The sequence below is a fragment of the Balaenoptera acutorostrata genome, chromosome 8, assembly GCF_949987535.1.
Source record: "Balaenoptera acutorostrata chromosome 8, mBalAcu1.1, whole genome shotgun sequence".
Taxonomy (NCBI): domain Eukaryota; kingdom Metazoa; phylum Chordata; class Mammalia; order Artiodactyla; family Balaenopteridae; genus Balaenoptera; species Balaenoptera acutorostrata.
This window is the reverse complement of record NC_080071.1, coordinates 109,854,771-109,926,859: the sequence shown is the minus strand read 5'-3', so window position 1 is coordinate 109,926,859 and position 72,089 is coordinate 109,854,771. Positions and strand designations below refer to the sequence as shown.

Below are 72,089 nucleotides of genomic sequence, written 5' to 3'. Positions count from 1 at the left end.
CCTGGTCAGGGAACTAGATCACGCATGCCACAACTAAGAGCCCGCGTGCTGCAACTAGACCCGGTGCAGTCAAATAAATAAATAAAAACAATACATACACAAAACAAAATAGACAATAATACATACACAAAAGATAAAGAGAAGGCAATCAAAGTATACCACTGTGGAAAATCATCAACTCACAGAGGAAAACTGCAAGAGAAGAAAAAAAAGAACTACAAAACAACCAGAAAAGTGATTTAACAAGATGGCAAGTCCTTTACTATAAATAACTACTTTAAATGTAAATGGATTAAAGGTTCCAATCAAAAGGCATAGAGTGGCTAAATTGATTTCTTTTAAAGACACAATTATATCGAAAAAGAATATGTGTGTGTGTGTGTGTGTGTGTACATCAACTATACTTAAATAAAAAAATAAAATTATGAAAAAGGACACAATTATTTACTGCTTACAAGAGACTCACTTCAGCTTCAAAGACGTATACAGGCTCAAAGTGAAGAGGCAAACAAAGATATGCCACACAAATGTAAATTAAAAGAGAAGAAGAGTAGCTATACTTATGCCAGAAAAAAATATACTTTAAGTCAAAAACTGTAACAAGAGACAGAGGAGGTCATTATATAATGATAAAGGGATCAATTCCTCAAGAGGATATAACAGCTATAATTATATGCACTCAACATTGCAGCAGCTAAACATAATAAGCAAATACTAACAGATCTGAAGGGAGAAATTGACAACAATACAATAAAAATAGGGAAATTCAATACCCCACTTTCAACAATGGATAAATCATGCAGATAGAAAATCAATAAGGAAATATTGGACTTGAACTATGTTTTAGCCCAAGTGAACCTAACAGACATACATGAAATATTCCATCCAAAAGCAACAGAGTACATCCTTCTCAAGCACACATGGAACATTCTCCAGGATAAATCATATGTTAGTTGATAAAATGAGTCTAAGAAAAATTTAAAAGACTGAAATTATAACAAATACTTTTTTCAGAACAAAATAGTTTGAAACCAGAAGTCAATAATAGAAAGAAAACTGGAAAGCTCACAAATACATGGAAATTAAACAACACACTCCTGAACGACCAATGGGTCAAAAAAGAAATAAAAAAAGAAAGCAAAAAATATATTGAAACAAACACAAATGGAAACACTACATACCAAAACTTAAGTTTGGGAAAGCAGTACTCAGAGGGAAGGTCACAGTAATGAATGTCTACATTAAGAAAAAAGAAAAATCTCAAATAAACAGCCTAACCTTACACATTAAAGAATTAGAAAAACAAGAACAAACTAAGCCCAAAGTTAGCAAAAGGAAGGACATAACAAAAATCAGAGCAGAAATAAATGAAATGGAGATCATAAAAACAATAGAAAAGATCAAGAAATTGAGTTGGTTTTTTGAAAAGATAAACAAAATTGACAAATTGCTAGCTAGACTTAACAAGAAAAAAAAAGAAATAACTCAAATAATATTATAAATTAAAGAGGAAACATTACAATTGATACCACAGAAATACCAACAAATTAGACAACTTAGAAGAAATGAATAAATTCCTAGAAATATACAACCTATCAAATCTGATTTATGAAGAAATAGAAAATCTGAACAGAACAAGAACAAGTAAGGATTTTGAATCAGCAATCAAAAACCTCCCAACAAAGAAAAGCCCAGGACAAGATGGCTTCCCTTGAGAATTCTACCAAACATTAAAAGAGTTAATGCCAATTCTCCTCAAACTCTTCTAGAAAACTGAAGAGAAAGCAATGCTCCCAAACTCATTTTACAAAGTTACCATTACCCTGACACTAAAGCCAGATAAGGACACTACGAGAAATGAAAACTACAGGCCAGTATCCCTGATGAACATGGATGCAAAAATTCTAAACAAAATACTAGTAAACTGAATTCATCAGCACATTAAAAGGATCATACACTATGATCAAATGGGATTTATCCCTGAGATACAAGGATGGTTCAATATATGCAAATCAATAAATGTGATAAAACATGTTAACAAAATGTAAGACAAAAGTCATACAATCATCTCCACAGATGTAAAATTCAACATCATTTCTTGATTAAAAAAAAATAAAACTCTCAACAGATTGAGTATAGAAGGAACATACCTCAACATAATAAGGGCCACATATGACAAACTCACAGCTTACAACATACTCAAGGGTGAAAGGTTGAAAACTTTCTCTCTAAGAACAAGAACAATACAAGTGTGCCCACTCTTACCATTCCTATTCAACATAGTACAGGAAGTCTTAGTTAGAGTAATTAGACAAGAAAAAGAAATAAAAGACACCTAATATGGAAAGGAAGAAGTAAAACTGTCTCCATTTGCTGATGACATGACCTTATACATAGCAAATCCCAAAGATTCCACACACAAAATAATTCAGATATAATAAATGAATTCTGTAAAGTTTCAGGATAAGAAAACAACATACAAAAATAAGTTACATTTGTGTACACTAAATGAACTATCTGAAAAAGAAAGAAGATAATCCCATTAAGAATAATAATAAAAACAATAAAATAAACAATAAAATACTTAATAAATTTAACCAAGGAAGTGGAAGATCTACATACAGAAAACTATAACATTGATGAAAGAAACTAAAGAAGACACCAATAAATGGAAATATATCTCATGTTACGTATCAGAACAGTTAATATTGCTAAAATGTTCATACTACCTAAAGCTATCTACAGATTCAAATCAATCTTTATCAAGATTCCAATGGCATTTTTCACGGAAATAGACAAAGCAATCCTAAAAAGCAATCTTGAGAAAGAACAGAGCTGAAGGCATTACACTTCCTGATTTCAAACTATATTAAAAATCTACAGTAATTAAAACAATATAGTACTTGCATAAAAACAGGCACAGAACAATGGACCAGAACCGAGAGTCTGTAAATAAAACCTGGCAGGGGGTCGGGGCAAAATGGCGGAAGAGTAAGACACGGAGATCACCTTCTTTCCCACAGATACATTAGAAATACATCTACACGTGGAACTGCTCCCATAGAACACCCACTGAACGCTGGCAATAGACCTCAGACCTCCGAAAAGGCAAGAAACCCCCCACGTACCTGGGTAGGGCAAAAGAAAAAAGAAATAACAGAGACAAAAGAATAGGGACGGGACCTGCGCCAGTGGGAGGGAGCTGTGAAGGAGGAAAGGTTTCCACACGCTAGGAGCCCCTTCGCGGGCGGAGACTGCAGGGGGCAGAGGGGGGAGCTTCGGCGCCACGGAGGAGAGCGCAGCCACAGGGGTGTGGAGGGCAAAGCGGAGAGATTCCCGCACAGAGGCTCGGCGCCGAGCAGCACTCACCAGCCCGAGAGGCTTGTCTGCTCACCCGCAGGGGCAGGCGGGGCTGGGAGCTGAGGTTCGGGCTTCGGTCCGATCGCAGGGAGAGGACTGGGGTTGGCGGCGTGAACACAGCCTGAAGGGGTTAGCGCACCACAGCTAGCCGGGAGGGAGTCCGGGGAAAAGTCTGCAGCTGCCGAAGAGGCAAGAGACTTTTTCTTACCTCTTTGTTTCCTGGTGCGCAAGGAGAGGGGATTCAGAGCGCCGCCTAAACGAGCTCCAGAGATGGGCGCAAGCCACGGCGATCAGCGCGGACCCCAGAGACGGGCATGAGACGCTAAGGCTGCTGCTGCCACCACCAAGAAGCCTGTGTGCGAGCACAGGTCACTCTCCACACCGCCCCTTCCGGTAGCCTGTGCAGCCCGCCACTGCCAGGGTCCCGTGATCCGGGGACAACTTCGCCGGGAGAACACACAGCGCACCTCAGGCTGCTGCAACGTCACGCCGGCCTCTGCTGCCTCAGGCTCGCCCCGCCTCCTCTGTACCCCTCCCTCCCCGCGGCCTGGGTGAGCCAGAGCCCCCGAAGCAGCTGCTCCTTTAACCCCGTCCTGTGTGAGCGAAGAACAGACGCCCTCAGGCGACCTACACGCAGAGGCGGGTCCAAATCCAAAGCTGAACCCCGGGAGCTGTGCGAACAAAGAAGAGAAAGGGAAATGTCTCCCAGCAGCCTCAGAAGCAGCGGATTAAAGCTCCACAAACAACTTGATTACCTGCATCTGTGGAATACCTGAATAGACAAGGAATCATCCCAAATTCAGGAGGTGGACTTTGGGAGCAGGATATATTAATTTTTCCCCTTTTCCTTTTTTTGTGAGTGTATATGTGTATGCTTCTGGGTGAGATCTTGTCTGTATAGCTTTTCTTTCACCATTAGTCCTAGGGTTCGGTCCGTCTTTTTTTTTTTTTTTTACTTAAAAAATTATTTTTTCTTAATAAATGTTTTCTTAATAATTTTTTCCTTATTTTCTATTTTTAAAAATTAAAAAAATATTTTTTCTTAATAAGTTTTTTCATATTTTTTATTTTAAAAAATTTAAAAAAAATTTTTCTTAATAAAATTTTTTCTTAATAATTTTTTTCTTATTATTTATTATAAAAAAATAAATAAATCTACTTTAAAAATAAAAAACTTTTTTCTTAATAAATTTATTCTTAATAATTTTTTTCTTATTTTTATTATAATAGCTTTATTTTATTTTATTTTACTTTATCCTCTTTCTCTTTTTTTTATAATTACCATTTAAACTATTTTTTTTTAATTTTTATTTATTTATTTATGGCTGTGTTGGGTCTTCGTTTCTGTGTGAGGACCCTCTCCAGCTGTGGCGAGCGGGGGCAACTCCTCATCGCGGTGCGCGGGCCTCTCACTATCGCAGCCTCTCTTGTTGCGGAGCACAGGCTCCAGACACGCAGGCTCAGTAATTGTGGCTCACGGGCCCAGCCGCTCCGTGGCATGTGGGATCCTCCCAGACCAGGCTCGAACCCGTGTCCCCCGCACTGGCAGGCAGATTCTCAACCACTGCACCACCAGGGAAGCCCCTTTCTTTCTTTCTTTCTATTTTTTCTCCCTTTTACTCTGAGCAGTGTGGACGAAAGGCTCTTGGTGCTCCAGCCAGGCATCAGGGCTGTACCTCTGAGGTGGGAGAGCCAACTTCAGGACACTGGTCCACAAGAGACCTCCCAGCTCCACGTAATACCAAACAGCAAAAATCTCTCAGAGATCTCCATCTCAACATCAAGACCCAGCATCACTCAATGACCAGCAAGCTACAGTGCTGAACACCCTATGCCAAACAACTAGCAAGACAGGAACACAGCCCCATCCATTAGCAGAGAGGCTGCCTAAAATCATAATAAGGCCACAGACACCCCAAAATACACCACCAGACATGGACGTGCCCACCAGAAAGACAAGATCCAGCCTCATCCACCAGAACTCAGGCACTAGTTCCCTCCACCAGGAAGCCTACACAACCCACTGAACCAACCTTAGCCACTGGGGACAGATACCAAAAACAACGGGAACTACGAACCTGCAGCCTGTGAAAAGGAGACCCCAAACACAGTAAGATAAGCAAAATGAGACGACAGAAAAACTCACAGCAGATGAAGGAGCAGGGTCAAAACACACCAGACTTAACAAATGAAGAGGAAATAGGTAGTCTACCTGAAAAAGAATTCAGAATAATGATAGTAAGGATGATCCAAAATCTGGGAAATAGAATAGACAAAATGCAAGAAACATTTAACAAGGACGTAGAAGAACTAAAGAGGAACCAAGCAACGATGAAAAACACAATAAATGAAATTTAAAATACTCTAGATGGGATCAATAGCAGAATAACTGAGGCAGAGGAAAGGATAAGTGACCTGGAAGATAAAATGGTGGAAATAACTACTGCAGAGCAGGATAAAGAAAAAAGAATGAAAAGAACTGAGGACAGTCTCAGAGACCTCTGGGACAACATGAAACACACCAACATTCGAATTATAGGGGTCCCAGAAGAAGAAGAGAAAAAGAAAGGGACTGAGAAAATATTTGAAGAGATTATAGTTGAAAACTTCCCTAATATGGGAAAGGAAATAGTTAATCAAGTCCTGGAAGCACAGAGAGTCCCATACAGGATAAACCCAAGGAGAAACACGCCAAGACACATATTAATCAAACTGTCAAAAATTAAATATAAGGAAAACATATTAAAAGCAGCAAGGGAAAAAAAACAAATAACACACAAGGGAATCCCCATAAGGTTAACAGCTGATCTTTCAGCAGAAACTCTGCAAGCCAGAAAGGAGGGGCAGGATATACTTAAAGGGATGAAGGAGAAAAACCTACAACCAAGGTTACTCTACCCAGCAAGGATCTCATTCAGATGTGATGGAGAAATTAAAACCTTTACAGACAAGCAAAAGCTGAGAGAGTTCAGCACCACCAAACCAGCTTTACAACAAATGCTAAAGGAACTTCTCTAGGCAAGAAACACAAGAGAAGGAAAATACCTACAATAACAAACCCAAAACATTTAAAAAAATGGGAATAGGAACATACATATCAATAATTACCTTAAATGTAAATGGATTAAATGCTCCCACCAAAAGACACAGACTGGCTGAATGGATACAAAAACAAGACCCATATAAATGCTGTCTACAAGAGACCCACTTCAGACCTAGAGACACATACAGACTGAAAGTGAGGGGATGGAAAAAGATATTCCATGCAAATGGAAATCAAAAGAAAGCTGGAGTAGCAATTCTCATATCAGACAAAATAGACTTTAAAATAAAGACTATTACAAGAGACAAAGAAGGACACTATATAATGATCAACGGATTGATCCAAGAGGAAGGTATAACAATTGTAAATATTTATGCACCCAACATAGGAGCACCTCAATTCATAAGGCAAATACTAACAGCCATAAAAGGGGAAATCGACAGTAACACAATCATAGTAGGGGACTTTAACACCCCACTTCCACCAATGGACAGATCATCCAAAATGAAAATAAATAAGGAAACATAAGCTTTAAATGATACATTAAACAAGATGGACCTAATTGATATTTATAGGACATTCCACCCAAAAACAACAGAATACACATTTTTCTCAAGTGCTCATGGAACATTCTCCAGGATAGATCATATCTTGGGTCACAAATTAAGCCTGGGTAAATTTAAGAAAATTGAAATCGTATCAAGTATCTTTTCTGACCACAATGCTATGAGACTAGATATCAATTACAGGAAAAGATCTGTAAAAAATACAAACACATGGAGGCTACACAATACACTACTTAATAACGAAGTGATCACTGAAGAAATCAAAGGGGAAATCAAAAAATACCTAGAAACAAATGACAATGGAGACACGACGACCCAAAACCTATGGGATGCAGCAAAAGCAGTTCTAAGAGGGAAGTTTATAGCAATACAAGCCTACCTCAAGAAACAGGAAACAGGGCTTCCCTGGTGGCGCAGTGGTTGAGAATCTGCCTGCTAATGCGGGAGACACGGGTTCGAGCCCTGGTCTGGGAAGATCCCACATGCCACGGAGCAGCTGGGCCCGTGAGCCACAGCTGCTGAGCCTGCGCGTCTGGAGCCTGTGCCCCGCGACGGGAGGGACCGCGATAGTGAAAGGCCCGCGCACCGCGATGAAGAGCGGTCCCCGCACCGCGATGAAGAGTGGCCCCCACTTGCCGCAACTAGAGAAAGCCCTCGCACGAACCGAAGATCCAGCACAGCCAAAAATAAATAAATAAATAAATAAAATTAAAAAAAAAAAAAAAAAAAAAAAGAAACAGGAAACATCTCGAATAAACAACCTAACCTTACACCTAAAGCAATTAGAGAAAGAAGAACAAAAAAACCCCAAAGCTAGCAGAAGGAAAGAAATCATAAAGATCAGATCAGAAATAAATGAAAAAGAAATGAAGGAGACAATAGCAAGGATCAATAAAACTAAAAGCTGGTTCTTTGAGAAGATAAACAAAATTGATAAACCATTAGCCAGACTCATCAAGAGAAAAAGGGAGAAGACTCAAATCAATAGAATTAGAAATGAAAAAGGAGAAGTAACCACTGACACTGCAGAAATACAAACGACCATGAGAGATTACTACAAGCAACTCTATGCCAATAAAATGGACAACCTGGAAGAAATGGACAGATTCTTAGAAATGCACAACCTGCCGAGACTGAACCAGGAAGAAATAGAAAATATGAACAGACCAATCACAAGCACTGAAATTGAAACTGTGATTAAAAATCTTCCAACAAACAAAAGCCCAGGACCAGATGGCTTCTCAGGCGAATTCTATCAAACATTTAGAGAACAGCTAACACCTATCCTTCTCAAAGTCTTCCAAAATATTGCAGAGGGAGGAACACTCCTCAACTCATTCTACGAGGCCACCATCACCCTGATACCAAAACCAGACAGAGGTGTCACGAAGAAAGAAAACTACAGGCCAATATCACTGATGAACATAGATGCAAAAATCCTCAACAAAATACTAGCAAACAGAATCCAACAGCATATTAAAAGGATCATACACCATGATCAAGTGGGGTTTATTCCAGGAATGCAAGGATTCTTCAATATACACAAATCAATCAACGTGATACATCATATTAACAATTTGAAGGAGAAAAACCATATGATCATCTCTATAGATGCAGAGAAAGCTTTCGACAAAATTCAACACCCATTTATGATAAAAGCCCTGCAGAAAGTAGGCATAGAGGGAACTTTCCTCAACATAATAAAGGCCATATATGACAAACCCACAGCCAACATTGTCCTCAATGGTGAAAAACTGAAACCATTTCCACTAAGATCAGGAACAAGACAAGGTTGCCCACTCTCACCACTGTTATTCAACATAGTTTTGGAAGTGTTAGCCACAGCAATCAGAGAAGAAAAAGAAATAAAAGGAATCCAAATCAGAAAGGAAAAAGTAAAGCTGTCACTGTTTGCAGATGACATGATACAATACACAGAAAATCCTAAAGATGCTACCAGAAAACTACTAGAGCTAATCAATCATTCTGGTAAAGTATCAGGATACAAAATTAATGCACAGAAATCTCTTGCATTCCTATACACTAATGATGAAAAATCTGAAAGAGGAATTAAGGAAACACTCCCATTTACCACTGCAACAAAAAGAATAAAATACCTAGGAATAAACCTACCTAAGGAGACAAAAGACCTGTATGCAGAAAACGATAAGACACTGATGAAAGAAATTAAAGATGACGCAAACAGATGGAGAGATATACCATGTTCTTGGATTGGAAGAATCAACATTGTGAAAATGACTCTACTACCCAAAGCAATCTACAGATTCAAAGCAATCCCTATCAAACTACCACTGGCATTTTTCACAGAACTAGAACAAAAAATTTCATAATTTGTATGGAAACACAAAAGACCCCAAATAGCCAAAGCAATCTTGAGAATGAAAAATGGAGCTGGAGGAATCAGGCTCCCTGACTTCAGACAATATTACAAAGCTACAGTACTCAAGACAGTTTGGTACTGGCACAAAAACCGAAATATAGATCAATGGAACAGGATAGAAAGCCCAGAGATAAACCCACGCACATATGGTCACCTTATCTTTGATAAAGGAGGCAAGCATATACAGTGGAGAAAAGACAGCCTCTTCAATAAGTGGTGCTGGGAAAATTGGACAGGTACATGTAAAAGTATGAAATTAGAACACTCCCTGACACCATACACAAAAATAAACTCAAAATGGATTAAAGACCTAAGTGTAAGGCCAGACACTATCAAACTCTTAGAGGAAAACATAGGTAGAACACTCTATGACATAAATCACAGCAAGATCCTTTTTGACCCACCTCCGAGAGAAATGGAAATAAAAACAAAAATAAACAAATGGGACCTAATGAAACTTAAAAGCTTTTTCACAGCAAAGGAAACCATAAACAAGACCAAAAGACAACCCTCAGAATGGGAGAAAATATTTGCCAATGAAGCAACTGACAAAGGATTAATCTCCAAAATTAACAAGCAGCTCATGTAGCTCAGTATCAAAAAAGCAAACAACCCTATCCAAAATGGGCAGAAAACCTAAATAGACATTTCTCCAAAGAAGATATACAAATTGCCAACAAACACATGAAAGCATGCTCAACATCATTAATCATTAGAGAAATGCAAAGCAAAACTACAGTGAGATATCATCTCACACCGGTCAGAATGGCCATCATCAAAAAATCTACAAACAATAAATGCTGGAGAGGGTGTGGAGAAAAGGGAACACTCTTGCACTGTTGGTGGGAATGTAAATTGATACAGCCACTATGGAGAACAGTATGGAGGTTCCTTAAAAAACTAAAAATAGAACTACCATACGACCCAGCAATCCCACTACTGGGCATATACCCTGAGAAAACCATAATTCAAAAAGAGTCATGTACCAAAATGTTCATTGCAGCTCTATTTACAATAGCCAGGACATGGAAGCAATCTAAGTGTCCATCGACAGATGAATGGATAAAGAAGATGTGGCACATGTATACAATGGAATATTACTCAGCCATAAAAAGAAATGAAATGGAGGTATTTGTAGTGAGGTGGATGGAGTTAAGAGTCTGTCATACAAAGTGAAGTAAGTCAGAAAGAGAAAAACAAATACAGTATGCTAACACATATATATGGAATCTAAGGAAAGAGAAAAAGGTCATGAAGAACCTAGTGGCAAGACAGGAATAAAGACACAGACCTACTAGAGAATGGACTTGAGGATATGGGGAGGGGGAGGGGTGAGATGTGACAGGGTGAGAGAGTGGCATGGACATATCTACACCACCAAATGTAAAATAGATAGCTAGTGGGAAGCAGCTGCACAGAACAGGGAGATCAGCTCGGTGCTTTGTGACCACCTAGAGGGGTGGGATAGGGAGGGTGGGAGGGAGGGAGATGCAAGAGGGAGGAGATATGGGAACATATGTATATGTATAACTGATTCACTTTTTTATAAAGCAGAAACTAACACACCATTGTAAAGCAATTATACTCCAATAAAGATGTTTAAAAAAATAAAAAATAAAAAATAAATAAAATAAATAAAATAAATAAAACCTGGCATATATGGTCAACTAATATTTGCCAAGGGAGCCATTAATACTCAATGAGGAAAGGAGAGTCTCTTCAACAAATGGTGTTGGGAGAACTCGATACCCACATGCAAAAGAATGAATTTGAGCCTCTATATTACACCACTCACAAAAATTAGCTCAAAATTGATCAGTGACATAAACATAAGACTTGAAATTGTAAAACTTCTAATAGAAAACACAAGGAAAAATACCCCTGAGCTTGGTCTTGACAATGAGTTTTTTGGATATGACAAAAAAGCACAAGTAACAAAAGCAAAGATAAATCAGTGGGACTACATTAAATGAAAACGCTTCTGCACAGCAAAAGAAACAATCAACCAAATGAAAAGGCATCCTACAGAATGGGAGAAAAAAAAATTTTAATTTTTATTTTATTATGGGGTATATTTGATTAACGATGTTATGTTAGTTTCAGGTGTACAGCAAAGTGATTCAGTATACGTATACAAGTATCTATTCTTTTGGAATGGGAGAAAATATTTGCAAACCATGTATCTGATAAGGTGTTTATATCCAAAATGTATAAGAAACTCATAAACTCAATAGCAAAAAACCAATAATAATTCAATTTAAAAAATGGAGAGGATTTGCATATACATTTTTCCAAAGAAGGAAAAAGTATCCAGTGAGTACATGAAATGGTGCTCAACATTATTTACCATCAGGGAAATGCAAATCAAAGCCACAATGAGATATCTCACATTTTTTCGAGTGGTTTTTATCAAAAAGACAGGGAGGCACCAGGAAACCCTGGTGCAAAATGGTGGGAATTTCAATTGGTACAGCTACCATGGAAAAAAGTATGGCAATTCCTCCAAAATTTAAAAATAGAACTACCATATGAACCAGCAATTTCACTTCTGAGTATATATCTGAAGAAGAAATCACTATCTTGAAGAGGTCTCTGCACTCCCATGTTCATTGCAGCATTATTCACAGTAGCCAAGACATGGAAACAACCTAATACATGTCCATTACTGACTAATAAAGAAAAAATATATATATGCAATGGAATATTATTCAGCCATAAAAAGGAGGAAACCCTGCTATTTGTGACAACATGGGTGGGTCAGAATTGGCCCACATACTGCCAGTTTTCAATGTCCAATTTAATCTCTATTTAGTTGGAGAGATTTAGGTGAAACGAAACATCCTAACTAAGACCAAACTGGACAAGACTGACTGAAAATGTTCTGTCCCAGGTAGTTTCCTTGCCTCCTTGGTCAACTGCTGTTCACTCCACTTTCCCTGAGACTTCCTTGGACCCCACACAGAGATGCGGCAGCAATAGCTGTGCGCTCTGTTTTAGGAAGGGACTGAGGCATTCACCGCAGCAAATCTTCCCGGTAGCCATAGGAATCCGCAATGCTTTGGGAATGTCATCCTTCATAGTTAAGCAAGGGTTTTCAGTAATAGTTATACTTTGGCATCACCTGAAGAGCTTTTAAAAAATTACTATTGCCCCAGGCCCCTTCAGGACCAGTTTAATTAGAATATCTGAGAATAAGGACCTCAGGCTCCAGGAGTTTGATAAAGCTCTACAGCTAATTCTAATGTGCAGCCATGGTTGAGAACTCTTCTATCAAAGCTTCACAGTACTAGAAATTCCCCCGTTGAAGTGCAAAACTTTTGAGCAGAAGTGAAAAGTAAAACAATTACCAGTCATTAACATCTCTAGAATGAATTAATTTATGAGATGATTTCAAATGTTGAGGCACTGTCCATGAAGATGGGGGTATATAAGAGAGAGGTGCGGTGCTGGTATCAGGGAGCAGTATGAAGTTTTCATAGGAACATTGGTGTCTAAGCTCACACTTGAGGTTAGCTCACCCACAAGCCAGAAAGCACTGTTTCCCAGGATAAAGGAAGAATTTACCTGCTCATCCACTTTCAACCACACAGAGGGCTGGAATCAAAAGTCAACACCATTGTATAGAAACCCCTTATAAAAACCCTCAATAAAAACAAGGAAAACTTTTTCTTTCTTTAAAATCTTTATTAAATCAAATGAAGCCAGAGTCCCGTGGCTGTGATTTATTGCACTGGGAAAGGCCGGAACAACCAAATGACATATTTTCTTTTACTCCTGGCAAGTAATTAGCCTCTGTGTTGCTAATGGGCCTGTCAGCAGCCCTGTCAAGGAGAAAGTAAACTCAGCTACTTAGAAGTGCCAGGCTTTTTGCATTACTCACTTTCCCCTTTGCCCTTAAAGACATAGTCCCTTTTTGCTGGTCAGCTGTCTCTGTGTGAGTAAGACAGGGAAAGAAGGATTGGCAGTGGCATCATGACCGTCACTGACCACAGACTGGAAATGCTGTGCTGGAGGCAAGTGAAAGGGCACATTGCCCCACCACGGGCAAATTCTGCATGATAATCACTGATAATACTTGCCATAATTCACCTCTGTTAATCCTTGCAGCTGCCCTGAAAGTTTAGCTCCAGTTTACAGGGGGAAAAGAAAACAGAAGTTTGCGGAGACTAATTCACCCAAGGCCAGGCCGATACTGGGGGGGCCAGGATTTGAACCCAGGTATGCCTGCCTCTCCAGGCCATTCTGGTGCCTGAAAGCAAACGAAGGTTAGGTGGCATCTAATACCGTGCCTGGAATGGAGCAGATGCTTCATTGATGTTAGCTGTCTCCTTCCCTCTCTTCTCAGTGATGACAGTTGCTCAAATATCATATATATAAAGATTGAATATATCTGTGATGTTCAATTTTGCCCCCCAGGAGATATTTGGCAATGTCTGGAGACTTTTTTAGTCTTCACATCTAGGATGGGGGGATGCAACTGTCATCTAGTGGGTAGAGGCTCAATGTGCCACAGTATACAATATGCCACAGTACACAGTACACAGTACACAGGACACAGCACACAGCGCACAGTACACAGTACACAGCACACAGCACACAGTACACAGCACACAGTACACGGGACAAAGTATGCAGTACACAGGACACAGTGCATAGGACACAGTACACAGCACACAGTACACGGGACACAGTACACAGTACACAGCACACAGTGCACAAGACACAGTATGCAGTACACAGGACACAGTACACAGTACACAGGACAGTCCCTCCACAACAGAAACATATATGATGCAAAATGCCAATAGTGCTAAGCATGAGAAACCCTGGAATAAATAAAGTAAATGCATGGCAGTATAAAATAAAATAAAAGAGTATTCATACTCTTCCTCTTTTATTCCCTGATGCAGACGTTCCTCTCACTGTCTAAATGAAAGCAAACTCCCAGACAGAGCCAGTTGCTAGTGCCGGGTTGTAGCACATGGATTTCCGCTGAGTCCATGGAGCTTGCGTGTGCTAACCATGTCTCTTGAGCCCTTTCCCCCTCCAGATACTGGGTTTCTACTGAGTTACTCAATTCTCCCAACCACTGCTCCCAAAGCCCTCCCTTGATAGGTTAAAAAAAACCCAGACCCATTGTGCCAGGGTTCTGGATTCACATGTGTGATATTTGGAAGGCAAAAGGGAGGCAGACATTTTTTTCTGGCTGCAGGGTCATAGAGACGTGGGGTTTACCTTGAGCAGTCAGCAGCCCCGTGGAGTGGAGAGGCAGTTGTGCAGTGGCAGTACCTGGATGGCACAAGCACTGCTAGTGGCAGCGCCCCGATCCCCCTCCTCCCTCACTGGGGTGGCGGTGGGTGCTCCCCCATCGGGCCAGTGCAGCCACCTTGTCTCAGGAGCTATTCCTGGATGCCAAGCCCAGAGCCGCTCCTCCAGCCTTCCCAACAGTTACACCAGCTTTTGATGCTGGTCCTTGAGCCTATCACCATTTCATGTCAATCCCCTTAATCTTGCCCACTTGCCCATAAAGTCCTTTTATTAAGCTATCTTCAGTTAAACCTTCTGTCTGCCCTTTCTGTTTCCTATCAGTAACCGGGCTGATGCTCCTCCTTGCCATTTCATAATATGCCCTGCATGGGCAAAGTAATCAATACGATTTTTACATATTTTAGCTATTTTTTCATGCACATAGATCCAGAGAAAAGTTGGTGAGTTTATAGAGATGCCTGGCATGCAAGACCTGAATAATCAAATTTTCCTTAGTGCGATAGTAGTAGTAGTAGTAGTAAGTGGTAATAAAAACAATAATAACAATAGCTGAAGTATTAGTGTCTACTATGTGCAAAGAACTATGCCAGGCCCTTTATACTCACTGTCTTATTAACTTCACACAACCCTACAGAGTATTTATTTTCCACTGTTTACAGATGAAGAATTGAGTCATAAGTAAAAGCCACATATCTACTAAGTGGCAGAAGCATGATCTGGACCCAGAACTGATAGAAAAGCCATTAATGTTTTCATTATACCTTTTATTTATGTCTTCAGTAGACAGAACTCTTGCAGTGGCAAGTGGCACCAACCCAACTGGATCTTGCTTAAAGGTAAAATGAGGTTATAAAATACTGCAGAAGCTCACAGCATCAAAACAAGTGCTTAACAACCAGGGTTTAGAAATCATGGGATCTAAACATCTGAATCCCCCGCCAGCCCAGTTCCAAATCCAGCTCCATGGAATAAAACTCAGGTACACCCCCAGGACTGTGTCTCTCTCTTTACATCACTTCTCTGAGACCAGCGTCCTCTTCTCTGATAGGCCTTCCCATGCAAGCAGATATATGAGATGAAAAATATGGAAGCAGCCAAGCAAATCTAGTGCTCATAGGTCTCTGATTGATCAGCTGGGTTGCATGTCCACCTTTTAGAAAAATTAGTATAGCCAGAGGGGTAATTCAATTTGGGTAACATCTCGATCCCTGGGGGTGGGAGAGAGGTGATGCTTTGATTGGCAGCTTGCTTGAGAAGCACAGGAATGAAGGGAGACCAAACCAGAAGAAAGGAAAGGGGCACTGAGCAAACAACCACAATAGATGCACATTATGAAGTCCTTGCAAGTCACCTTTGTCAATGCATGTCTCACTTTGGAGATTTAAATGGATAATGACGGTCTGAACTCAGATAGTACTTGACCCCTTGAACCCTTTAATTCTCTACTTTTTCTGAAAACTATATGAGACGAAATGTCTGGTACCACCAAACCAGGGCACAAGCTGGAATGATTAGACCATGAGCATTTTTAGTTCCTGACCTCCCAGTGGATAAATCTCCTAAGTGGCATGTGGCCAAGCACACCAAGGTGATTTCAGTCTAGGCACAGGAAAGCATGTAAAGAATGGAGATTTAATGTCCCAAGGTAGCCTCTAGAAATCCAGCCCAGAGGTAAACTGGGAAGTATAATGAGAAAATAATGCTAACAACAATAGTAGCAGATAACAGTTGGCTCTCATGATGTACCAGAAACTGTTCTATGTACTTTACATATGTAACTAATTTAATCTCCACAACAATCCTACAAGGTAGATACTATAGTATCATCCCCAGAGTGAGTTTAAGTAACTTGCCCAAAGTAAGTGATCCAAACACAGGCATTCTCCCCCTAGAACTCATACCTTGAAGCACTGCCCTATACCCTATGGTAGAAAATAATCTGAAATCATTAGAGCAAACCTGAACTTGCCAATCGTTGGATTGCTGTTGTAATTAAGAACTTAGAAAGCAAAAGAAAAGCCCCTTCTCACTTCTCATATATACTCACAGAGGTCATCTTACCAATGGAACAATGTCAGTAGTGAGAGGTAGGTGATGGATTTCTTCAATAGGGCACACAAAACATATCATCAGGATAACAGGTGGTAAATCTGACTACATAAAAGTTAACACTTTTACATAACAAAAGACATAATAAATAAAGTTAAAAGATAAGTCATAAACCAGAAAAAGCACTGTTAATGTTCAAAGCTAACAAAGGATTAAAATCCTGAATATAAAAAACTCCTACAAATTAATAACCCAAGAGAAAAATAGACAAACTATAAAAAGGCATTTCACAGACATATGAAAAGACTGTCAACTTCTTGTGCAGTCAGGAAGATATGAATAAAGCACTGTAGGGGAGCAAAACTTGCCACCCCAAAATGTCTCTTTGGTATGCAAATTATTTCAAACTGAAAACCATCAAGGCCCAAAAGACTCAGGAAGAAAATTGATGTTCCTCTGATTGTCTAAAAAATTTAGATAGAGGGCCTGTTCCCACAATAGAGCTATCACCAGTGAGATCTGCAAGGAATGTGGGTGAGGTGTGAGGGAGTAACAGGGCCTAGAGATCAGACTCCTCTCTGTGTCCCATTGTCTCTGCCTGGCGCAGCAAATCTTTGTTTACCAGACATTTGCTTTTCCATCTCCATGTAAATCGCCTTCCTCCCCTTTGCAGTCCCAAAGCCCTACTCTCAGCATCCTCTTTAGTGTTTAGCTGAAGATGGTATTTAAGGTGAGGGCTTCACCCATTTTGGCAAGTTACTCAACTCAGTTTTCCTTGGTCTCTCCCATGCTTACATGTTATTAAACCTTTTTTAATTTCTCCTGTTAATCTGTCTCATGCCAATTTAATTCTTAGACCAGCCAGAAGAACCTAGAAGGGTAGAGGAAAATTTCTTCCTCTTTGACAGCACCAATGAGAAACCAGATCACACTCATCCAATCGGCAATGAAGCTCAAGGCTCACAAGTCTGGTCCTGACAAAGGTGTGGAAGATGGGAGCTTCCTATCCTTCTGGTAGGAGGTGAGGTGGTGGGACAAGCACACCTCTTTGGAGAATAATCTGACAACACCCATCAACCCCACATCCAGGCATCTGTCCTAAAATCACCCACATGTGTGCACAAGGGGATGTCTATCCCCAAGAATGTGGGTAATGCTGAACCGTTAGGTGGCGTTTTGGGGGTCTCCGAGGAGCTCAGTTCTTTTATGTCTCAGTGAAGAAAGAATTCAGCCAGAGGCAAAGATGTAGATAAGAAGTGATTTATTAGAGTAGGATGCTTGTGAAGCTTACAAGCAGGTGGGTGAGAGGGTGCTGTGCCCCAAGAACTTAGTGGGCTACATTTTTATAATCAAAAGAAAAGTGGGGAAGGGGAGAAGACCACCTTCTTCCTCATTCTTTTTTTTTTTTTTTTTTTTTTTGGCTGTGTTGGGTCTTCGTTTCGTGCGAGGGCTTTCTCTAGTTGCGGCAAGTGGGGGCCACTCTTCATCGCAGTGCAGGGGCCACTCTTCATCGCGGTGCGTGGACCTTTCACTATTGCGGCCCCTTCCGTTGTGGGGCACAGGCTCCAGACACGCAGGCTCAGTAGTTGTGGCTCACGGGCCTAGGTGCTCTGCGGCATGTGGGATCTTCCCAGACCAGGGCTCGAACCCGTGTCCCCTGCATTAGCAGGCAGATTCTCAACCACCGTGCCACCAGGGAAGCCCTTCTTCCTCATTCTTGAGTAGACATCACGCTTCCATCATCAGCCCCTCCTCCAGGTTGGGCAGGGGAGTTTTCTTGTCCCTACATGGTCAAGCCAGGACTGTCATGGCACTATGGAAAAATTATTTTAGGTTTCAGTACAATAAGGGTCTTTCACTTTGAAATGTCACCTTTCCATAAATTGTTGTTTTTCATGTATGCTGAGAGCATGTCTTAGGGGTCATTAACTTACTGAGCTTACTGGGCAGGATGTGGGTCTCATGCCACCATTGTTTTATTGTTTTGGGACAAGTCTCATGCTTCTGCTGCATGAGTTTTTTGTTTAGCAGGCCTGCTTGGTTTTGTGGTTAAGCAAACCTGCTTTCTTGAATGATCATTAACTTACAGGGGTCTCCCATACTTTTTTCTTTACTTAAAATCCCCTAGTGGGATTAACTATTTAATTACCTAATTTGTCCCTTTACTCTGTCCCTATCAATGTGGGCAATGTCTGTAATTTTGAGAAATTTCAAACAACTGTACTTTGCAAACCACAGAACAATCATAATTTAATTGAGGCATGTTTCTATAATGGGATATTCCACAGCAGTTCAAAAGAATGAAGGGACACAACATACATCAAAATAGGTAGAAATGAAAATATAGCATTGAAAGAAAAAGCAAGTTATACTATGATATGAAGAGTTTATACCAATTTTGTAAATTTTAATTTACATAAACTATATACAGTATAAATTTTAATGTACATACAGCATTTACATACAATAATAAATGTTAGTTTATGTTTGTAGAAATAAATAATTTCATTTTTAATTAATTATTATATTTAATTTAAGCTTAAAGTTTATGCAGTATATAAATATAATTTTATATAATTATGTTATATATAAATTATGTTTATATTAAATATAAAACTTAATTCATATACAGTATGAGTTTATGTCTTTTAAGTTTATAATATTTTATGTGAATATGAATATATCATTAAAATGTGAAATACATGTAGAATTGTTATATTTGTTGCCATAGTACATAGTACTTGCCTCTGGGAGAACATGGGAGCCAGAAAGGATACAGAAGGAACTTTAATTATATTTGTAATGTTTTATTTCTTAAAAAATAAATAAATCTGTGTGGAAGGTACATAGGTGTTTTGTTATATTTCTATTTCTAATATTTTTTATTTTTAAAAATTTATGTAACAAAAATATATATAAATGCTTCCAAGTTTCATTCTTCCAAGAGAAGCAAGGGCTGGGTTGATGGTCTGAGGCAGCAAGTGGGTCGTGTCTGGACCTTAGGGCCTGGTGCAGACCTGGCGAAGGGACAGGTCAGCTCGTGGACCTGCCTGGTCAGGAATGGAAAGAAGATAACAGAACAACCTCCAGCACAACTCCCAGAGGAGACTCAGGGTGCTGGGAGGCCAGGGAACTTCAGAACAACCAGTGCAGAGAGGATCTTTCTGAACAATAGGAGCTAATCCAAAATCCATTTCAATTTGGTTTAGGAAAATATACCCATGCCTTCATCTTAAGGCAGGGATATCTGATGTTCTGAAAAATCACACTGAGGTCAGATTCTGAAGTTCAGAGCTGCCTTAGGAAGAGTTAGCAAGGTGGCTAGGGCCTTTCCCTCTCATTGGGCAGCCTCCCAATTCTAGGCTGAGCTGGTGACCGGCAACTCCATCTCTCCATCTCTCAAGCAGAAGCACCCCAGCGTTCCTCTAGACTTGGTTCGTGGGCCCTTGCGCAAGTCAGTTTCTTCTCTGAATTTCTATTTCCACACGTGTGAAACACAACATGTGTACCTGCATATGTGTGTATGTATGCCCATACACACACACACACACACACACACACACACACGACCTTTCTCCAGAGCTGCTGTCTCTCTGTTTCATACAACTGTGTTAGGATCATTCACATATGGCTCTTGTCAATAATGTTGATAAATAGGATGAGCTGAATAATGAGGGTTGAGGAGCAGGGGATGGTCATTCAGATAAATCCATCCACCATAACTACATAGAGAAAAGTCAGTGTTGATTATGCACAATCATGTAGGAAGGCCCTACCCCTTTCTAGCTTTGAGAGCCTGGACAAGTTATTTCACCACTCAATTTCCTCTTGTGTAAAAACAGATTGATATCATCCACCTTTCGTTGCTGAAGGGAGAAAAAAAATGAGATAATATATGTGAAATCATCTATAGAACCCCCCAAACTGTAAGTATTCAATAAGTGATAATGTCTGTGTATCTATGTCTGCATAGGAATGTTTATCTGTAGGCATTTATGTCTGAATATGAATATTTATCTCTATGTATGGATATCCATTTCTCCAAGCAGTCTTGAGTCTGCCCAAGAATATCCAGGGGAAAAAATAATGATTAGATTTGTCGAGCGAAGTTTTCCAGGCTGCCTTTCTGACTCCAGGCAAGTGAGCACTTGGCACGGTTTTCAGTTTTCACAGCCACAGCAGTTTCAACATCCCCACCACAACAGTGCCTGGGGATACCTCTTTGTCGGAGTTCCTCTGGTTGACTTTTTTAAATGTCTGGGCCTCCCTGTTATGTTTACAAGATGTTCATGGGTGGTGTGCTTGGAATTGAAAAAGCCCAAGTTCACCTATCATTTTGTTCCTGTCCTCACTGGCAACCAGTATATCGCTCCACTGGGTCCTTGAAATCCCGTGAGCTACGCCCCAGACCCCAGGCCCTCCTTAGCCTGCATCTCCCTGACTCCTACGTCCACTGTTGATCAATAGTATTGATTTGTTTGCTTAGGGTTTTCCCTTTTACTTCTTAGCATAAAGTAAATAAAAGTCTTAGTCTGGAGTTGAGCTGTGCACTAAAAGTAGCCTTTAAAATGTTTTCCATAACTCAACTTTATTCTTTTGTTTGACTCCCTAATCCACAAAAATAGCAGAACAATTTCTGTGGGCTGGGAGTTGCCCCTCTTCCAGAGCGTTATTCCATCTGGTTAGCCCTCAGTCTGTAGGATCAGGGAGATGCTGAGTCATATCTTACCCAACCAACTGGCCCCTCAGTTCCAGCCACTCCTGGGCCCCTTGGGTATATAGGAAAAAGTCTATCGCCTCTGGATTGGCCTAGTTCCCAGGAAACGCTGACTTCCTATGTAAGGCCCCTCTGCTTAGACTCACCATGTGCCCTCCTCTCCCCTGGGTCTTCCTTCCTAACAGAAGACCCACTAGGGAAAGACAGTAAGGGTCCTCTCTGTTCTTGGACCTTGTACGTCTATCTTGGGTTCTGCCTGACCATCACCCCACCCCCAGGCTATTTCGGAGACCCATCAGCTTCCCATTTCTCATCACCTCTCTCTCTTCTCTTTCCCTCAGCCTGGGGTAACATTTTCCAGTCTCAAAATCTGGGAAATACCGGGAAGAAAGACAATTGATTAATATTCTAAAGATTTTATCCCACCCAAAATGTCATGTGTGCCCAGGTCCCAATATACATGAAAGCGGAGGAGAAGGAGGTGGGCTTCTATCAGTCACATGCATTATTGAGTTCACACAGGGTTCCAGGCACTCTGAGGAGCACTGAGGATATAGAGATGAATAGAACAAGGTCCCTGCTCTCCAGACACTCCTAGTCTAGTGGGGGAGGGAGCCAGGAAAACAAATAATCACCATGCAATATGATAAGTGCAATAAAGGGGTACTCATCAGATCAAGGAAGGAGCGTTCAATTCACTGGTGGGCAGGGATGGTGTTTTGGTCAGTTTGGGCTGCTATAACAAAGTCACATAGACTAGGTGGCTTATAAACAACAGAAATTTATTTCTCACAATTCTGAAATTCCAAGATCAGGATGCTAGCACGGTCAGGTTCTGCTCAAGGCCCTCCTCCGGCTTGCAGACTGTCGACTTCTCCTTGTATCCTCACTTGGTAGAGAGCAGAGAGAATTCTCTGGGGTCCCTTTTATAAGGTCACTAATCTCATTCATGAGAGCTCCACCCTCATGACTTCGTTATCTCCCAAACCAAATACCATCACTAAGATTGATGATCTTAGTACCGAGACTAAGATTTTAACATTTGAATATGGGGGGAAACAGACATTCAGTCCATTGCAGATGGTGAGGGTGATTCAGAAAGTCTTTCTGGAATGGATGCTAAAAGGTCCAACTACAAGAAGCATCCCTTCCTTCTCCTCCCTGCAGACACTGTCAGCCAAAGTCCTACAATTCCATTGACATTTGCCCACTGGGATTGCTACTTAAGAAGTCCTAAAAGTAAATATTCTTGGTGGTAAGGTATTATGTTATCAGGAAAAGTAACACATTTAGCCTACAAATATACTAGGAGGGTTTATTTATGATCAATTATTAATATGACCCATCTTCACCTAGTAGAGACAGGTCCTAATTGAAAAGAAAACAGAAGGAAGTCTTGAGTAGGGGCACTATCTTGGTTTCCCTAGAAGCACAGCCTAAGACAGGGATTCTTATTCAAGTGGTTTATGAAAGAATGCTTCCAGGAGAAGAAAGAGGGAAGCAGGATAAGACAGGGGAACAAGAGCAAGGATGTGGTCTCAGCTGGAGATGAGCTTCAGTGTAATTTAGGATTGGCCCCACCTGGAGGCAAGAAGGGAGGAGAGGATGGGACAGTGGGGGACATCCTCTTTTGAGAAGGCTCCCACTGTCTGGGAAGGAGACAGCAAGGAGTGGTTATCAACCACATCTCACAGCAGGGGATGAATGCCCATCAGGCATCTGGAATGTACCAACAGCATCCAATACAGGCCAGGGACCAGCAGGGAGCCTGGGATGCCCAGCATCCCCAGGGCACTCAGTAGAAGACTTGAAAGACGAAGAAGAAAATGAGGCCAGAAGAGGAAAATTCCATCAACCTGGGAGATTCCTAAGGACAGTTCTTGATAAATTGTATTTCTCCTCTGGTAGCCCCCTGAAAGAAGGGAGTATTTCCCCCACCTTGTTCTGCACTTGCCCAACACTCAGCTTAGAAAAGCCTTAGAATCTAGCAATGGGAGGCACCCCAAAGCCCTGATCTGTCTTGCTTCAACTGTGACTGCAAGATCCCAACTCCTCACTCTCCAGGTTGGAAAAGGCTGTCAACAGTCCCTGCATCCACTGCTGGTCCCTGACCAGCATTTTCCCCTTTAATCTCTAGCAATGCTAGTGCTGCCTGGCGCATGACACTTACACTATAGCTGCACATGTGGGCAGGAGGTGAGATGCCGCCAACCCTCACTTCCAAATGGTTCTCTGTGGTTTCTCCTCAGCATAGCAAGCCTTGGGGAGCTGCTGAGAAACAGATCAGTAGTCCAGTTCTCAGCCGGAGAGTATCACTGCCATACTGGGGAACTGGCTTCTGCCTTGGCCAAGGTTCAGGGGAAAAAAGCAGAGGTAAATGTGAGGATTGGCTCTTCAGGGGTCGGAGGGACTAATGGTATGCAAATGAAAAAAAAAAAATCTTTGTATATGTTGTTAAGAATCATGGTTCATAAAATATGCCCCACCCAATGCTGGGATTCCTTTAGCTAAACTAACGTCTTTCCTTCTAAAATCAAATATTAGCCATTTTCCCAATTCAAATAAATTAATAAATAGAATTTTTTCTATTTACATCTTCTTTCTATTATATTCTCTTACAACTCTGCCACCTGTTTGTTTGCTGGTAAACATTTGTAAGCAACAAAACACAAAGCAAGTATCAACTAGCTATGAACAAAAAACTGTGGGAAAACAAGTTATATCTGGTTCATGCTTAACGAATGTGCAGTCATGGTTCTGATCTTATATTCCATACAGAGAATATTAAAATAATAACTGCCATTTTTAGCCCTACTATGTGCTAGGCTTTGAGATGCTAGACATTTTAACTCTAGTATTCTCATGTGTAATTTAGACAGCATTACCTATTTTACAAATAAATACATAAATGGATAAACTGAGGCACAAAGAGTCTCAAAGTTAATAAAACTTTACACAAAAATTAATTTTGTTGTGATGAGGGCAGGTAATAAAGAGGCCTGAACTAGTCTTGAAGGTCAGCTAAGGTGTCCCTGAGGAGGTGATATTTGAGACAAGTTCTAAAAGAGGAGGAAATGGGAGAAGGGGGGTCACAGGAAATTGCATTTGCAAAACCTGCGTTAAAGAGTGCAGCTGCTTTGGAAAACATTCTGGCAGGTCCTCAAGAGGTTAAATGTAGAGTTACCATAAGCAACTCCTTCCTGGAGAAGGAATGAAAACACAGTCAGCTTCTGAATAAACTTCTAGAAAAACTCCAATTCTAAGGAAGGATGGGCAAGTCATGGGGGGAAAATCCACAAGGACTAGACTTCCTCTTTTCTACTCAATTTCCATCCTCCATCGGTGAGTTTAACACAGTGAATAAAAAAGATGGGCTACCCCAGTGGTTCTCAACCAAGGGCAACATTCCCAGCAGGGGATATCTGGCAACGTCTGGAGCCATTTTTCATTCTCATAATTGGAAGATGGGGTGGTACCTGCCCAGTAGGCACATGGCAGAAACACACTGTCCCAAGTGGAGAATGGTGTCAACTGGGCCCCAAATTGAACTACAGGCTTTGAAGCAAGCCTCTTTCTGAAAGATAATTTTATCATTCCTAGTAAGAAATGATAGAAAGACACAGACAGGCAGACAGAGAGTGAGGGAGAGAGAGATGTGAGCAAAAGTACTAGGCAGAGACAATCCCAGCTCAACACCATAAAAACTTTCTAGAAAACTTTCCTTTCCCCACATACATTCCACCCAAGGCTACTTTCATTCTGGGTCTTTCTCTTTTCTAAGTCAAAATTCACCTTCTTGATGTTTTCCTTAGAATGTTAGTGTTTGATGGCACTTGGTAAGCCATGAAGACTGGAGGGAGGTACACCCCCAATAGCTTCAAGATGTTTGGGGCATAAAAGTAATCCCATGACAGAGATGAGCACTATTATTACACACAAAGGAGGAGGTGGTAGCCTTGGGCTCTGAGCAAACTTGAAGAAAGGTCCAAATGCTTGTGAGCCCTGCGTTTTTCACCCAAAAGTTTATCACCTTTCTGAAATTTCTATCATTAGAGCCAATTTGGGGGTGACAGTTCCTTTAAACTCAATGACAAAGAATCCATGCATTGCATTTTACTCCTCATCCTGTATGCAAGCATAAGAGTAGTCATTATGACTTATATTCAAATTTCTTTCCATGTTACTTTCCTTAATATTCTCTGCTGCCACTTTAGCCACCACTGCTACAGCTCCATTAACAACATCGAACAGTCCAAACGCAACACCTTGCCCAAACCGCCCCCCATAAAATTACCATTCACTCTGTTCACATTAAGTAATGATTTGTAACGTCCTTCTCCCTTTTCCTGTTCACAGCTCTGCCAATAGCATTTCTTAATGCAAACAGTAAAAACTGAATTACAAGTGTGATCCAATTTTGCTCTGCATAATTAGTGGATTAGACATCAGAGAAAATCCACTTATTTTCACAGCTCATCCAACTCCCCACCTCCCCCACCCCCCACACACAGAAATAAAGGCTCCAGGAGCACAAAGTGAGAAAGGGCTTCATTTCTAAACAACAATCACAGCTATCAAATTGTTTTTCAGATGACTCCAAGTATGATCCTTTCTCAGTTGGATTTTTTCCCCTAAGAAAACAAAGCTGGGGATCTGAATAACAACACCTGAGTGAAAAGTATTCATTGAAGCTGCACATTTTTTGCCAGATTTTGGAATGAACTCTTGGTAGCTGAAAAACACCAAGCCACTCAGCTTGTCTCGGCTTGGTTTCTGGAGCTGGAAGGTTTGGATTTAATTCTTGGCTCTGCCAGCTTATAATATTGGGCAGGTTGCTTAACAATTCTCCATCCTTTTCCTTACCTCTAAAATGGGCAGGGTTCTGAGAGTTAAGTAGGATAATACCTATAAAGTGCTTGGAACAATGTCTGGCACATAGTAGATGTTCAAAACGGTCTGCATTATTCCTCTATGCCTAGAGCCCAGCTGCAGAGAACAGGGACCCTCGGCCTAACCACTCAGCCCACCCTGCATGTTGGGTGGGCATCAGGGCTCAGGACTGTGAGAGAGGCCTGGGCCTCACGTTATGCTCATAAACATGTGGGTCCATCTACCCAGCACTGCCACAGGCTGCCAAAGATGGATGCTGGAAATGGCTCATCCCAACGTGGCCAAGGCTTAACTAAAGAAACAAATGGAAGATGCTTCTGCCACTGCTCATGAAGTAGGGGCAGAATGCAGGCAGGGAAGGCAGAGAGAGCAGGGAGGGGAAATAGGACTTCTCAGATTTTCTCCTGCATCTTTTCCCTCAAGAAGCTTACAGTCCAGTGGGGCTCCACGGCAGAATGTTGGACATGAAGGAAAAGACAGACGGGGGGCTCAGAGGAAGATGTAATCAGCCAGTGTAGGAAGGTTCCTAGCAGACTGGATAGACGGGGTGCCACTTGCCAACAGCCAGCAAAGTGTCAGGCCTCCTGGGAGCTCTGCACACTGGGAGTCAGCCCTTAAAAACAGTGGGATGCCAACAACAGAAGCCATAGCATGTAAAACAAAGTCTCATCAAGGAGAGCTCTGACACTTGAAAACAGAGATTGGAAGCTATTTAGGGAGAGTTTTGACACATCCAAAGAGACTGACAGAAGTTCCTAGACCTGTCTATGATGTAAAAATGTAGGACTTCTGGACTTCTTTGTGGTTTCTTTGGGTTACTTCCTTACTGGGAAGAGAGTTTTTGTAAATATGAAGTTGATTTTGTAAGAACTTGAGCTTAGAAGTCAGACAGACCTAGGCTCAAATCTGCACTCCTCTACTTACCAGCTGTCTAAACTCTCCATGCCCCAGGCCCTCCCACCTGGGAGATGAGGTCATTAAAAAGAATTTTAAAAAAATTATGCATGCAAATGCCTAACACTGAGGCTGGCAGAGAGCAAAGGATCAATAAAGGTTACCTCCCCAGGTCTGCTAGTGATTGGTTTCCTTTGCAATTCAGCCAGTCAAGAGTTTTTCTCAGAGCTTGGGTTTGAGACCTTGTAAACAAGGGAGACCTTGAGGGAGTGGACTCTTGAAACCTTTGGTCCATAGGTGACATTCTCCCACCTCCCCCACTCCTACAGGAATGCAGCTAACACTCCCCACATGAAGCTGAGAGAGGAAAAATTACCCAGAGAAATTGGTTCATGTCAAAAAGTTACCCGGTTTGTTTGAAGAAAACCACATTTTCCCCCTTTTAAACACAGAGAAAAGATCTAACAAAACTTTTTCCAAACGTAATCCATTCTATTAAGAACATTACTGTTCAAACAATCAAAACAAGATGATTTGACCGATTCTTTTAAATGATTGAGAATCATTTAGGTAGAAGTTGGAAACCTTTTTCTGCAAAGATTATAGAGTGAATATGTTAGCCTTTGAGAATCATAGGGTCTCTGTCACAGTACTCAGCTATGCCACTGTGGTGTGAAAACAGCCGTGGACAAAACAATGTAAATGAATGAGCTTGGATCTGTTGCAATAAAACTTTATAGACACCGAAATTTGAATTTCATATAATTTTAGGTATCACAAAATATTAATCTTCTATTGATTTTCCCCCAACCATTTTAAAATGTCATTCTTAATTTTCAGGGTTATAAAAAAACAGGCAGGAGACAGGATTTGGTTCATCGTCCCTTGCTTGCTGACCCTGACTTAGACACTTAGGCCCTCAAAAACAAAAACAAAAATCTTAGGAAATATTTTGTCCAAGCCCCATATGTTATGGTTGAGTATCAGACCCACAGAGGGGAAGTGACTTGTCCAAGATCAGCTGAGGAACATCAATGAATGTCTTTCTATCTCTCAAACAGTATGAGATCAATGTCAGAAGCTCAATACAAACAGATTGGTTATTCAACGTCAGGCAATTGCTGGCTTAATAATGAGAAAAAAAGAAAAAACACTTTTTCAACTGTTGTTGGTTACGTTCAATGTCAGACAGCCAGTTTAATGGATTCCTCCACCCCCCAGAACTTTTCAGTTTACTCTCTCATTTTACAACTTGGTCATGAGACAGCTGTGTTAAAGATTCTTAGAAGTGAAGTATGATGAGTGATTTTGTGTCACATCAAGGACCAAAATTGTCTTTTCACTGCCTGAATCTTATTAGGAAACATTCTGAAACATTGAAATATGTCTTCAACCTTAGGAAACTATAAAAGACAACACCGTAACTTCACCTTCACACAAACTACACACGGAAATAAAAACTACAAAATGTAAAAGGCGATTTTCTCTTTTGAAAATTGCTTTACATATTTTAATTCTTGTATTTCCCTTAGGGGTTAGATATTTCTGTCACACAGTTATCCAATTAAAATGAAAACTCTCTGCTTTATCCTTTAGGGGAGGACAGCTGCCAGCTGCTAAGTTTTATAAAGTCTTTAATCTTGTCCATAAATATTTAACAAGAATTGGTTGGTACACAAGCTGAAGTAAAGTAAGAAATCAAAGAGAGAATCTTAGAAACAACTTCTGTGTTATGTGAAAGCTGTGTAAAACAAAAGCCGAATGACCAATGTCCTCCTTTTTTAATTAAAATAACCACTAAGATATTTCTGAATATTTTGATCAATCCTTTAGTTTACTTGCCCTCACAAATGCACAAAAATAAGTAGATTACAAGAAGATATTAAATGTGAGTTTCCGTGCCCTTTTCTCCAGGATCCTGCCATTTGTTTCTGAGATAAAATCTCATGTTTCCATGGAAACCCACAATGAGGATCTCTAAGCACTTTAGCAGCATTTGAAAATATAGACACCTCTTTTTCATTCTCATACGCACACACACACACACACACACACACACACACATCCATACAGACCCACATACATATACCACATACTCACACCTACACAAAGACCACCACCACCACCACCACAGTCCTACACATCCTTATCACAATATCCCAAACAGGCTAAAAACCCAGAATTAGCAACTAACCATAAATACACCAAGGATTCATGCCCTCTCTTCTTTGACCTGCTGAAAAGAGAATGCTGCCATTTGCCTTGGCCTGGTCCTTGGACTTCATGCCTTTCCCTCCCATCACCCAATTCCATTTTGCAAGCCTGCAAATCTTTGAGTCATCTTTAAGGTCGTCTTCACTTCCACATGCTCCTGGGCAGAGATCCCTCATGAGTTTTCCTCATTCATTCTCTTTCATGTAGGATCACAGAGCTTTCTAGAGAATGGAGAATTTATGCTACTGGCAGAGATCTTTTAGACAAGAAGGTTTTCCCCCACTTGCCTCTGTAACAGATTTCAGGATTGAGCATTCCTTGCTGGTAAGAAATTCTTCTTTAAACCTAACTGAAATCTCTTAACTGTTCCTTAAACTCACTTGATTGTGTCCTTGCTCCATCCACAGAAGAGAGAAAAATTAGAAGGCAACCACTTCCTTTGTATCAGGGTAGATTGGCAGATGAAAGCCAAAGATCCAAAAGGAAGGAGGAAAGGCAGGAGGGAGGGAGAGAGAGAGAGAGAAAGACATTAATTGATGTTCCTCAGCCTTCCTTACTCAAATTCAGGATTTTCTAATTCTAGACACCCCAGAGAACTCAGACTCCTTGCTGTGGGAGTTACTGTGGCCTTTAAGGTTGCTTCCCTGTAACATCTGCCCATCCTGATTCTGTTCCTTTAAACCAGGCCAACATGCCCACTGCCCTTTCAACACTTCAATCATTCACTCAACAAACACTTAGGGAGGGCCAGCTATGTATCAGGCGCTGCTCTAGACACTAGGCTTATAGCAATGAACAAAGTGACATAAATCCCTGCTTACAGACTGCCCTCAGCTCGCTCTACACTGGCTCTAATTCCATGCCTTCTCCAGTCCACCCCTGACTCACGGCTCTGCCACCCATTTATGATCCTGATCTTCCCCATTCCCCACAGGATGCTAGTATTGATTTCTCACTCTCTTGATTCTAGACTCTTCCACAAGTTGGCTCAGAGCTTCCAAGTGACATTTTTGCTTTTATACTGTCTCAAACTGAGTCCCCAGACACCCCAATAACTTGGGCAGACAGTCCTCATGCAATAGTTTTTAAATTTTTTTTATATGTTGCATTTTCTGTGTGCCAGGAATTAAGTGCCTTACACATATTAATTCATTTAATCCTTTTAACAATAGCTAAAATGAGGTACTGCACCTTAGCCCCATTCCTTGACTGACTGATGAATAGCGAAGTTGTGACTTGCCCAAAGTCACCCAGCCCAAAAGTGGCAAACCTGGGGTTGCCATCCCGCATTTGAGAACTTGGATTTTCAATTGCTCCAGGCATTCCCGTTACCTTTGGTTATGTTTTGGCGTATATTACCTTTTCCCCAAGATCATCTGAAATGCGATCCTTACCATACAAATTATCCACCACTCAGTTTTCCTCTCTCATGTCTCCAGTGAAACTTAAGTGGCCCTCAGCCAAGGGCATCACCTTGCAGATACCACTGCTTTCATCCGCCAGGCTGATAAAGAGGGAGACTTCAAAGATCCGTTTTGTCAAACTGAAAAGAACCAGTGCTCATGCATGCACCCTGAATCTTAGTTCTGCTATTATAAAAGGTGTTTGGATTTTACTATCTCTTCCCATATGGTGCTTCATTATATTGTCCACACGACATCCTCTACCCTTGACATATTTCATCCCTCATGTAATGATGATTACCATCCTCACTCTCCTCTAACTTCTCTAGGGCAGTTTCCTACAGATCTAGGTTTTGTTTTATTTATCACTTCTCTCTGCCCTTTCTTGCTTTAATTAAATTCAGCCTCAGGACATAGGAAACCAGAGAACTTATTTTTTCTTCCTTTGGATGAAAGTGATATTGTTTCCTGGGGACAGCGAATATCTCCCCCACCTCCCAGCCTCCCTAAACTCACTAGCTATGTCTCAAACAGCCTTTGTCCTCTGTTTTCCCATTTCTGCTTGAGTGTTTCAAGGTTCGATTTACATTTTCATAGTTTCTGATCCAAAGGAAGGAAATGAATGGGAAGTGGCCTTCATTTTCCCCTCTTTTACCATCAGTTCTTATCATTCTTCCAAAACACTGAAAAGCAGCTGTTTTCTCCTTCAGGACAATCTTCACAGCTCACAAGAAAGGCCCTTCTTGTTATTTACATAAACAGATGGATGGAAAGGAATTCATCTGATGATAACAGCCCTCAATTACCTGCAGTTTATGAGAAGGACTGACCAGCAGATCTCAAACCTCAGCAAATGCATGCTCACCCACATGGTATGGTTTGAGGGCTCACCACAAAATCAGATTCTCCCAATCCTCATTTACGACAATAACAACAAAAATACTGTTCTTGAGATCATGTAAAATCACTCAGATTTTGGTACAAATGAACATACTGATTTCCTCCAAGACTGAAGTGGCCAGTGATTATATTCAAGACAAAGGCCCATCCTTCTCCAATCCATTCTTCTTCCACATGATAGTCAGAATGAGCTTTCTGGAATATTGTGCTACTATTCTGCATAAAAACCCTTCATGGTTGTATGTTGTCTTTAGGCTGAAATCCAGGCGCGGTAGCCTGACAATAAAGCCCTGCAGCACCAAACCGCCTCTGCCTCTCAGGCTCACCTCTCACACACGTGGCATTTCCCACTCTGTGGTCCCACCATCCTGGAACCACACCCCTCTGCTTCAGTGGTCAGACGTGCACGCCTGCTCCCTCTTCACTTGGCTAATTCCTTTTCCCCAACAAGACTCACCCCCCACGTGTCATCTCCTTCAAGAAGCCCTTTCTGACAGTCTATCCCTAGCCTGCTCTGCACTCTGGGACGACCTTGTACTTCTTTCCGTCATGGCTGTAAATGTAATGGTCATTGTCTTCCCTACTTATGATCATCCTATCAGCAAAAAGGATGTTTTTCATTTGTTTCCCTGATGCCTCCTGAAAATAAGGTAGTTCTCTAATAAGTAGATAAACAATGGAATAGATGATTCAATGAATGAATAAATGAATGAAGGGCAAAAATGGAGTTAGAACCACCCAAAACCATCATCCCAAGGGTCACAATTTTCCTGAGGGTCTCCCCTGATTGGAGGAACCAGAAAGCCCAGCAGGTACATGGAAGTGTCATATAAATAATGTCCCCAAAGTCGCTGGGTCCAAGAGTCTCAATTTTGCAGCATTGGAGTTAGAAAGGGCAGATCTCCAGCATTTTGCCAAGGGAATAAGCTGTCCACTGCCGCTCTGATTGTAAAGGCACTAAGGTGTCATCAAGATCCTTCGGCAGAGCCAGCATGGATTGCTGATAGGAACTTCCTCAGCCCTCCTGGAGGCCAATTTGCCAGCAGCCTCCTGGTCAGTCCCTTGAAAGTCTCAATTCCTCCTGGAGGACAGGGACATGCCAAACCTTGAATCTGTTACCAAGACTTCACTCCCCTGGAGCTAATTCAAAATTATCTATGGCAACAGGAGACCACCTACAGAACTCAATTTGGCTAAAGATCTAAGCACTTGATTTTAGCCAATACTTTCTGATTCATCATCATCACCATCACCACTAACATCAATATGATTTTTTTAAGTGAATGTAGCACAGGTCTTGAACAAGCATACAAATAACCACATATAGGAAAAGATATTTTTTACAGTTTTGACATTCAGAAGGTTGATATCCTTAATATTTGATTTCTGAAAAGTTTATAAGGAAAACAATAAAACTTTATTTTTGAAAAGGAGGCAGAGAGAAACTTTCACTTCTGGGGAACATACGTTTCCCTAATCCTCCCACTAAGTACAGCTAAAACCCCTGAACTTATAGGTAAAACAAACAAGAAGACTCTGAAAGATGGAGAGAAGAAGGCAGGCCAGCTAGGAACCTTGGACCTGAGAAATGACATAGTGGTGAGCTCCCTGGGTTTTCTTTTTGCCCCATATACATACCCCAGACTTGGAGCTTCAGAAGCTGGCAACCCGGAAAGGCCAATGGATGCAGACCCAAAAAAAGATCCCCCAAAGTCTTCTCTCCCTAAGGAAAGCCTAGCAAGGAGCAGCCTAGCAAGACAGATAACTTTTAGACCATAATGCTCTCCTCCAGCTAAACATCACAGATAAAACTGTGGCCCACCCCACCCATGCCAGCAAAAGCCAGGTGGGGAGCTTAGACATCCATCTTCATTGGTCTGTAAGAAGGTCTCTGAACTCTTCCACCAGGGCGATGGCAGAAAAGGCAGAGTAGGGAGCAGGATGAGCAGTACAGTTGCCTGCAGTCACAGGCATGTAATAGGTAGTAATGTGGTCCCCCACCCCCATGTTATGGAGACCATGTGGGAAGGCTGCAATATAACAGCACCAAGTAAGTAACCTACCAGCAGTAACAAGGAACCATGCTGGGGTTCAGAAGACCCCCGGCGTTGAGTCAGGACTTTCACCACCACCCAGTGTGAATGAGGCCACCCTGCCCCCCGACCCTGGAGGCTATGTGGGATCAGTGACAATGTATCTCTGCCCTCGCAGGCAAGGGTGGGGTAAAGACCTCGTGGTGAGCCAATCTCTTACCCTCACCCAGCAGTAAGGAAGAGCTTCAACACCCTTGGAGGTGAACAGAGTGTATAGGGGACTTGGTATTGCCACCCCTCCCTGGCAGTAACGAGGGTGGGCTCCCTTCTTCGGATTGGAGCGATGCTACAAACACCAGCTAAAAATGAAGGTCTACCTAAGACCCAGAGTCCATAACATAACACCCCAAATGGTTTTGATCAAAAAGCACTCATCACACAAAGAACTAAGAAAACCTCTGCTAGAACGGTGAAAAAATAGATACCCACACAGAGATGTTAGAATTATCTGACAAGGGTTTTAAATCAGCCATCATATAATGCTTCAATGAACAGTTAAGAACACATTTGAAACAAATGAAGACATAGAAAGACTTAGCAAAGAAACAGAAAATCTCCGCAAAGAAACAGAAGATATAAAGAAGAACCAAATGGAAATTTTAGAATAAGAAAATAGAAAACCTAAATAAAAATCAGTGAATGGACTCAACATCAGAATGTAGAGGACAGAAGAAAGAATTAGTGACCTTGAAGACAGAACAATAGAAATGATATAATCTGAAAAACAGAGAGAAACACGCTGGAAAAAATAAATACACACACACACACACACACACACACACACACAGATGTTCAAGAAACTGAAACAAGGGTTACATGGAATCTCTCTGTCTTATTTCTTATTACTGCATAGACAGTTATCTCAAAATAAAAAGTTTAACTAAAAAATAAAAAGAAAGCAGAGGGGCTTCCCTGGTGGTGCAGTGGTTGAGAATCTGCCTGCCAATGCAGGGGACACGGGTTCGAGCCCTGGTCTGGGAAGATCCCACATGCCGCGGAGCAACTAGGCCCGTGAGCCCCAACTACTGAGCCTGCGCGTTTGGAGCCGGTGCTCCACAACAAGAGAGGCCGCGATAGTGAGAGGCCCGCGCACCGCGATGAAGAGTGGCCCCCACTTGCCGCAACAAGAGAAAGCCCTCACACAGAAACGAAGACCCAATGCAGCCATAAATAAATAAATAAATAAAAATTAAAAAAAAAAAAAAAGAAAGCAGAAAACAGGAAATGCTTTTGACTGACAATTCACCAAAGAGCAAATAAATATAGCAACGCCGGGGCTGGTGGGGGGTTGATGTTTAACTTTACTAACCAATGAATTTAAGACAGATTTTTTAAACAAGAAATAAGTTTCCAGCAGTTTCTCCACATAAAGGAGAAGAAGTCTCCTGGTAGCAAAACTTTCATTTGGGTGCAATAGGACCTTTTGAGTTTTACATAGCATAATAATTTTGTGGCTAACTTATGTTGTGTGTCTTTGTGCCAGGGACATTATACACTTCACATGGATTATCTCATTCAATCCTCACAGGGATCCTAAGAGGAAAGTACTTAAATAAACCCTCTTTCACAGATGAGGAATTTGAGTCTTAAAGAGATTAAGAAAATTGCACAAGATTACCCAGCTCAGAAATGGTAAAGCCAGGATTCAAAGTCAGGCAGTAAACCCACAGAAGATACTCTCACACCCAGGTTTTAGGAGAAGCTCCCTCCACCTGGTAGACAGATATCTTGGAGGGAATGGATCCATTTCATGAACAGCCTTCTGAGATCACAGTCTTGGCCCCCACTCCCCAGCTCCCAGATTCTAAACTAGCACCTTGGCTGGACCAGGTGTTCCTGGCCCTTAAAGTCTGCGGAGAGAAAGGATGTTCAGGGCACCAAAAGGATCTCACCAGAAGGTGGGAGGCATCTAATGGCTCAGGCGCTATAGGGTCCCTGAAGCTCACAGGCTAGATCTGGGGTAGCATGGGACAGTGCTCTAAGCATGACTCTCACCCCCAAGCCAGCCAACCTGACACCATGGCTGAGCTTGAACACAGTGAGTGAGTATGTGTGGGGCATGTGGACGAGGACCTGAATTGCTCAGGGCCAGCCTTCAACAGCCACCCCCTCTGCAGCCTCGGACAGAAGGTACTGATCAGACTCTCCAGTTACCTTATTCCCAGGCGTTCAGAAGTCAGACGAATTCTTCCCTGTGGATTCTCAGATGAGGCAAGGATGGGGATGTTGGCTGCGAGGCCTCAAGAGGGCACATTGTGGTACATGACTCTTTTTGAATTATGGTTTTCTCAGGGTATATGCCCAGTAGTGGGATTGCTGGGTCATATGGTAGTTCTATTTTTAGTTTTTTAAGGAAGCTCCATACTGTTCTCCATAGTGGCTGTTATCAATTTATATTCCCACCAACAGTGCAAGAGGGTTCCCTTTTCTCCACACCCTCTCCAGCATTTATTGTTTCTAGATTTTTTGATGATGGCCATTCTGACTGGTGTGAGATATCTCATTGTAGTTTTGATTTGCATTTCTCTCATGATTAATGATGTTGAGCACTCTTACAATAGCCAGGACGTGGAAGCAACCTAAGTGTCCATCATCAGATGAATGGATAAAGAAGATGTGGCACATATATACAATGGAATATTACTCAGCCATGAAAAGAAACGAAATTGAGATATTTGTAGTGAGGTGGATGGACCTAGAGTCTGTCATACAGAGTGAAGTAAGTCAGAAAGAGAAAAACAAATACCATATGCTAACACATATATATGGAATCTAAGAAAAAAAAAAAGGTCATGAAGAACCTAGGGGTAAGACGGGAATAAAGACACAGATCTACTAGAGAATGGACTTGAGGATATGGGGAGGGGGAAGGGTAAGCTGGGACAAAGTGAGAGAGAGGCATGGATATATATACACTACCAAACGTAAAACAGATAGCTAGTGGGAAGCAGCCGCATACCACAGGGAGATCAGCTCGGTGGTTTGTGACCACCTAGAGGGGTGGGATAGGGAGGGTGGGAGGGAGGGAGATGCAAGAGGGAAGAGATATGGGAACATATGTATATGTATAACTGATTCACTTTGTTATAAAGCAGAAACTAACACACCATTGTAAAGCAATTATACTCCAATAAAGATGTTAAAAAAAAAAAAAAGGACATATTGAACTCCCTGCTCATATTGGCTATAAATGCTGAAATCATCCTTTGGGGGTAATTAGAGCAATATAATCACATTTGTACCCCAAATAAGTAAAGCAGGCTGTACAGATTATATTCATTATCCAGGAAACGTATATGGAAATAACAGTGGAGTGTCATTTCCTTTTTCTAAAATAGGCAGTAAAATATGACACTTCATGGCAATGGAGGGAGTTTGGTGGAAATGGAACCCTGAGACACGGCTGAAGGGACTGTAAATGCATACAAGTTCTCTGGAAAGTGTTTAGCACTGTGTATCCCATCCTCTGTGGGAACAGCAAAGATTTATGGGAAAGATGCTCACTGTGGCATTGTCTACAACAGTGAAAAATTACATACAACAAGGGAAAGGTTAAATAAATCAGAAATACCTGTACAGTGGAACAGTATTGGCCACTCAAGTTATGAGAAATATGCTTATTGGTCTAAGGAAATGCTCATAATATAATGTTAAGTGAAATAAAACAAGACATAAACTTAATAGGTAGTGTGATTTCAATTGTATACATGCACAAGGTCAAACCAAGATGGAAATACAACACAACATAAATACCTAGTATCTCTCAGTGGTGGGGTTCAGAATAGTATTTTAATTACTTGTTTTCAAATTTTCCAAAGAGTCAAAAATTGACGTGTTCTTTTTATAACGGGAGGAAAACAAAAGAAAAAGAGATGAGTCCTGTTTGTGACCTCTGGGAGGTTACTAATGACGAAGGTAAACACAGGGCAGTAGAATAAGGGCTGCAGCAGATAAATGAGAGAAGAGAGAGTGCCACCATGGATTATGGCCACACATATGCCTTTCTGGGCATTAGAGAGCTGCTGGCAGGAGGAAATGGATGGTTTATGTTTATTATCTGTCACTGCCACTGTCTGAGAAGCAACACCAATAAGGGAGGGTCAGATGGCACGCCGTTTAGGGAAGGGCAAAAAGAAGTAAGGGTCTAAATAATCTGTAAGCCAGAGAGCACCTAGATGCACAAACTTGGGCATGAATGGAGATGAGCACGCTGTGTCACTGGGAGTTTCTGTTTCCACTCTTTCCTTCCACCTTGAATCTCCTCCAGCAGATGCCTGGGAAAAACCAAACGGCCCAGTCCCTCCCCACACACACCACTGCCTCTGCGGAAGCCCAGAGCTCTGAGCCCAGGCCAAATGGCAGCAAGATCAAAGCTGCAGACAGTGTCCAGTTCTGCAAGTAATGGCCACAGACGTGAACCCAAGATCCTTGGGCTCAGGAGGGAAAAGCAGCAGTTTGGCTATTCCTAGGAATTTGCAATCTTTCCATTGGGTTAAAACATCCAGTCGCTTGGCAAGGAGCAATCCCCTGCCATCTTTGTATGCAAGTGAGAGAGATTAAAAATGTATCTATGTTTCTAGAAACAGAAGGCCCTAGGGGGCAATGAGTTCAGTTCAGAGAAGCACGCGTCCGCCTTTTTAAGGTAATTCAACTACAGCTTGAGAGCCAATAACACATTTGGAAGGGACTATCAACAAAGCCTTTGAGAATCCTCTGATGCGAGCCAAGCAGAGTACAACCACAAAACAAGACAGAAGCAAACTGTGGTGATTCTTCTAATGTGTGAAGCGCTTTCCGTACATCAATGTAGAAGGAATAGTCCTAAATAGGTTAAATAATTAATTCTTACCTGAATTTTAAAAGGAAATTTCAGGTCTCTCATAGTTATAAAATAATTTGAAAGAGGGAAACTGTGTATCTTTGGACTGTGACATATGCACATTTTGTTATAACTGGATAAATTTTACACTGTTTATCACTGTCTCCTTTCACAGTTATCCAACTTTCATTTCATCATTATTGGTTTATCCTTTTAGCATCATCCATTCTTTTATCATTCTAGTTAATGTCATTGTATAATCAGCCTGAAATAATTCTCTTTATTTTATTAATCTTTTTCACCCTATTTTCCTGGCACTGTATTAGCGCTTTACGTGTGTTATTACATTTAACCTTCAGAGTAACCCTCGGTAGGTAATAACCATATTATTGAAGAAGAAACTTGAGCGTTAAGTAAGTGAAGTGACTTGCCCAAAATTGCACAGTGGTCAGGGAGAAGAGTTTGGGCTGGTCTGGGGGTTGCCATCTCCAAAGCCATCTTCAAAGCCCTTCATTTACCCATTACCCAACACTACCCCAACTAGGCTCTACTGATGACACGGAAGACACACTGAGATCCTCTGAAGATTCATCCTGAAGGACACTTAACCCAGTGTGGTGGCCTCAGATAATAATGCTGCCCATTGACTCCAGCTACAAAAATCTTCCAGAACCTACAGTGTCCATAATTACTGAGCTTATCACCACACTATTTGCTGCTCTTACAGGGGAACAGTAGATAATGGAAAACATTTTAGAGGAGGATAAAAAACACACCATTTTAAAAAGGCAAGAATTGTAGTTACCTGTTTCTTCATGGAACATGTTTGTAGAGTATAATCTCTAGTTTTGCTGTTTTTATCACTGCAGAGAATAAAGGGCATTTAGGAAAATCATTGTTAAATTTTTCTCTGAGCTCTAACTATCAAGCAATTTTGCATTACAATTAATTGATTTTTTTAAGTTTAAGACACTATACAGAAGGCTCAAGAACCTTTGGCTCTTGGTAGCCTATCCCATACTAGGAGATTATGTTCTATAATTAGAAGAATGATACGTTATTCACTGTCATACTCTGTGACATCGCTCAAGAAAAGACCTCTCTCCTATTACATATTTCAGATTACTGCTCTGTTTCGGGTGTTTTGCTTTTAATGTAATCAATAGTATCATATGTGATGCTTGTGAAACCATATCTTTGAAAGAGGAAGTGCAGCAAAACAAAAATTTTTTTTTCAAATCACACATTTTTCTCCACTCTGCTCTTTCAAATCTGCTCTGTGGGACTAATTCTTCTTTATATTAAAAACGTTTTCTCTATTTTTTCTGTCATTCTTATATATTTAAAAAATTCTCTACTTTTAGACTCCCAATCTTTTTTCATAATATAACTATTCAGTCTCAAGCAAGAGTCAAACTCTCATCGGTACTTAATAGCAAAGCTGCTTCTTCATCCAGGAGGGGGTCAAGGCCACATTCTCCATTTCCCCACCTAGAGCATCTGGCCCTTTCCTCAACTCAAAAAGACATCTCTGCTTCCTCCAGGGGCAGAACGGAGGAGAATTCATGGGCAGGAAAGGATGACCTCCAGCTGCGGCAGAGGGTTAAGGCTGATTCTTCTCCTTGGGGCACTTTTGCACGGGTATTTCAGAGCCCGATGATTGGTGTCCTCTCCCCCAACTGGCTGCCTGGGGTTCCCTCCTCAGCCCTGCCCCTGCAGCCTTCCCAGACACAGCCTGACTCTGTTAGACCCTAATGCCCCTACAAGTAGTCGGCTCGAGCAAAGTCCTTCTAGGCCAGCTCTCTTCCACTTGGTTCTTAATTCATCTCATTCATTCTTGTCTCACAAATTCTGGAAGCACAGCCTGCTCCCAAAGCAATCAGCTCTCCCACTGGCCACAGGATCTCACCTTCAGACTCCCAACTCTGGATCCTACAGTCTCTGTGCCTCCTCATGGTCCCCAGATGAAAAGGTCCAGCTGTCTGCACGTTCCCTCTGAAGTCCCTCTCACTAGGTAGAAGTGAAAGGGAAGTACCCACCTCCCCTTTCCCATCAGGACAAGGAAAAGAACACACTACAACATTTTGACAACTTCCTCAAAGAAGTCTTCTCTTGACTTTCCAGCTTCTCCTTACATAGACAGATTAGGCTGCAATAACAAATTAACCCCCAAATGTCAGTAGCTTAGCAAAACTTTATTCCACTCTCAGGAGAAGCCTGCTGAGAATCGGGATGTCTTGTGAGGGCTGTTGCTCATCAGGTGACCCAGGATTCCAGGCAATTTCAGTTTTGTGGCTTAGCCACAACACCAAGACTAGGGAAGAGACTGCATGTAGAAGCCACACCCACTCTTCTACGATTGGACCTAAAAGTGACAAGTGTCCCATCCCTTCACAGCCTATTGGCCAGAACAGTCCTGTGGCCCCGCCTACCTGCAAGGAGGCCAGGAAATGAAGGGAAGCACAGGAGATATTGGTGAGCATTCCTATCTCAGCCACATCCCCCAACATGGGTATGGGTAAGGGGCTTATGGACTTTAATTTCCTTTGCAAGTCCTTCTTCAACAATAGAGCATCTTGCTTTGTTATATGGGGGGTTTTGGCACCTAATGTCTTGGGTATCAGCCAAAATAAAGACAAAAAGAGTCCCATTAAAACATCCTATTACACTGTGTTAGCACTTTAAAAGCTTACTGCATACAATGAAGAGAATTAACGTGTATTGAGCTTCTACCAGATACCAGGCACTGTTTCATGTTGTTTACATGTGTGACCTCATTTGACCCTCACACGAATGCTGAGTAAGATATAGGTGGTAATTCCCTAGTTTACCACATGAAAGAAGCTGAGTCTCAGAGACTAAATACATTGGCCAAGGTCAGTTCATTAGGGAAAGAGTCAGGTTTTCAGAATCCAGATGTGTATTTCACAACAGCATTCTCTTCCACGTGGTTCACATTTTGTCCGTCTCAAGCAAATATACCCAATGCACCAATCCGTCCTCTCAGCACCAGACATATTCAGAAAGCTATAACAATGAATGTGAGCTTAATATTAGAATTATTATCAGAATTAATGATCTTCACTGGATTTTAGAAATGTATAAATATCACTAGGCTCCAAGTAATAGAAGGTCTAATAATCATTTCTTGCATTTCCGTCTAATTGTTTTCAATCTCATCATGTGCTCATACGAACCATGAATTCCATGGGCTCTTGCCTTAGTGATGCCCTCAGACTTATCCATCCTTGGCACATGGAAAAACCTAAGGGGGATGGTAGAGGGAGTGGATGAAAAGTTTGCTGTCCCATGTTTGACCTCTTCCCACTTGCCTACTGTTCTCCCTTCTGTCTTGATCTCTGTGAGGTCCATTAGTCAGACATCTACTTCCTGTACACCTAGAATAATGTCAACCTTGAGATATTCCATCCACAAATACCAAAGATTTATGCAATTTATAAGATAGTCACATTATAAATCAAATAAATATGTCATCCCATGATTCCAACCTTCCTCATTCTTGGGGAAATTGGCGTTAATTACCTATGTGCAGGCACATGAGAGTCCCAAGTTGGAGGGAATCTAATGAATTGGACTGAATGTACAGTGTGTGGTTTTGAATGGGTTTTGAATGTGGTTTTGACAGTTCATCCTCAGGAGCATGTAGCATATAGCAATTCAGAGAGTGAGGAAACAGGCTTAATGAGAGTGTCAGCCTTAACTACTGCGTTCTATGAGAAAAAAGAAAAAAACCTTTTCAAAGGATTCCCCATTCCTGGGCAATAATCATTGCCTATGGCTCCACGCATGCCAGGGTGCTTAAGGAATCAGTGGTGTGGAGGGTAGAAAAGACAGAACAAAACAAAAAGAAGAAGAAGCACATAATAAGAATTGAAGTTTCAGGCAATGCTAGATGACCTCTCCAAAAGCTGGCTAAAGATTCCCCATGCAGGCAAGCCTTAGTGTCGGCTGGAGGCCACTTGTGTTTTCCTCCTCTCCTGAGGAAATCCAATTCAGTGCCACAAGTATTTACTGAGCTCTCCTGTGCAATGGCCCAGCACTCTTATTGCAGGGAATACAGACATGAGCGTGACACTAACTTTGTCTGTGGGTACATTGGGTGGAAGAGGAGGGTAATACACAAAAAAGGCAAAGGCCCAAGGCGAAGGTGGACAAAAGGCCAGTACACAAGACTGGAGTTGAAGGTTACAGACCATTGAAGAGTCCCACTTGACTCAGTACACGTTCACACACTTGCACACAGCTATGTTTGTGCTAGACCCAGCTGATTCACACCATTTATCAGCTCTTCCTCCCTTCCCTGGAAGATGCTGCCTCTAGATACACAGGAGATTACTTTGCAAATCAACAGCAAGTTAGGTGGTAATATCTGATTTTCCACCTATCAGGCATTTTGGTCAATCACTCTTCTACTCTATACTCACAGGTTTTTTATTGGACCTGTGTTTTTTATTGAACACAGGTTTTTTATTGAATTCCTACCCCAATCTGCATGATTTTCTCATTAAATTTCAGGTTTCAGGCACTTATTTCATTTAACACACCTATTGTGAACAGAAACTATCAAACAGGATTTGCGCTGGATGCTAGAGACAAAAAGGAATATGATACAATCTTTATTCTTCAAGACTTCATGCTGTATTGGGGAAGACAGAAGATGCAAAGAAAACATGTTGTAGGGGGTTCCTTCTTAACCCTTTAGAACTACCAGTGTACTGGGGATTCTGACCTCTGGAAGAAAACAAAGATCAGAGGCACAGGTTGCAGATGAGGCATGTGGGGAGACGGCAGGCAGGGAAGGGAGTGTGCGTAGGAGGCATGGTGGACGTCGCTCGTGGTCAACCCAGCAGGCAGTCCTCTCCATCCTCCTGCTTGGGGGCAGAGACGCCTGGATCACAGAGAAGAAAGCAAGCAACCCCACCCACCACCCAGGGTGTGAATCATGATCATTCTAAGTCAGTGGAAAATCCATCTCTCTTGGCCAGAGATTGGTCTTGGGGTGGGCGTAGTTCTGGCCAATGATTCATAAGGGGAAGTCTATCATGGTAGGCCTTCACTTGTAGGATAAAAAGACAGATCTCTGAGAAGAAAGCTTTTTTTTTTTAAAGGATTTTCTTATTTATTTATTTATTTATTTATTTATTTATTTTTGGCTGTGTTGGGTCTTCGGTTCGTGCGAGGGCTTTCTCCAGTTGCGGCAAGCGGGGGCCACTCTTCATCGCGGTGCGCGGGCCTTTCTCTATCGCGGCCCCTCCCGTCGCGGGGCACAGGCTCCAGACGCGCAGGCTCAGCAATTGTGGCTCACGGGCCCAGCTGCTCCGTGGCATGTGGGATCTTCCCAGACCAGGGCTCGAACCCGTGTCCCCTGCATTAGCAGGCAGATTCTCAACCACTGCGCCACCAGGGAAGCCCGAGAAGAAAGCTTTTTGACGCCACTGTTCTTGGGGCAATGCTGTGAGCCCATGGTGCCCTGGAGTTGGAGCACCCATCCTGTGGCCATAAAGTATAAACTGAAGAAGAGGCAATGCAAGATGGCAGATCACAAAGACATATAGAGTCTGCATCCCAACTGAAATTGTTGAACCATCGAAAGACCGTGGAACTGCCAACCTATAAGTTGCTTTGTAAGATAACGATGAACAAAAAAAAACCAAAACAATGAACATCTTCATAAATCAGATCAATGTTCACTGAGTGTCTGTAATCTGGAGCTAAAAGCATCCTGACTCAGGTAGGGTAGAAAAAGTTTTACGTACTTCTCACAATAATTCTGTAAGGTGGGAAATACTATTAACTCCATTTTACAGATGAGCAAACTAACATAGATCATTTAAATCATTGTCTCAAAATCACAAAAATATAAGTAAATGCCCAGATGGAGATTTGATCATGGGCTTAATTCCAAGTTTGTTCTCTTCCCACTATGAAATCTTATTATCACACAAAAAAAGGCAGAGTTCGTTACAAAATTATTTGCATAATGACCAGGAGTCAAGAAAATGGATACAAAATTCTATTGAGAAGCAATTTGAATCCATTCTCTCTTAAATTCAACAAAAATTTACTGAGGGTCTGCTCTGGATTAGGCACTGGGTTACAGAACTGTCCTCAACCAGGCCCCTGCTCATGGTTTCAGAAGAACAACCAACCTTATACTCCGGGACAGCCTTACCTTGAATCACTGTGACTTCAGATGTCAGTGGGCAACCACATGATTCAGTCATGCATCTAGAGGCAAAACATCTGGAAAACAGAAAGATGGAACTCTTCAAGAGCACGGAAAGACAATGGAGTATGAAAAAGTCAACTTATCCTTCGGACAGTCCCCAAAGCCCCCATGTTTGATGCCATGTGGGCCAAACATTAAAATGAGTGGAGACATCCTTCACCTTCTCTTATGTGGCTGTGGTGCTTTGTCTCCCTTATCACTACCTCCCCCTCCCCCAGCTCAGAGGAGGCAGACCTGCTGTAAACTCACCCTCATGATCCCTAACTCTGACCCTATGTCATCCTCCTCTGTGTTGCTGCTGAAGATGCGACCTGAGCTCCCAGATCCTTTTGTGCTGCTGTTGACCCTTCTTCCAAATCTCTTGCAGTCAAGGTGCCAGGGAACTAGGCACTGCCCTGACTGCAGGCTCACAAGCTGCCTGAGTAGCCAGGGATTTAGCTCTTTAACCTCATCGGCAGGGGAGGCGAATTTTCCAACATGAAACAGCAAGAGTCTTATACGTAGCTCCAGGTTTAGTCTATGAGAAATGCTGAAAATAGGTAGAATAATAATAATAGCAAATATTTATTAAAAAGTGGCCTTATTATAACTCCATTTTTTTTCCAAGACACCAATCCCCAGAAAAAACATCTGCTTTGTGTCATATTCTCAGAAGTGCAGCTTGTTCTTAGTCATTCTCTCTCTCCTCTTGTCTTTCTCTCTTCCCCCTCTCCTTCTATCTCTCAGGTCAGATGCAAGTATTGATGAATGATCAGTTTCAGGGCCAAGAAAAGCCTCCAGGAGAACTCTTCAAGACTTCGACGTGAGGCCTGGCCTGCTCAATATTTTCATCGTTGATTTGAGTATTGGCAACAAAGCATGCTCACCAAATTCTCAACTGAAGCAAAGCATTTAAAGAAGATTCTTTGATACTGATACCTGTGTTCAAAACTATAAGACAGTCAAATGCCAAGTCCTGTACTTAGCGTCAAACGTCAATTTCCCAAAGGTTAAATGGGCATCTGGCTCAAAGTTGAATCTGTATTTAAAGGTCAGATTTTGTGTGTGTGTGTTGCATTGTTTTATATTATACATATTTTTTTAATTTCACAGACAGTCAGAGTTAAAAGGGAACTTCAATGTATCAGCTCTTTATTGGACACCCATGAGGTTCTACTCACTGTACTGTTGTGGTGGTCAGAATAGTGGCCCTAAAGATGCCCACATCCTAATACCCAGAGCTTGTGAATACAGTATGTTCAATGGCAAGGGAGAATCAAGGTTGCAGATGGAATTAAGTTTGCTATTCAGCCAACCTTAAGATAAAGAGATTGTCCTGGATTATCTGGGTGAGACCAATGTACACAAGTTCCTTTGTTGTTGTTTTTTTCATTTATACAGCAGGTTCTTATTAGTTATCTATTTTATACATATTAGTGTATATATGGCAGTCTGGTGGGCAGAACTCAGTAAAACTTTAATCTGCTTGTCTGCTGATGGCTGGGGCTGAGTTCCCTCCCTATTGGTTGTTTGGCCTGAGGCAACCCAACACTGGAGCCTACCCAGGCTCTTTGGTGGGGCTAATGGCGTACTCTGGGAGGGCTCAAGCCAAGGAGTACTTCCCAGAACTGCTGCCAGTGTCCTTGTCCTCATGGTGAGTCACAGCTGCCCCCCACCTCTGCAGGAGACCCTCCAACACTAGCAGGTAGGTCTGCTTCAGTCTCCTATGGGGTCACTGCTCCTTCCCGTGGGTCCCAATGCACACACTATTTTGTGTGTGCCCTCCAAGAGTGGAGTCTCTGTTTCACCCAGTCCTGTCGAAGTCCTGCAATCAAATCCCACTAGGCTTCAAAGTCTGAGTCTCTGGGAATTCCTCCTCCTGTTGCTGGACCCCCAAGTTGGGAAGCCTGACGTGGGGCTCAGAGCCTTCACTCCAGTGGGTGGACTTCTGTGGTATAAATGTTCTCCAGTTTGTGAGTCACACTCCCAGCAGTTATGGGATTTGATTTTATTGTGATTTCACCCCTCCTATCATCTCACTGCAACTTCTCCTTTGTCTTTGGATGTGGGGTATCTTTTTTGGTGAGTTCCAGTGTCTTCTTGTCAATGATTGTTCAGCAGTTAGTTGTGATTCCGGTGGTCTTGCAAGAGGGAGTCCACAAGGTCCTTTAAATGTGGAAGAAGGAGGCAGAAGGTTAGTCCAGGAGGCATTGAAAATGCTGTGCTGCCGGCATTGAAGAGAGAAGAAGAGGCCATGAGTCCAGGAATGCAGGCAGCCTCCAGGAACTAGAAAAAGTAAGGAAGCACATCCTCCCACAGAACCCCCAGAAGGAACACAGCCCTACTGTACTTTGATTTTAGCCCAGTAAGACTCATTTTGGACTTCTGACCTCCAGAACTGTAAGATTTAAAAATCTGTGTTGTTTCGAGCCACTAATTTTGTGATCATTTGCTACAGCAGCAAGACAAACTAATACCACTAGGTTTGTTTAATATATATTTACTTTCTTATTTGCTCTTCACTATGGCTGAAACATTTGTCTCCATTTTACAAGTGAGAAAACTGAGGCTCAGAGAGGTTAAATGACTTGCCTAGGGCCATACAGCTATTCAGTGACAGAGTAAAGTTCAAACCTGAGTCTGCCTGACTACAGATTCCAGGATCTTTACTACACTCTGTGCTCCGCGTCAGTGGTTAACACACAGCTGACAGCAGACTACTCGTCCTGAAGTGAATATAGGAAGGAGTAACTTTTTAAAATAAAATTAGAATAGAAAATGAAAAGAAGAAATTAGGAGAGATAAGAAGGGGAGAGGGGAGGAGAGATGAGGGGAGGGAAGGAGAGAGTAGAGTGCACTGCAGTTGCTATGGGTAAATGTTTTCTAAGAAAATTTTAGATATATTTTAGATGGATGTTTGTGCATGATATAAAATGTATTTCTCACTGCGGTTGAAGTAAAAAAAGTTTGAAAGACACTGCCCTACAACATATCTCTAGAGAGAAAGGGAAAATACAGCCCAGCTCCTACCCTGGGAATACCCATAATCTAAGCAGAGACTCATAAAACAAACCATTGGAATGCAACATAGTATGGGCTGGGTCTGACACAACCTGCCAGAGAATCACAGTTGACACGACAGGTTCACATCATCCTCACTGCCCACTGGGGGTCCACAGAGGCCCTTCAGGAGCTCACACACAACATGTGCAAAACGGAATTCACTACCTGACCACAACACTGCTGCTCCTCTACAGCCTACCTGCAATGAACAGCATCATGACAACCTGCTTGTTCAAAATGGAAACAATATCGCCTTCTGTCCTTTCATCTCTTCTCTCACCAAGACCACTAGACTCTGCTTCCTAAGTCCCCGAATCATCACTTTTTCTCCATCCCTATGGCCACAGCCTTGAGAACCTCCTCCTCTCCCATCTGGACACCTGGGATTCCTCCCAGCCCGTCTCCCTGACCCCAGCCCCTCTCTCTCCAGTCCACAATGCAATCTGCAGCCACGGATCCTACTGTGTCTCCTTCCTCCTTGCTGCCCTGCCTGGCTTCTCCCTTGCAAAGCATTTTGCATGTTCAACATTTGGACCCAAAAGTCTTCCTTTCCAACCACTTCCCTAGTACACAGTCTCTACAGCCTGCCTATACCCAGCTATCTGAAAGTCCCCACATGGACCATCAATTTTCATACCTTGCAAACTTTGTACTTACTTTCTGTCCTGAGAATGATGTTCTTTCCACTTTTGATTTAGGAAAACCCTTGGTCTAGCAAAGCTGGAAAAAACTTTTCTGACTCCCTCAGGCAAAAGAAATCACATCCTCTGCTGAGCCACACGGCTGTGTGAACATATTTCTTTTACAACATTAATCCAAATGTATCCTGTTTCCTTCTCCAGTGCTTCCAGGGCAGCAACCACATTACAGCTATACTTTCCCCCCAATTCCTAGCTAGGGACCGGAATGTGGTGGGCCTTTCCAAAGAATAAGTAAACAATGGTTGGAATGGAGCTCCAGACCTTGGTATCGGTCTACCTCTTCTGGATTTCCTTCTGGATATCTCCCATGCCCCACAGTCTAACACGTTCAGAAGTAGACTCTGTATTCCCCTCCTAAACCTGATCCAATCCCAGAGGACGCCACCTCAGTAAGTGCAGTCCCCGAGCCAGACATCTGGTCAACCTCCCTGTCACTCTCTCCTTATCTCAGAAATAGGCCAGTGTTAATTTACCTCTGAAGCCTATATTTAATGAATTACCTCGTTTTTATTTTCACCATCACCTCCATGTGCCAACCATCATCTCCTGCCCGTTGCTGCTGAAACAGTTTTTTCACTACTCCATCTACATCCATATTTGCCCATCCCACACTCTAATCTGTTCTATTAATGGTAACCAGTGTAATTGAGAGAGAGCTCTGAACATGTCACTGTCCTATGTAACACCCTTCACACCAAATCTTGAGATGAAGTTCAATTTTTTCAATATTCTTTCTTTCAATATCCTTCCTTCCTTCTTTTATTCTTTCCTTCCTTCCTTTCTTTCCTTTCTTTCTTTCCTTCCTTCCTCCTTCCTTCCTTCCTTTCTTTCCTTCCTTCCTCCTTCCTTCCTTCCTTCCTCTCTCTCTCTCTCTCTCTCTCTCTCTCTCTCTTTTCTTTCTTTCTTCTTTCCTTCAACAAACCCTTACTCAGTCTAATCCCTGATGACTTTTCCAGGAACTCCTTGCCTGTCTGGCCACACCAGCTTTCTCATGGTTGCACCTTCCCCCTAAGGGATCCCATGAAGCTTCCTCTGCTCAGGAGCAGGGATAATTCCATCGGAGAAGACATCATTTTTTCCTCAGCTTCACTGACACTTGACTGATGGCAGTCTACTAGAGTCTAAGCTTGCTAAAGGGAGGAACCATATCTATCTGATTCATCCTTCTCTCCATCCCCAGCTACCAGCCTGGCACACTGTAAGGGCTGACCTAACATTTGATCAATGGAAGAATTTAATCAGTGGAGCTGGCTGTTCTACAGAGCACCAGTTTCCCAAAAAAGTCCCCAAGGCCCTTGCTGGGGCCAGAGGGAGGCAGAGTAGGTGAACTCAGGACCCCATGACCCACTTTGCCCAGAGAAGATCTGCGTGGGTCTGATTTAGATGCTGGGTCTCTGCAGAAGAGTTTATTTTGAAAATAAGCATTCTACTTGTAAGTTGTGTAAGAGTAAATTTTAAAACCAGGAACATGGAGGAAAGGTGTTGATAACAAAGGGAAAGCAAGAGAAAATTTGGAGGATGATAGACTGGTTTGCATCTTGATTGTGGCAGTAGTTACACAATTGTATGCATTTGTCAAAACTCATAGAATGTGCTGAATTTTACAGTGTGTAATTTTTTAAAGCAAATAAAAGTAGGAAAAATTTGATTACCTTTGGAAGTTATTTCCAGATTCATAAGAGGAAGGAATTTCATATCATGACAAAAAATGTATGCCATGACCAAACACAGACACATAGAGCTTAGGAGGACCTGGAATTAGATTTTCTGTTCACATGCAAATACAAGCCTCGCCTGAATACAAGGCATGCAGCCATTTTTCCCAATAAGAAGAACAAAAAATTGTTTCAGGCCCTCTTCAATATATCAACTATGAGAGCAAATTACATTGCCAAATGACTATAAAATTTAGTTTATTAAATTGTTACAAATAAATATTTAAAATCTCATATTATATACAATAACATATTGATTTAGAAATATTGCTTTTGGGGCTTCCCTGGTAGCTCAGTGGTTAAGAATCTGCCTGCCAATGCAGGGGACATGGGTTTGAGCCCTGGTCCCGGAAGATCCCTCATGCCACTGAGCAACTAAGCCCGTGAGTCATAACTACTGGGCCTGCGCTCTAGAGCCCGCGAGCCACAACTACTGAAGCCTGCGCGCCTAGAGAAGTCACCGCAAGGAGACGCCCACACACCGCAATGAAGAGTAGCCCCCGCTCGGCACAACTAGAGAAGAGCCCGTGCACATCAACGAAGACCCAACACAGCCAAAAATAAATAATAAATAAAATAAATAAATTTAAAAAAAAAAGAAATATTGCTTTCTTCATTCACACATTTTATGAAACAGCTTTCTTGGAACTCTTCACATACACTGCTGACAACAGAATGTCTGCTGTCACCAAAGACATTTTTTGAGCCGCATAACACAAAACATGGTTCATCAAAACACATCATCTTTACTCCCATAATAGTTGTTTAAAATATAGGATTTTGTGACTCCACATGATGTTGTCACTGAGATGATTTTTATTAGTCTTGTAGTTATATTCCTGATTTCCTTAAAGCAAAGCTTCTCAGCTAGAGCACAACGGACATTTGGGCTGGATAATTCTTTGTTGTGGGGACTTGTCCTGCGAGCAGCAGGATGTTTAGCAGCATCCTTGGCCTCCATCCACTAGGTGGCAGTAGCACGCACAACCCCTATCAGTCACGACAGTCAAAAATGGCTCCAAAAATGTCCAAATATCCCCCAGGAGGCAAAATCGTTCCCAGATAAGAACCACTGCCAGAGAGCAAACTCTTACTGTACTGTTGTATTATATTATTTTTAAATTATTTATTTATAATAACCTCAATATTTTGAACTGCAAGGTCAAATACCCAGAAACCATTACTAAATTTTTCAGAAATTCCTTTGCTTCATCTTTTACTGATTCTATTATTTGAATCTTAATGCCTTAAAAGTAGCATCAACTAAAGTATTTAAAGAATCTCCACGCTTATTTGTCTTCCCCAAATAGACATTTGTTGTATTCCCTGTGTAAGAATTCAAATATAAAAGAATTCTTGCTCTTTTGAGGGTTATTCTGGGGAAGACCTCACCTGAGATGCAGGCACACGGGATAACTCAGCCTAATCTCACCTACAACATTCCCACAAGTGAGCATTCAGCTTTTGCTTGAATAATTCAAGTGACAGAAGTCTCATGACTTTAGCAATTCTGATGGAATAGTTACTCAGGTCTCCCTGCCCTGAACTCCTAGGCATCAGGCCAAGTTCTGCCCCTTTGCAACAGGACACCACTTTAAATATCTCAAGACAACAAATGAAGTCTCACTTTAGTCTTTTTTTTTCCAGGCTACAGTTCCCCCGGCTCCTTCAGCTCATAAGACATGTTTTCTCAGTATGACTTTACCCTAGGCCTCATCACTGGCCTCTGAGAAATGTGGCTTAGAATGAACCTGGTGAAAGTCTGATCAAGACACAGAGAAAGGGACTTTGATCATCTATGCCCTGGACACTTTGCAGGCCAGAACTGTTCAGCTTTTTGATAAAAAGATCATACCATTGTATAATATTCAGTTTAGGAACTATAAAAAAAATCACATAAATGCCACACAAGTAACTATTTCATCTTCCATTAAGTAAACCAAAGAACAATAGTACATGCTCTTCTGAACCTAATTTTTCCCAATAATGAGAGATGTTTTAGTGAAATTAAAGGGTCACAGGAAAAAAATGACCATGTAATATCTAGAGAGCTCCCATCCTTCTATAAACACAAGGAAAGAGAGCTAGAGACAAAGAGAGAGCAAGAGACTAAAAGACAGAGAGAAAAAATATCAGCCTCTTATTAGTATTTTCTATACAGTCTTATTTAGGCTTTATTTAGTGGTTCATTGTGACTCTCAGATTCCTTACTTGTGTGACTGCACAAAACCAATCCTGCTCCACTGGTTTTAGAAGAAAAGTCGCACTGTTGTGACAGTCAGATGCAATGATACTCTGTATCCTTTAGCTATAGAGCATGAAAAATAAATAATAAATAAAGCTTGATTTCTGCTAAACCTTAAAGGAGTGACTATCCAGGCCTATTTCTCCTAACGCTTTATCCCAGATAGTGCAGAGTTATATGATTGAGATTCAAAGCCATCCCATAAAAGGATTAGTAACATAAAGGAGCTGGTACAGAAAAAGTGTATTTTATAATGGTGCCCGCCACTGAACTGAAAGATGTCTGATGACAACTTTCCTATCTGGCCTTCCAATTCTCATTCCTCCAAGAGTCAAGGCACCCAATAAATGTGGATTGACTCATGGCCCTTGATAAGGATGCTTTGAAGAAGCCATTGCTAGTTTTGGCAACACTGAAACCTAAGCCACATGTGTTTTTGAGGACCTCTCCTCCCAACCACTGATGTATCTTTTTCAGGGAAGAAGCCAATGCCCACCAGTTACCTTCTCTGTGGGATGTAATGAAAATGGGCCTTGAAAACAAACCCCGACCTCTGGATTATTGCCAACCTCCTTTCCTCTTAAAGACTCACCTGACCCATCGTCCAGCTCCCCCAAGACCAGCTGAACACCTGGATGAAAGTCTTGTTAACACAGGTCAACAGCAGACGTCTCCTGGTTAACAGGCAGCTCCATTTTAGACGGATGCCTACACTCAAAGGAATGACTAATAGAGGCAGTTCAGAGCAAAAGGCAGTCCTAGGAAGTAGGCGATTTTGACCTTGTCCTCTACTCTGGGTAGGTAACCCTCTGCTCTTCAGTGGGAAGCCGAGGGGGAGGACTGCCGTTTGTTTGCTTTGGGTTGTGGGCTTTTTTTAACACTTCACGAGCCCTTTCGTTTAAGGATCTTATTACCTCAATCATTTCTTCAAGTGCTCAAATTATTGACCACCTCATCTGAACCGGTAGACAAGCCTAATTCTCACATCGGCGGCAGCAGGCAAGGGCCAGAGGCTAAGAACCACCTAATCTGACCATCAGAGTTTTAATTTCCTCCACCGAGAAGCAGGCAAGGCAATGAAGCTGAGAGCAAGACACATGCAGCCTGTCAACAGCCATCCTTCCTGCTCCCGAGCAGAGATCCAACACCAATTTAGTCTTATCTGTCTAGAAAATCATTATTTGAAGACCTGAAAAGGTTAAGAGAGTTCCAGTTTTCACTCCTTGTACTTTCATCTACAGCACGAAGAGAGGAGGGAAACTGACAAGCATGGGGCTAATTTGCTTCCCTCAAGCACCCACAGGGGAAATATTCAGATTGTCTCTACAGGGTCAAATAGAAGTCAGAATTCATGGCACGTTCTGTCCCTCTCTGTGCTGGTAAAATATCAGCCTTCAAGCTAAAATAAAGGTGGTGGGTCTTGGGTGGAGAAGAGTATAAAATGGGAAAAGCCAGCTGGGCCTCTTCCTCAATTATACTAAGGGCAGTTCTTAAGAACCTACTGTGTGCCAAGCATTGCCAGTCACATCCCCCCAGGGGCTCACAGCCTAGGGAGTGGCAGATAAGCAAACCAAAGCTTATAGAATTGACTGAGGTTTAAAGCAGTCATAGTGAGGCCAATGAAACAGTAGTGTAGATGGAGGGAGTGTACAAATATAGGGAATTACATGGGTAAAAGCACTGAATTCTGAAGCAGCAGAGCATTCAGCTGATGCAGGAAGAAGAACAGCAGGCCATCGGGAGATCCATGGAGAAAACGTACTATGTAAACGGTGACCACATTCATCCAGAAGCGGCCTCTGACCACCCAAAGCTCAGGGTCCAATTTAAAAAGCTAACACATATGTAACAATTAGGATTAGTTAAGGGATCCTTGTATGGTGCTGACCCTAAACCCAGCAGAAGAGCTTCAGGAAGGTCAGAAAAACCAGAGAAGAAAATCAGGAGTAAAAGCCCTAGGCCTTGAAGAGCAAACATAAAAGGAAAGAAGGGGAGAGGGCATGCAAGGCAGAGGAGAAGGATGAAGAAAGACACATTGGTGGAAATAAGACAATTAACAAAGACCTGTCAGGCTGCAGACAATGGCTTGTGCTGGGAGACAGCAGACATTCATATTATGGGTGCCTAAAATTAATAACCACCAGGATGAATATACAAGCAGAATTAGAGTGTCGTATACTCAACTGGATGGCAGAGAGTTCTGAAATCTGTTCCTACTCCTTCCTTTCCTGTCAGACCCAGAGATATTCCATCTTCCCCTCCTCTGTTCTCCCGGGTAAATAAACACCGTGGTGATGGAGAATATCCTCCACACCTTATCTTAGGAAGAGGCCCCTTTTCAGGGGCTGTTATGGCCTCTGAGAAAAAAGGCATAGATGGGAGGAAAAATGAAGCCTTCCTCCACCCCCCACCCCCTCCCATTTTATACACAAAGAAGCAGAGGCCCAAAGAGAAACACTAACTAGAGTTTCCAAGACCACACCCCTATCCTTGATAGACAGAGGCACTGATTAAGGCCCTGAAGTGCATGAGGACAGCACCAGATTGAAAAGCAAGAGAAGTGGATGACTTAGGTCTGAATGTTAGGAGAGAACATAATCCGACAGCAAGAGGAAATGGAGATGGAGTGGTGAGATAACAAGACGAGAACTAAGAAAGTGATGGCGGGCTGGAGTAATCATGGGGGTTTTTTTGGTGTTGTTTCTTATGTTTTGGCATCTTAAATACCTCGCTGGCAGGGAGAGACTGTCCCCATCAGGGCTACCCAGTTCCTAGAGGTAACAAAGGGCTCTGCCAGGAACAAGTCTTTCACAGGCAAACTATGCAATCCAGAGCCCACATTCTAAATCATCTCCTCTATCTGCTTCATGCACTCTAGGAGACTATATTCCTTTGCCTTAATCACCCAGGGCCAGGTACCAGACAGCTAGAGACAGCCCCTATGCCCCAAAGCCCACTGGAATTATTCAAACTACCCAATCCTAAAGCATTTACTCTGCCCTGCCTTTTCTTTCCCTGTGGGCTAGGCTTTCCCCTCACTCCTGCTTCCACCTCCTGACCAAATCTGGTACATCCCCGCGTGACCCTGTATGGCATGTGTGTCCCCTTTTTTCAAGAAATATACATAATAAAAATTCTTCTTTCAATGGCATTGGCTTCTCTGTGTCATCACTCGGTCAGCTTTATAAATTAAGACTGAGTCACATATCATGGGACCAGATAACATTTTATCATGAAATGAAAATTTACCTGCAAAGCATCCTCTCTGGTACAAGATTACAGACAATCTCTTAGATCTGAATAGCCCAGCCAAAATAACAGAGCAGGCTAATACTTCCTGAGACCAATAATGTATTCATAACCAATACATTAACTTTTAAATGAAACATTAATAAAACATTTTAAAATGACATGAAAATGAGTAGCATGCTCACATATATACATATATATATCATGCTCATATATACACATATGTATATTCACAATCACATTTTTTTTTTAATTAAAGCAAGCTCAAAAGATACAAAAGGGTAGCAGGCAGGCAGAAGAGTAATTTTATGTTATTTATTAAATACAATAACTAAACCTCTGGAATAACTTCATCTTCAAAAAGAATCAAATGTGATAAATGGTAGAGGCAGGAAAAATGTTCACTGTCAGAAATACAAAGAGAAATAAACAGTTAACCTAATTCTGAAAACAAGTATACAGTTTCACATCGTTATGAAATGTGTGGGATCACAGGAACATACAGAAGTTGTCATCTTAGAAAGGAGACAGGACTCAATTTCCTTGGATAGACAAATAAAGGCAGAGAATGGTGACTATACAGAGATATCATGAAGTGGTATTGTTCTTCCTTCCTTAGAAAAAGAACCTCGGACATTTTAGTTGGGCAAATGGCTACCTAGAGAAGATTGCATTCTTCAGACTTACTAAAGCCAGAGGGCTAACTAACTCTTGAGTGAGTTGTAAGGTGATGTGTTGTATGTGATTTCTGGGGTGTGTCCTTAAACAAAGGGATACACCTGTTTTCTTCCTTGTCTTCATCCTCTTTCCTGGAATGTGAATACAATCATTGGATCTCAAGCAGCCATCGTGGCTCATGAAGATGGAAGCCACACCCAAGGTACAGGAGAGCACTAAGCTGGAAGGTATCTGGGTTCCTGAGGATCATGAAAGTAGGGCCCCGAACCTCCCACTTCTTAACTATACATAAGAGAAAATAAATTTTATCCTGTTTGAGCCACTGCTATTTCAGGGGATGTTTCCTTACAAACATGAGGGTAAGGAAGTTAATTATTTGAGAAGGCTCACCTTGAAAGACTTGTCTTCTTAGCAAAGCAGAAGGTAAGATTATAAGCAGAGAGAAAAGAATGAGGAATAGATGAGGTGAGGGCTTGTGTACGGCAGAGTGGGATAAAGGAGGACATAAGAGGGAACCAACAGAATAGAACTAAAAGGAGTCTCCTGCTGAACTGAGGCCCCCGCTGAGAAAGGGGGGCATGGATACTTACTAGACAGACAGTCTCATACCAGTTTTCCATGACAATGCACACCTATGATAATACTGGAAACAGAATACAGACACTGGGGAGCTTTGTGTGGTTAGTGACGGTCAAAGCAGGCAGAATGAAAGGGTAAGGGAATAAGAAAATCTTATTTGCCTGTAAAGGCATAGACAAAAGGATAAGAGAACCCAAAGAAAGATAGAAGGAAAAAGAATAGGAAAAAGCTAAGGTTCAGGGTCATGATGAGGGCAAAACCAGATTCAGAGAAAAGAGGAAGATGGGGTACCAGTAGAATTTTAAAGTATTTGTGGACACACTTTTAAAGCACCGTACCCACATCTACCTGTACCCATGAGCTTTAGTGTTTTACTTCTTGCTGATCCTACCTGCCACAGATCATGCTACACATGCACCTTCCATACTGAGAGGCAAGAGGCACAATTCTGCTGCAGCAGGTAACCTAGAGTCACCCAGAAAGACTCCACAAAGAGTCAGGGAATCCAAGAGCTGCAAGGGAAAAAAAGCCAATTGCACAGCCATGTTCCCTTCCTGCTGAAAATAAATTATAATGAAAGGTGTATTTCATTTCTGCTCCTCCCCTTTCTCAAAAAAAAAAAAAAAAAAAAAAGACCTGATAAGTATTATAGCTAGACAGTAAAACAAAACATGTTGAAATGATTCTGCTAAGAAGTTCAGACAACTTTTGAGTTGGGGCCAGCATAGCACAATGAACTCTAAAGGTTTGAGGCGATCTTTGTTTGTTTGTATGATTGTTTGTTATAGAAGGGGTACGGAAGCAGAGGGGTGTGCGCCAGAAGGAAAACACAACATTCTGAAAATAACGTGTCAGAGCTTTAGGTGGAATGAAGAGATTTAGATTTATTGATAAAGACTAAAGTTTAAAACATTTCCGAACAGGAACATATTTGGTATTTGTTTTCAAATCTCACATTATTTGCAGTTACAACTGAAATGCTGGTAATATTCCCAAGCACGGAGAAATTGATTCTCACACATTTACTTACAGCTTCTGGTAGTTTATGAGTTTCTGGTAAATACAATGTCTGTCTTTTCTCCAACTTTTACACATTCATTTGCCCGTCTAAGAGAAAGATAACCACATGCTTCACTCCTTCCTTGTGACAGATGTATAAAACAGAAGTCACACAAACATAACGATGCAATGTATACATTCCATAGTGTCTGTGTTCCTGCCATATGTTCATGTAGTGTCTGGTGTTGTGCATAAACAGTTCTGATCAGTTACATGGAATCCCAATTTTGTTGCAGTGTGATTACAACATCTGAGCGACCTTGAAAGGTCATTCCCTTCCCATCCCATCTAGGATAATACTCCCATGCCCCTAGATAAGTCCTTGTTGAAAACCTCAGAAGAAAGAAATCCTGCAAACTCTTCTAGTAAACTTTTTTTTAACAATTTACACAGTAAGATTCTTATTTTTGCTATCTTGGAAACTGTTTCCAGGAATGCTGGCATTTAACCTTTCAGCTTCACTAAATGCTTTTGTAATGTAAATAGATATACTTTAATTTGTCTTTGTGGGCCAGTAAGAAGTCTGCACGTCAGATTGTATTAAAGTAGGGCCCACTTAGAGTTTGATACAATCAGCTCTCATGCCAAGAGTGCCCCAGAGCGGGTGCACGATTCTCTGGCACCAGACTCAGAAGTCACAAGTGCCAACAGCATCTTTCATCACGACTGCCTCCCTGATGACAGGAAGGTCATTTTGCAACCCCAGGTCCCCTTGTCTGTCATTATCACACAGAAATGGGGAGTCCAATCTTTGATTTTTCCCTGACAAGTGTCTAAGCAAAGAGTGTTTAAAATACGTCAAAACTAAGAAATGCCCCCTAATTAACTTTTTCTGTGCACACCCTTCCTCCCCCTTCAGTGTGCTTTCAACAGCCAGCGCCTGTGTATCTTCTTTGGGAATGCCCTTATCCTACTAGGAGGTCAGCTCCTGGGGTTTACATCCCACCTTCTACAGGGTAATAACCGTTAATCAAAACTATTCACCAAGGGAGAAGGGAAGCCTAACTCCCTTGCTCCAGGAAAGAAAACACTGAGGTGTAACTTACCTTTCCCTGGGAATCTTCCTGAAGACTTGGCCTGAGACCACGTGCTGCCTTGGCTCCCATCCCCTCCTGTCCTGCTCCCCCAGCCCCTCCCTGGTCTCCATGGGGAGCCCTTCTTGAATAAAGCACTTGTACAGGAATTCTCATTTCTGGGTCTGTTTCTGCAGAACCTGACCTAAGACATAGCCAAATCCATAAAAGCAATCAAACTAACAAAACTTGCAAAAGGAGTTATATCTAGTGGGTACCATCAAGAGTTTCCAAGTTAAGACAGGACTCTGTGCCTTTGACGTCTAAAAGGATAAGGTAGGAGGAGTAATTTAATATTTGTTGAATTACGAGGGGTCTTCTGAAGACCTCTTGTACTTTGACCATCACTGCCAGTGATGTCCAGATGACTGAAATGAGAGAGAAGCAGTCATTTGATATTTGGACTAGGCAAGATGGGTGAGGTTATGCTACACTTACAACCAAGCCCCCATGTCAGCAGCTAACAACAAAAGAAGGTTTATTTCTCCCTCACACTACACACGGCCAATATGGATCGTCAAGGAGCTCTGTTCCGTCTTGGCCTTTATGTCCACGTTCACCACGGCAGGGGAAAGCGTATATGGTGACGCACACGTTGGCCCTCAAAGCTTCTGCCTGTAAGTGACACATATCACTTCTGCTCATATTTCATGGGCTAAGGCAAGTCACAAGTCCATGACTAACAGGAAGTAACAAGGAAGTGAATTCTACTGTGCCTGGAAGGATGAGAAACAAAATATTTGTGAAGAACTCTCATGATTGGGTCATGAGATCAACCTCCTAAGTATCAACAAGCAGCACCGTGAGAAACGAGGTGTTGACTGCTTCTAAAAAGTGAGCCAGGCACATGACAACTTTGAGCTACCAGAGTTCCTATGAGATTTACTCATTCAACAAACATCTCTTAATATCTTCTCTAAATAAGGGACTATGCTTAGGCCTGGAGGCAGCAGACCATCAAGACACTGGCCACGTGCTCTGGAATTAGAGGGTATGTGTCAGAACCCCAGATCCACCACGTACTAGCTGCACCAGGTCAAACAAATTACCTTTCTGACTCAGTTTCATTATCTGAAAAATGGAGACAATAATAGAAGGTATCTTATAGAATTGATGAGGCAATTAGAAATGATAATGTATGCAAATAGCCAATCAATGTAAGCTATTATCTTCATTATTATTCCAAAAATAAATGAGACATGGTACCCACCCTGAAGAAGCTCACTCCTAGTTACAAGATATGCCTTTTCAACCCATGTCAGTTCTGTTTGAAAGATATTTCGTGAGCACCTACTAGGTGCAGGGTGCTGGCTGGACACTGCAGCATAAGAAAGAATCAAATCCTGTCCCTGCCCTTAAAAACTGGAGAGTTTGGTGGGTGAAACAGAAACAGATAATTTCAGTATTCTTGAGTGACAAGATGGAGGCTAGGGGAATGCAAAAGAGGAACATTTAGCTAAATCAATGGTAAACAGGCAGCTTTTTGAGGGAGAACTTTTCCTGGGGTGCATTTCATATGTGTGAAATCAGTTCTGCTTTAACTCAAGGTCAGCAAAGAAAGCTTTCAAGCCCTGCGTCTCCCGGAATGCCTCCCTGCCCGCTCGGTGTTTGGCAGGTGTAGCTAATGGCACGAGCGACCCCCAGCCCCTCTTCTCTCATCCTCCATGCAGACTCTTAGAGGCCCTCTTCCGCGGGACTGCCAGTCAAAACTCGAGAAGGATACGCAAAGGGCGCATATCTGCCCCCAATGAAATACTGGGTTCTCCTCACAAAGTGAATTCTGATAAACAAATGAAATGTCTCAAAACAGTCACAGCCTTCATGTCACAGGAGTTCTGTGAGCAATTCCACACAGATCTATGACACTATTTTACCCTTGCTGGGGGAGAGATTTTTTTAAATCCTTTTCCATGATTCATCTGCTCTCGGGAACACAAAACCTCCGATTGCATTAAAACGAATATCGGCATCTATCGGTTGTGTGAATTTCTTATCTCTTAACCCAGAAAGGCTAACATAAGCTTTCTCTATGACTACAGTCAGATACAATGAAAATAAGATCAACAGGCCAGACACTTCCAAGAGAAATAAGGCATACTTTTCCATATTTAACAGACCATAGACATATAATATAAATGCGAAGCCAGAGGGTCCTGTTTTTATTTACAATCCACTTGAAAAAGATGGTTTCTATGGCAGCAGGAAATGTCAGGGATTTTTCAAAGGAGCTCTTGAATTTACAAAGATTCGCTCACCCCATTAGAAGTCTTTCTTCTTCTTTGATGGTACGCCAGAGCTGATGAATTTGGAGTGATTTATGCCACGGTGCTTTTTCTGCAGTGTTCCAGAAGACGACACATGGAAGGGGCTTTTGCTTTCTTCTCTAGCAGTGGGTTCCTTACCAGGGCATCTGCCTGGAGGTTTGTAGACATCCACATGGAAAGGAAAGAACAATGGTTAATTAATTCCATTAGACAAGAAACAGTGGGCGTGCATGAGTGAGAGGGTGGCCGCAATCTGCCACTGATGCTTTGAAAGGATGCAGTTTAAGAATTTCCAGTCTCCTGACTGATAGGCTGATCAAATAAACACCTGCATAATTACTCCTGTAATCAAAAGAAGAAAGAAACATTTAATCTATCTTTTCATTACTTGCGGTTGTAAGTCGTGGACTCGGCATCCGTCAGAGACTAGAACTGCTAACATTACTTTCAAATGTGCAGGCCAGGCTCCACTTCAGCCAGCAGGTGGTTACCGTCACCAAGGGCCCACTAGCTGAGAAACAGCCTCCCAGGAGGTTTTACATCTTGGCTGGCATGGTCTCCACTGTAAGGGAAAGGCAGTTTTGAGGGGGCGAGAGAGGATGCAGACAGGAAAAAAAGAAAGGAACATTCCCAGAAAAATAAATAACAGGGGCAAAAAAATGTAGAGGAGGCTGATCCGTACAATTGCCAGTCCTGATCTCTCTCCCAAGCCAGACTCGCATGTCAAACTGCCCGCTCGCTGGACGTCTCCATTTCGATGTCTCTGCAGCAACTCAAGCTCGCCGCCAAACGGAACCTTCAGCCCTCACGCAGCACCGGCTTCTTTTCCTGGGCGTACAGCTCAATAAATGGCACCACCACCCACGTGGCCAACAGAGCCGGAAACCGGGCGGTCATCCCAGAGCCCGCCCTCTGCCCTCTCCTACCCCTCACGGTTCCCACGCCCTGCGCTTCCCAGTGGGTCGCAGCCTGCATTGCCACCTCCCGCCTTAGGGGGGCGCCCTCACCGCGCTCCCCGCCCAGGGTCTTCCGCTTCCATCCATCGCCACGCTGGTGCCAGAGTGCTCTTTCTACAGGCAAATGCAAGCGCGTTTGGGGTTACACGCTTACTTAAAATCCCCAACGGAACCCGTAGCTTTTGGAATAGTTTGAAAGCTTGAACTTAGCGATCAAGACTTGTCACAATCCAGTCCCGCCTGGCTCTTCTCAGCAGCTACCTCCGCCCGTCTCTACAAACAGCATTTCCTCTGCACAGTGACTGCTCCACGTCGCCCCGAACACGCTCTGCTGTTTCGCAGCGGCTGCCTTCCAACAAGCAACAGAAGGGTCAGTGTCTGACCAGGTTGTGCTCAGCTGCGGGGAGCGGGTTGATGCTCTCTCAGCATCACTGCGACATGACACCCACCGAGACAACTAGGAAGTGGAGTCACTGGGCCTCTGAGACCACAAACTGTGAACGATGGCCACACACACATGGACTTGTTCCGCTCCCTCTCCTCTGGCACCTGTCGTATTTCACTCTGTAACAGTGAATTGAATGGAGCGAAGGTCCATCAGATACCCCGCTGACAGGACAGCCGTGTGGCTAACGTTACGGAGTGAGCTGTGCTGGGAGCTCGGTGCTGGGGGTGAGGGCTCATATCCCCATTCCTTGGTTGAGAAAAGTGCTTCAAAATATGGAAAAGAAGCAACATCGGTCCCTTTTCCATAGGGGCAAGTCATCACGTCCTGAGGAGAGAAATCCAACTCTAGACCCAGGCTTCCCGCTTGCCTTCTGTTTCCTCAAATTTAAAAGCTACAGAGAACTGACCTCTGGCTCCATCCGTTCTTGTCCAGGGCCAAATAATCAGAGCTTGGTGAGAGTTACAGAAGGAGAGCTCTGCCTAAGATTTCCTGTTCTAACCAGGGCACCTGCACCAGCAAAGAAAGAAAAACTCTTCCCTCTTTGACAGAGGAATTTCAATATGTAAATATACATACATATACGCATGTGCGCGCGCATACACACACACACACACACACACACACACACACACACACTGCCTCTTTGCAGACTTATCTGAATAGAAGAATATTGGAAACAACCCAGATATGTATCAATAGAGAACTCACTAAACCAGCTGTTAAAAAAGAAAAAGAATGAGCTATATATTGGTATAGAAACAAATTCAAGTGTTTTTGCCAGGTTGTGAAAAGATATATATTTAACTAGATAGAAAAAAGCAAGTTACAGAAGAATAACTCTACCTTTGAGTAAAATGAGGGAGAAAATAAGAATATATGTTGGGTTTTGTTTGCATATGCATAAAGAGACTAAAAACAGTGTAGACCTGGAAGAGATTGGGATGAGACCTGGGTGCTTGAGGGGCAGGAGTAAGAGGGAACTTTCTTTTTATGTCTTTTAAAATATTTTAAACCACATATGCTATAAATGTGGTATCTATTCAAAAATTAAATTAAGAAAAAATCTTTCCTATTTGTACACCCCTTTACAGTTTAAAAAGCTATTTCACATGTGTCACCTCATTGAATTCTCACAATTCTATGAGTTGTTATTATTCTCACTTTATAGATAAGAGAACTAGTTTTGGAGTCATTAAGTGACCTGGAAACAGGGTCATGATTAAAGCCATCAAGATGGCCACAGGTGGCCATGGTAGTGGACCTTCCCACCAGGCCCTCTGTCTGACAGCATCCAGCAAGGATGCAGCCCAAACCTGGGGGAACTCACTGTGTTTCATCTTGTGAAGGAGTATGTCATTCTCCTCTTTCCACACTCCTACCTGTGATGCCAGGAAAATCTAACCTTGAATTTAAAAAGTTATCCTGCGTTGCAACACAAATACCTCTGCGAGGCATGACACACTTATAGTGTGTACAGAGCTTTGGTTTCAAGAGTAGGAAACTGACTCTGTTAACTCATAAGGGTAAATTAAGTGAAACCAGTATAATAACTGGTAGGGTACAAGCAAGAAAAAGCTTGTTTTCCTCTCACTGCTGCCTGCAAACATCCTTGTTCAGGGTTCCCTTCCTCATCCCTGGCAACAACTTGGGCAGATCAGCTCCTGTAGATTTTCTGCTTCTTCCAGTATTGATGAAGTGTCACCTTCAGGCATAAACAGTACAATCCAATTTGCTACCATCAGGGAGGACCATCTCTCATCCCTGTTTGAGCTTCTGTGCACCCACACACAGGGCAGACCCACAAATCTGTAGACAGAAAGGGGTAAGGAGGGTGCGCTCTGCAAGAGTCTAGGCTCATTAAAATTATTTCTTGGATATGCACCTTAACTATCTAGGGCCAGCATCCTGTTTTTCTCCATCCTGTATTCCCCTCAGGGTGCACCATCAAGGTGCCTGCAGTGGCTCATGGCTTGATGGTGGGCAACATTCACTTACTGGAATGGCGAACTACATTCTTTGTCCAAAGCACCTCCTCTTGGTTGTAAATTCGACCACAGTTTGGAAGGCATTTCATGACCAATTTGTCCTGCATCGTTAGGAAGGCTCATTCCTAAATCAGGCACGGATTCTGCTGATAGGCCGTTCAATGTGCTAATTCTTTGCCCACAGCACGACAGCAGTAGGAAGCTCAGCGAGTCTACGGACCACTGTAAAAGTGGGGTTGGTTACAGAGAGAACCAAGAAAGCTGCAGAGCTCCAAAAAGCAGGAAACTCCTGCTCAGCATGAGGACCCTAAGATGAGTTTATCTTGCATACTGTCTCCTCAATTAGAGAGGAAAAACTCAGGGCTTCTGTCACCCACGGTGGGAGACAGGCACCTGGCTTTACAGTTGAACAAAGACATGATAGAAGGAGGGGGCGGCAGGTGAATGCGAGGGGCCAAACAGTGGCAAATGTTTACTACCCCTTCCTTAGTAACATCATTGGTAAATCTGTTAATGAGCTTCCTTCCAAAGCAACAACGGTGGAGACTAGCTCCCTCTGCTGGGAATGAGGTGCACTGCAGGCAAAGGTGGTAGAGCCATCCAGCCGAGGCATCTCCCAGGAGAGGCGGCCAGGGTGGACCACGGAGGTAAAGGGGATGGAAACCTCAGAAGGGAGACAGTAAAGGGAAGGCAAGTCCCCCAACCTCTGCTGCTCACTCCCAGCTAGTCTAGGCAGAACTCATCCCCTGTAGTTCATCTTTGCAACAATTCAATACAAGGATGTAGATTTCTGACCAGGAAAAAAAAAAAAAAAAGATGCAACCTTCTTAATTTATTAATTATATTTATACAATAAAAATATTTGTGGCTAATTCTCTCTTCTAGGTAGGGCCATTAACTTTTCACTGTCTCCTGCAAGTCGCCACTCCTAGTCCTTTGCATAACCATCTAGAAAACCTGAATGATGTATTTTAATATTGCTGTAGGTGCAGATAGACCTTTAAATCACATTATTTAAATATTAATGACATAGCAAGGAAGCACCCGTACTGACATGTGTTATACAACTCAGACCAAATAGGACACTAAATCCGCCAGCGCCTTTGAAACTCCCATTAGAGATAATGAGGTACAGGTACGGATTTCCACCCAGTGTCCGGCACTGGTTTGCTCCACATCCAGCCAGAATAAATTAACCGATCATTCTTCCTTCAAAATGCCGTGTAATGACTTGCGCAGCTCCACAGGAGGATAACAGGAAAACACCTATTTGTTTCTCAGTCTTGGAGTGAATGCCACATTCTTGCAAGAGCCGGATTCCACGCTGCTGGATGAGAGCTGCAGCCTTTCTTCTGGAAAGGCCGAGAACAGACGCTCCGTTCTGTCCACGTCTTCCTCCTAGCTGGCTTGACAGGACTGGGTGCTCCCAAGTCACATTCTAGGTTTCTTGGATCTTTTAGTAGGAAACTGAGGCATCATAGGCTGCAATGACTTACCCTCCTAATACATCCAGTGAACTGAGGGCATCTCAGCTCCCAGGCCAGGGTTTCCTCAACCTCGGTACAATTGTCATTTGCAGCAGGATGATTCTTGGCTGAGAGGGGCTGTCCTGTGCACTGTCGGATATTTATCAGCAACCCTGACCTCTATGCACTAGATACCAGTAGCAGTTCCCCAGCTGTAATACTCAAAAATGTCTCCAGACAATCTGTCCCCAGCAGAGAGGCAAAATTGGCCCTGGTTGCGAGCCACTGACATATATTAATTAGATACCTCAGTGTCTTCACGTTGCTCCACAGCTATTCAAAGCCCTCACTTCAGAATCCAACAACCTGGACGATTCACCTGCTGATTAAAGTTGACATATTCTTCATGGTGCTCTAGACCAGAAAAGGGAATTAAAGTTGCAATGGAATATAAGAGACCAGGAGGAAGACTCTGAGTTAATCACCTTAGGTTGAAATAAGAGAAGTCCATGAATTCTAGGGGAATTCTTTCTCTAACCACGCTGGATCTGACATACCACAGTCTTAACACCCAATTAAAATTGAGCCTGACTCTATTTATTCTAGAAATACTTGGTTTTTTGTTTTGTTATTTTCACTTTTATTTTTTTTTAATTTTTAAAATTTTTATTTTATATTGGAGTATAGCTGATTAACAATGTTGTTTTAGTTTCAGGTGCACAGCAAAGTGATTCAGTTATACATATACATGTATCTAATGTTTTTCAAATTCTTTTCCCATTTAGGTTATTACAGGGTATTAAGTGGAGTTCCCTGTGCTATACAGTAGGTCCTTGTTGGTTATCTATTTTAAATATAGCAGTGTGTACATGTCAATCCCAAGCTCCCAATCTATCCCTCCTCCCACCCACCCCTCCGTAACCATAAATCCATTCCTCTAATCTGTCAGTCTGTTTCTGTTTTGTAAATAAGATAATAAATGTTTGTATCATTTTCTTTAGATTCCACATACCGCATAAGCGATATCATATGATATTTGTCTTTCTCTCTCTGACTTACTTCACTTATAGAAATAATACTTGTTGATCATGGGACACCATGCAATGAGCCATGGTACAGACAATCTGGTTGTCATATTTTCATATTTGATTTGGTTTGAGTTAGATATTTTCTAATATTTGTAACTGTGCTAGGATATTAATAATATTACTCAAAATAATGCAAAAAGCCATGCAATGGTCCCATTCTTCTGAAGTGTACATCCTGAGAATTTAAGCCTACAAGAAGCTGAGGAGCTGCTGAGGAAAGTACTGAGTGGAGATGCATCACCAATGAACCAACCAGTGACTGAGAACTTGAGCGCCCATCTGGGCACTGTGATGCCCGCAGACAGACATCTTTTCATTGATGCTGTTTTTGTGTGTATTCCTGAAGATCTGCTGATGTCTACAGCAAGAAAAATAACTTGCAGGTTTATAATTAGGGTCCAGGTTACAATTTTGACTAACCCAAGTGGATTTTATGCCAGACACCATTTCATCAAATCACGAATACTTTGATAAACAAAAATGTATGTGAATCTCTCAGAGCACGCTGGAATAGACCCGTCTCGAATACCACAGTGGGACCCCTGCTCAATTCAGTACGTTCCTGTGTTGCATCACACAATCTAACCTCAACCTAGGTCGGTCCTTCTCAAAGGCCACAAGGTAATGCTGATGCAGCTAACCTTTGAGACCCACGGACCTAGAAAATGAGTCTCATGGAGAAATTAAATCAAACCGTAATTCATAAAATTGCTCATTTTCCTTACTACTACCAAACTTAATCCAGTTATCTTTGCATGTATTATTACTCACATTATTAACATGCACAATATTGTTTGTAGGTGGATTAGAAAAAGAACAATGCATAATCAACAGAATCCTAGTCTCCTTTTCTCCCTCGAAAGTCTTGAACTACATGAGAATCTGGCTGACACCCACCAAATCTAAGAAATTCTGAGCATCTTGGCACCTTCCTCTTTATCCCTCATACATACGTATTATTAGGGAACATATGTTGTTTAATCAAAAGATAACATTACCCTGGATAATGTTCATGAGCACTGGCAAATATTTCACTTACAAGCTGCCATAGTTAATTATCTGGAAAAATATAAATATTCTCATTTGGCCAAATTCCTTGTACCTTCTCCCTCTGTATCTCTTCTGCAAACAGCAGCCCCAGCCAGCTGTCCCATTGCTTTTGCAAACAAAGCTTTTAAAATACAGGCCCACTGGTTTTTAAAAAGTCTGTTTCTAGTTGGCAATGCATCACTGTGAACTAATATGGGCAATAAGGCCAGAGCACGTCAGGGAGGATGAGAGATTCTGACAGAGGGAGAAAGAACACAGGCTGTCATCAAGTACCAACAGCCCAGTAAGGATCGGAGGTTCCGTACAGGTGGGCTCGCAGCCACACTGATGGGGTCAAATCCCAGCCCTACCCCTCAGACCACCTCCTTGAAAAAGGGGGATAATGGCTCCTCACAGAGTTGTTGAGGATTACATGAGCTAATCCAAGTAAAGCTCTTAGCTTAGAGCCTGGCATGTAATAAGTACTCTGTACATTTCAGCTATTTCATTACAGTTTTGTTATAGCCCCAAAAATCATTTCTGAAGTAGCCAACATGATATCGTTAGAGAGCTGAGTTGAGCTCATGTGACTTTGTGCATACCTGTGCCTGGCAGAGAATATGTGTCTGCTCTACCACTCCCTGTCTCTCAAAGAACATTTTGAACACTCACTATGTGCCAGGCACTGCTCCAAGAGCTTGATGTGATTTAAATTATTTAATTTTCACAAAAATGATGATGTTGAAATGAGGCGCAGAAGCTAAGCAACTTAACCAAGTTACACAGCTAGTAAGGACTTAAACCCAGTTTGTCACCACAGAGCCCACACCTCACAACTTAGGCTATGCTGTCTCTCTATAAATATCTAAATACTTAGTAAATATTTTTGATCAGGTGAATGAACTCTTAAAATGCAAATAATTATGAGAGAAAGTAAAAATATGAAAAGTTAAAATGATATTAGTAACCATACACTAACTAACATTTGAAGTTCATGATGACTTTTTTATGAGGGCCAATGGTAGGTCAATGAAATGACAAAGCTTTTTTATCATCTTAATCATTTTAAGGTCAGGAGGGATTTGGAAGTGAGATTATTGAACAGGAAAAGTACTGTATGGTGAATTTATCACCCTCGCACATTTTATCTCAAGAATGCTTGCTCCTGATCTTTGCTGCTGAGAGGCCTTGAGATGTTTAGAAGGCGCAGATTCTAAGTAGGCCAGTGAGGGGGCTCTCGAGGAGCAGGCAATATTTGGTCTGCTGGTGAAGGTTTTATCCAGGATCCAGCTGCTACCAAGAGCAATTCCATAGACCAACTGTGGAGATAAACAGTAACCCACAGGCCCAGGGTACAGGGTAGTAGCCCCCTCTGCTTCCCGGTAACCCATGCTCAAGACCAGTGGTTTTTGCCTCTGCCCACCTAATCAAAAGGTATCTCACTCGGCACCCTTCTAGGTGTACTAGTAATCAGACGCTCTGAAATACCCTTGCAAAAGAAGAATAAAATCTGAAGAAAAAAAAAAGTGTATAGAATTAGTAATTCTGCTTTCATTTGATTGTATCTGGGAATCCCCCACAAAATTATGACCTATTCCTGAATTCTACTTTTCTATGGAAATCATTCTATGCAGAAGAAAGGAAGGGGCAAGCTAGGGATGCACATTCTTGGATTGTTCACCCCGGAGCTTTACATATGTAGGCTTTTTAATTCTCACAACAACCCTGAGAGGTAAATTATTATACCCATCTTACAGATGATGAGAGTAACTTCCCCAGAGACTCAGCCTACAGTGAGCAGTGCTTTGAGCCCAGGGCCATCTAATTTCAAAGTTCAGATTTCCCTTTAGTATATTGCCTCCCAATGTTGTTGTTTTTTTTTTTTCCTATTTACAAATAAGAAGAGAGCCATAGAAATGACTCTAGCTTCTTGGCTTGCTTTCTTTCCAAGCAGAGTAGCTAATATTCTTTTGAATCCATTTCTTCCATTACCAGTGGAAGCAGGACGTCAAAGTACCCTTTCAAGAAAGGCTGGTGGAAAAGAAGGCATATGGCAAAGTGGTGAGAGTTGAAGACTGGAGTCACAAAGCCCTTGTGTGGACTCTGTCCCTTCTTGGCTGTGTGTCTTTGAGCAAGTTATTTAACTCCTCTGTGCTTCACTTTCCTCATCTGTTACATGGAGATAATAATACCTACATCACAGGATTATTGTGAGACATAAATGAGTTATCATATAACAAAACAGTGCCCAGCACATAGTAAGTTCCCAGTAAATGTTAACTTCCATTAATGTTCCTCCTTGTCCTCACTTGGTACAACCCACAAGGCCCTCAGCCTCCCTACAATTATCAACCCTGTAGGAAGAATGTAGTGTTTTGCATGTACTTTAGTTAGTTACTGATTTGTTGGCATTTGTGGACAGCGTGCTCTGCCCGGATGTCTTTTAAGCCCATCTGTTAGGTCAGTGGTTCTCAAATTTGAGTGTAAATCAGAATCATCTGGGGCACATGTGAACCCACAGACTGCTGGGCCCACCCCTAGAATCTCTGATTCTAGGTCTAGGATGGAGCCTGAGACTTTGCATCTCTAACAAGTTCCCAGATGGTACTCTTGGTCCAGGAATGATACTTGGAGACCTCATGTAAGAGACACATCCTAGCATATAAGGAGTCTGCTTAGCTCCACTAGGGAAGACTTATGATGCAGTGAAGGAGTGCAACAAATCAACAGGGGAAAATGACCAAAACCGAATGGACTGCAAGCCTTCTGCCTTCTAAGGAGGGAGCTGGGGGAGTGTCATTAACCATATCAGTGAGTCCTAAAATCTCTCTCCTACTCTTTTTCCCTTTCAGCAGACACCGGTGGGGAGGGAGAAAGTCTGAGGCCATTGTTCATGGTCCACTGAGCTGCAAACCACTTTTGTGAGCCCTTGGATGTGCAAAGAGACCCGGGGCTGAGCTAAGCGCTTTGGACTTTCTCCTGTTGTTATTCCTTAGTGGGAAGAGGACAGGAGTTGAGGAGGGAAGAGAAATAAACAGGATAAAGGAAGGGAGCAAAAAAACGAGTGAGAAACGCCAAAGAACACGTTGTGAAGCTGGAGCTCGGGTTGGTGAAAATGGTGAAGGGGTTATAAAGAATATTGCCCAATTTTAGGTTGTTTGGATTTTTGTAGTATCAGTTCTATTTTCCCAAATCTTCACTGAAGTCAGTTACCACTTCAAGGCCTTGGGGTTTGGGGCACAGGGCTGTAAAGCAAGGAAAGAGGCCAAGTTCTGCAGCTCAGATGATGAATTTTGGAACATGACAGCGTGAGCAGGACAGAAACATGCTCTGTGAACTGAATTACTCTGGGAAACAGAGGCTTGAAGCCACAGGCAACAAGCAGAAATGTAAGCCACCCTCTCCCAGAATCCCTCAAGAGACTGGGAATGACTCTGACTTCCTACTGAATTTGGAACAAGATCAGAGCCAACTTCATTTGAATCTCAGTGGTCAGGAGACCTCAGCAGACATCTGGCTAATACAAAACTACTCTGAGTAGTTTGTAGGAGTGAGCAGATCTCAGCTTTCTAGGTTAGGAACCACCAGATAGTTGTCAATGTAACCATGAGCCCTCCTTCCTGCATTGCTTTGCACAAGTGGGCT

The 72,089-nt window shown here is 42.1% G+C and overlaps 1 long non-coding RNA gene across 4 annotated transcripts; it reads right to left on the bottom strand.

The window, feature by feature from the left end:
* Positions 1-43,278: 43,278 nt before the first annotated feature.
* On the bottom strand, positions 43,279-66,609 carry LOC103006329 (uncharacterized). Of its 4 annotated transcripts, XR_009009111.1 has the most exons (6): positions 62,155-66,609; positions 61,861-62,034; positions 61,464-61,622; positions 45,117-47,012; positions 44,811-44,881; positions 43,279-43,509 (listed from the first exon to the last, which is right to left on the bottom strand). It is a non-coding gene; the product is annotated as an uncharacterized LOC103006329 (long non-coding RNA). The 4 variants fall into 4 exon arrangements; XR_009009109.1 differs by having other exon boundaries at positions 61,861-66,609; XR_009009110.1 differs by having other exon boundaries at positions 43,279-43,506; positions 61,861-66,609.
* Positions 66,610-72,089: the final 5,480 nt, after the last annotated feature.